General features: G+C 39.6%; 2 protein-coding genes and 2 non-coding genes across 4 annotated transcripts; 3 read left to right on the top strand and 1 right to left on the bottom strand.

The window, feature by feature from the left end:
• Window positions 1–10,492: 10,492 nt before the first annotated feature.
• On the bottom strand, window positions 10,493–10,599 carry LOC135150026 (small nucleolar RNA R71). Its single transcript, XR_010288380.1, has one exon. It is a non-coding gene; the product is annotated as a small nucleolar RNA R71 (small nucleolar RNA).
• Window positions 10,600–25,913: 15,314 nt separating this feature from the next.
• Window positions 25,914–26,453, top strand: LOC135151046 (uncharacterized). Its single transcript, XM_064088535.1, has one exon. The coding sequence runs from the start codon at window positions 25,914–25,916 to the stop codon at window positions 26,451–26,453; it is 540 nt and encodes a 179-aa protein (XP_063944605.1).
• A 261-nt stretch (window positions 26,454–26,714) lies between these two features.
• LOC135150927 (uncharacterized) lies at window positions 26,715–27,595 on the top strand. Its single transcript, XM_064088533.1, has 2 exons — window positions 26,715–27,451; window positions 27,544–27,595. The coding sequence occupies exons 1-2, from the start codon at window positions 26,715–26,717 to the stop codon at window positions 27,593–27,595; spliced, it is 789 nt and encodes a 262-aa protein (XP_063944603.1).
• A 20,649-nt stretch (window positions 27,596–48,244) lies between these two features.
• LOC135150013 (small nucleolar RNA R71) lies at window positions 48,245–48,351 on the top strand. The gene has a single exon (XR_010288368.1). It is a non-coding gene; the product is annotated as a small nucleolar RNA R71 (small nucleolar RNA).
• Window positions 48,352–72,089: the final 23,738 nt, after the last annotated feature.

Here is a 72,089-nt window from a genome sequence, read left to right as displayed (position 1 = left end):
AAGCTGTTTCTGAGTCATCAGTCCTATGTTAACCTGTTTGGGCTTATCAGATTTTAAATTGTTGTTAATCTCTGATTCTGGTCTAATATGTTTAGACTTAGAGGATTCAGCAACAAATTTAACAGGCTTAACCTTAAGTTTTTGAGTTTTAACAGCCTTTGCTTTTGATGACTCAGCTTCTGAGTTATCAGTGTAACCTAGTCCCTTCTTCCAGTTTCCACTACCTAAGATATCCTGAGTAGTTTTGCCTGAACTAGTCCATGTTTTAATAATATCCCTTTCCTTAGCAAGTTCTGATTGAAGAGATGCATACCTCTTTGATAATTCATCTTTGATAATGACAGCATCATCTCTCTCTTTCTGAACTTCTAACATATGAACTAATTCCTTTTCTAGGTAATCATTCCTTTTCTTTACACTTAGAGTTTCAGATTTTAATCTTTCATTCTCTAAAGTCTGATCTCTAAAGCTAGTATGCAAAGTTTTAAGGAACAATCTTAACTCAGTTATATCTTCAGTATCAAAGGCAAGAGTAGAATGAGGTACCTTAGCAGTAGATTCAGAGTTGTTTTCAGTGTTTGCCATCGAAGCATAATTGACTTCTTCCTCTGAGTCAGATGTATCTGTCCAGTTTCCTTTCTTGGTGATAAAGGCCTTTTCTTTTTCTTTCTTGGCTTTCTTGCATTCAGATGCAAAGTTACCCTTTTCACCACAGTTGAAACAGGTATACTTGTCAGCTTTTCCAGCTTTCCCTTCATTGCCCTCATTCTTCCTGAAGTTCTTCTTGTCATAAACTCTGTCAGAGTTTCTGTCTTTCCTTGAAAAACTTTTGCCTTTGTTGAACTTTTTGTAGGCCAACTTCTTGAAGCTTTTCACCATCAATGCTGCTAACTGCATCATTTCACCATCACTGTCATCAGAGTCTGAGACATCAGAGTTTGAGTCATCAGAGTTTGATGACTCAATGTCAGACTTTGTGACATGAGCTTTTCCTTTGCTCTTAGCAGCTTCCTCTTGAACTTTCAGAGCAATAGATTTTGATTTGCCTCCATGACGTTTGTTTCTTTGCTCCATCTCAAGTTCATGGGTCTTCAGTCTTCCAAAAACATCATCAAGAGACATTTCTCCAAGATCAAGATTGTCTCTTATTGTGGTGACTTTCAAATCCCACTTTTCAGGAAGAGCCAGAAGGAATTTGAGGTTTGAGTCTTCAAGATCATATTCCTTGTTCACCAGAGATAAGTCATTCAGCAGTTTGACAAATCTGTCATACAGATCTGTCAAGGACTCACCAGATTTTGAGTCAAAGTGCTCATACTCCTGTGTAAGGATTGTTTTTCTATTTTTCTTTATAGCCTGAGTTCCCTGACATCTGGTTTCCAGAGCATCCCAGATTTGTTTGGCAGTTTTGCACCCAATCACCCTATTAGACATTGCATTATCAAGGGCACTGTGCAGAAGGTGTTTCACCTTAGAGTCTTTACCAATTGACAAGATGTCCTCAGGGGTATAGTCTTTCTTTTCCTGTGGAACCATCTTCTGAGGTTCATCTGCAATCCCAACAGAGAGCTTGGTGGGCATATGTGGTCCATCATAGATCCTGTCAAGGTATTCTGGATCAACAGAGTCTAAGAATATGATCATTCTCTCTTTCTAGACTGGATATTCAGATGCCTTAAGGATTGGAACTCTAAAGGATGAAGCTTGTGATTTTTCAGACATGATTGTGATTAAGATCTCACTGTAGTAATCTTAACAGAGCTGGCTCTGATACCACTTGTTAGGTCCTATTAACTCACTATATAAGATGATATAGTGATCACAATCTGTAACACAGTATGACAATATAAGAGATTGAAATCAATAAACTCTTATTCACAAAGCTCAAATGGTTACAAAAACTCTCTCAGTGATTTATATATTATCACTAAGAGCTGCTAGGGTTCTTAACAATATACTCGATAACTCAACTCATATAGAGTAACCCTATTCTGTGTTTATATAGGCACAGTTACAAAATCAATCTCTGATTTGATATCCTATAAATCAGCTATGTATTCTATCAATCAAAGATTGCTCCAGTTTTCTGTTTAGTTTCCATAGTCAGCAAATCACTCCTCCGCTTCTATCCTTCCTTGAAGTATATCCGCTTCTGAGCTCTTTCCACGTGTAAACTCTGACGAGTCTTGACTATGTAAACTCTGATCAGACTTTATCAAACTCTGGTCAGACTTTACTAAACTCTGATCAGCTTCATCAAACTCTGACCAGCTTCCAGCTTAAACTCTGATCACTCCTGTTCTAAAACAAACTTTAAGAACATTAGTAATCATCAATTATATCTAACACCATTACTTTTTGAAAAATTTCCTATTAGTATCCACCTAGTCCTAGGAACCTTCTTGGAGCCTTCAAACTCTATGGTTCAGGCCAGGAAAGCATGTCTTCTACTTTTTTGTTATCATCTGCCCCTCGTTACTTATAAATGATGTGTCCCAAGTAAGCCACTTGGGATTCATGAACTCACACTTTGATTTTTTGGCATATAGTAGTTGTTGTCTCATGATCTTAAAGACTTGTTCCAAATGTTGTAGATGCTCTTGTGCAGTCTATGAATATGTCAAAATGTCATTAAAAGAACTTCCTAAGATGCCAAACACCTAATTCCTCAAATTCTTGAAGAAAGCAGGGGCATTAGTGAAGCCAAAAGGCATCACGGTGAATTCATAATGCCTTAAGTGTGTTCTGAAAGATGTTTTATCTATCTTTTTCCTTCATTCTCACCTGGTGATAGCTAGCCCTCAGATCTAGTTTAGAAAAAGCTCAGCTCCATGCAGTTCATCTAGCAATTCTTTTATTGAAGGAATAACAACTTTGTTCTTACTTGTCAAGGAATTCTTTTCCTATAATCAATACAAAATCTATAATTGCCATCTTTCTTCTTAATCAACAATATACGTGAAGCAAATGGAGAGATATAAGGCCTCATGACCCCAGATTCCAACATTTCTACCACAAATTTTTAATTTCGTTTTTTTGGTCACAAGAGTTCCTAAATAGCCTCATTGAAAAGGACTAAGATCCAATTTTGAGCTCAATGGAGTGCTCAATAACTCTGTTGGGAGGTAGACCAATTGGTGGCTCGAACAGGTGATTATATTCTTCCAACAACTGGTTGAGTTAGTGGAATTTCTTGCTAATCAACTTTGGTCCTTCAGCTTGATGTGCCAACAATGTTGGTGCGTTTTCTACCACATTGACTATGAACATTAAATCACCGCTCTCCTGCCTCTGGTAACTCTCGACAAACTATGCAGTATGCCGTTGTCATCTGTTAGACTGTTACAGTACATGTTTTACATCGTTCCAAACTTCTTTTAAAGTGATTTTTTGGTTTTGATGTAAAAATTGCATTTGCAATTGTCTGTAGTCAAAAGTGTGACTGGATCCTAAATATCCTAGCCAATTTACACCCAACACCAGATCATGACTTCTCGTATGCATAGTTTAATAAGCTTTTTTTTTTTCTTGATTTGCTCAAAATTTTTACTTTGATATCTAAAACTGTAGACTTAAAACAAGTTTTTCAGGCCTGTGAACCCAAAGAGGAATTTGAGTACCCATCGGAACAAGTTGATGATGATACAAGCCTTCATGTAACTGAAGCCTTGAAGTTCTACAACCAAATAATAGTCGGCATCTTTCGGATGTTATGTTTTGCTTATTCTGAATGTAAATCATGGATTATTATTGTCTTTGGTTTCTTTTATCTCTCTCCGTTTTCTGTTTTCCTTGGCCTAAAATTTATAGAATCAAAACTATGAACTGGTGAAGTCGGGCTTTGCTACACGTGTGATCTTGCTGATATGCTTCCTCTACCATGTCAACTTCAGGGCTAAGGACACTGATTCAACTTCATCAGTGGAGTTGTTTCTTGCCCAACTGACTAGTACTGGTAGGATTTGTTCTTGTAAGGATTGCAGAATCTTGATTCAAACAGATTCAGATCATGTTTTGATTCTGAAATGTAGGAGTGGTTAATATATATCTCTTACTGCTATTTGGAGAATTTATTTTTCTTGATTATTAATTTGTTTGTTTGTCCATCTGTGATCAAGATATGTCGGACTACTTGTTTTGGTAACTCTATGAATCTTCTTGCAGGAAATTTTACGGGTTATAAAACAAATCGCTGCTCTTATTGCCAAAATTTTAACGAAGTCCGGCATCCTCTTGCCATGCATTTCGTATGTAGTGGACCGGTGGTGATTCATTATTTAAAACCAGATGAAGGACGCGAGTAACATGATTCTGTCTCTAACAAGAGACACATCTAATTTGAGCTTATTCTCACACTTTCAGCTCGTAACAAGAGTGTTTGGTACACACCTGACAGCTCACATGAGAAGAGCCGAACTTTCTTCTAAATTTAAGGACCAAATTTTAATATTGATCTATAGAACTAAATTTTCATGACCAAATTTTCTTTAGAATTTCCTAGCAAATTTAGCATATTTTCAGTATATGGATTAGCAATTTAGCATCATCAGGACTTTGGAGCTTAGGAGGAGCTCATTAACGTTATTAGCAGTTAAATAGCACATCAGGAATTAAATAAATGTATAAGTCATTTTGTAAACGGTCTTTCTCGTAATTTGTTTATACACATTCAAGTTGATAATGAAATTTTATTGCTTCTTTATGAAAACTTACGGTCACAATATTTTAATCATAAACATTTGCAAGCTTATTTATTATAATTTGCTAAGAATTTTCTTGCAATTTTTCATATTCCTTGTAAATTAAAAAAAATCTACCATGGAATGAACTAGTTTGATGCTACACTAGAATCAATTCTTGAAGTTTTAATATATTTCAATTATAAATTATGATTATTTAGAATTATTATATCGAGACAAGAAGTAGAAATGAAAATATTGAAAAAAAATAAAGTGATATAATGATCTAAAATCCGCAATTACAACAACAATGAATAATAACAATAAAGTGCAGAAAGTAAATAGCGGAAAGTAAATAAGTTAGTTGGCTATGTTAGTGCTAAGTAAAGTCAAAAAGTTGAAGTAAGCTTTTTACATTTACTTCCCACGGAACAATACGATGATAGTTGGGAATAGAATCAAGCTTAATAAAATTGATTTTGACTGTCGTCAAATATTAATCTCGTTTTCAAGATTTATTACGAATCTTTAGTTCGTAAGAAGATACAAATTGTTGTTCGTTTGTATCAAAATATATTTGAGTATATTTGAAAGATATAAACTTTGTTTGTGTATATAACTCAAATATAACGAATCTTAGTTCGTTTAAATATACACCGAATCTTTAGTTCGTCTATATATATATATTTATATTTCGAATAACACGACTTTGTTAGTTCGTGTTTGAATTTAATTCAAAATAAAAAATCTCTTTTATAAGAGATAGAAGATGAAGAGCTTTAAGATGAATAGATCGAGAATAATAACGAGCTCTTGTATATATAATGGTCGGTTAAGACTCAGATCGAAGCTAAAATAATAACCACTTACAAAAACGATCGGAAAGTTCGCCGGAAAAATTTTGAGCTTGTGTAGAAAATTCCCAGCAACTAATTGGCTCTTTAGCTTGTGTAGAAAATGAATGGGGATGGGGTGGTATTTATAGGGAAAACTTGGGGTAGTGGGTAGTGGAAGGTGATGTAAGGGATGATGTAAATGGTAGGTGATGTAAGGGATGACTACATTGTTCTTGTCCACTAGCCTAGCAACTTGACAACCAACATGTGACACCTTATCTCAGCACTTAATGCTTGGAAGAGGATAAGGCACACACCCCAATGCAACCCAATTAACTATTAATTAACGAATAAGTATCGTTAATTAAAAATAGCTTATTTCTAAACATCTCCAATAAATCCAACAAAAAATATGACAATTTTCTAAATATTAGAAAATGGAAATCTGTGAAGTTTGGTAATTTTTGGTCAAAGTCTCCTAGGTCAAACGCTCAGTCAAAGCTTCTCGGGTCAACCGTTCGGAAACACACCCCGACAAACATTCTCCAAAAATCACGAAACTTTTACCTAACATACATCACATCATAAAAATGATATCCCCAAAGTTTCAAGTCATTCTAGCAAATGGAAGTATTTTATCCGGATTTAAAACGATAAAAACCGCTTTTCGGGTTTGAATAAAATATGGAAATCCTTTTGACGATTTGTAAAACGTTTTTGGCTAGAATTTTGACTTGGATAAACACTAAAAATATATTTTCTTAAGGCTAAAATATTTTGGAGTTTATGGAAATATTTTTGAGCATTTAAATTATTTTTTTTCGATAAATAAGGAAATATAATGAAACCTAGAAAATTAGTATTTGGTCAAAACGAGTAGACCCTTGACTAGTTTTTGATACCAAAATACTTAGAATAGTATGATTCATGATAAATCATGGTTTTGATGTTTTTAAAGTGCATTCTAAGAATTAAAATATTTTTCTCCGAAAAATGAGTAAATTGAGAGACCTTGGAGAAAATATTTAACGAACCAAGAAAAATGAATATTAATATTTGACCATCCAAATATTAATGTTTTGATAGATTAAATCTTTCTTTTGGATAGAAAGCAATTTTTGGAATGAAAGATTTATTTTTGAATAATTAAAGATAATTTATCTCGTAAAATAAGAATAGGTAAATCAGGGAATAAATTTCTTTAATTAAGAGATTTAAAAAAATAATGTTACATGAGGGTTCTAAAGAATATCAAATCTTGATAATCCTTTTTCGATCTTCATGCGAGTTTAATTTTGCAATATGAAGATAGGGAAATATCGTAGAGTGGCGATATCCCTCATCATGAATATTGCGTGAAAATATATTTATTAAAAATAGGTATTTTGATACGAAGAAATATAAAATGATTTTTCAAATAACTTGATAGAAATAACTTTTCCACTTAAAGATAATCATGGAAATTAATGTCCTATTGGGAGGATTACTAGGTGATTTAAATTTTACGTTTATTTATAGATACTAAAATAAATTAATGTCGAAGATATCCTTTCAATCTTCCCCTTTTTTTGTATTTATCAAACAAACCTAAAATTTAAATTTTACAAGTGTGTGCTTCCCCTTAGTGTATGCATGAAATTATTTTCACATAGGCACATAAAAGGGTTCAGAAATTTTACTTATAGGTTTCGCAATTTCAATAATCCTCGTGATTCCAATAGTTATATCCTGAAAAGAAATTGGTTAGATCATGGACAATTTTAAAACATTGAACCAAAATTTTCTTTTCTCTATCTTTGGAAAATTTTAATTTTAATTTATTTTTTGAAAATGGAAAATTTTAATTTTTGATCGTGCAATGAATTTTTTTTTTTTAAATTTTGATATATTGCACGTCTCTCTTCCCCTTTTGGTTGATAAAAACAAAAAATCTTTCCCTTTTTAGATAGGTACGATTGTTTCGTAGAATATTGTTCCTTAAAAAAACGTCTCTTCCCATAAAAATATGTTTACATCTTTTTGTAGATGAAATTATATTTCTTTGATTTGCTTCCCCTTAATTGTTGACCATTTTGTAGATGTTTCTTTAAATACTTTGGTCAAGGTATAACGTTTTAAGGAGTAAAGATAACTCTTCCTTTTGTTAATGGACTAAAGTAATTTCTTTGATAGATTCCAATTCTTAATATTTCCTTGGATGGAATATGCATTGGTGGTTCCGGGTTTTTGAGTGTTAAGTCCATGTTTTTCGTTTTAAAAAAAAAACTTTTTGAGCTCATAAGTCGAGTAGCTCTTTTAATTTATTTGAGTCAATTTGCTGTTCTAGCAGAAGTTTTGAATCCAAATTTTTATCAAGTGTGTATAGTATATCTTTGAATGTGGAATTTGATAAACTTGGAAAGCTCGTATATTTCGTGTAATGTTTTTGGAAATGAGTCGCATTAAATCGAAATGAGATCTATTTTTGCATTTTTCTATTTATTTTATCACTTAAAGCATTTTGTTTTTAAATTTGTAAGTGATAGTATTTTCGTTTTCGAGGATAAATGCAAATATTTGCTTGAATTATATTCAAAATTAAAAAATATATTTCCTTGACTCTGGAAAAGAGATAAATTCTTGAGATCATTTTAGAGATAAGTGCAATACAATGCTGCAATAAAATCTCAAAAATGAACTTCCATTAATTCATGAAATTCATACAAGTACATAAATTCTTGAAATTTACATTGAATAGAATTTTAAGATGCGAAAAGCAAACTCCTGCAAAACAAGTTAGTCCAAAGGCACAAAATAGTATTTAACATACGAACGTATCTGATAAGTGGTATTTATACACACTTATAGGCCTTCATTTCCACTTAAATTGGTTGATTGTACTTAAGTGTTTAGTGTCTTTTGATGTGTTTTTATTGTTTTTCTGTGCAGGTCACGAGTTGAGGTGATGAAGTGATTTTCTATCATTTTAGGTTGGTTTTGGTGCATTATTTGCAAGAATAGAGAATTGTTGATTCACCGCGACTTGGGATTTTGTGGGTATATCTTCTACAAACCCTCACGAGAGTACACTCGTCCACTAGAGCTATCTAGGGGTTTAAAGGGCTTGTTGCATATGCTAAATGCAACCGTGATCACCTACGGAAGTGGTACTAGAAGCGAGGAAGGACATGCACGTGAGAACGAGCGAGAAATGAAGAAACGGGGCTGCCATCACAGACAGTAGCGCGCCCGCGCTACTTGACAGCGCGCCCGCGCTATCCACTGGGACAACTAGCGCGCCTGCGCTAGTTTAGCGCGGCCGCGCCCAGCAGAAGTTCCCCGGGCCGATTTTTACAGCTTTTTAGCGGATTTTCGCAGCGGTCGAGGCCCGGTTGACTTGGTCAATGTATTTTTATTTCTCGTGTGTAAAACCCTAGCCTCGGAAAAAAGTAGTTTTAGTAGAGAACAATATCGTAGTTAAGTATTATTCATTCAAGCACATTATCAGTTTGTATTAGATCGTTCTTCGCGAGGAAGTGACAGTTTCGAGCGAGATCGTGAACATCAAATCTGTAACGTGTGATCTTTATTATTAATTCAAGCATTTTTATTCCATTTAATTCTTGTCTTTATTCTATCATGTTTTCATTAGAACCCATGATGTCGATTGGTTCGATTATGAACTAACCGCCTTCATGGGATTCTAATGGATTTATCGATGTAATCTAGTATCGAATATTAATTACTTGATTGTGTGACGTACGTTGATTTCTTTGCATGAGCCGTGCTTATTCTTCTTAGGAGTGTAGCTAACTTCTAAGTTTTTTGTTAATTCTTTCTGAAGCGAGAGTGGATGATTGAATTTAGAACTATGCCATGTAAACATAGGATTATGTGAATGAAACATAATTTGTGGTAGACTTGAACTATTTTTATCACCCTGTGTAATCACGATAGATGACTTGCTATTTAAACCTCTCTGCTTACACTACCGCTATAGAGATATAGGGTCTGAGCTTTGTTGGTGTCTATGAGATTTCTGTCTTAATTGCGGATTTTGATTGGTATGATACGTGTGCAACGAGAGTTGGCATGTATTACTTTCGTGTTGTCTGATTAGGATCAACAGTCGCATGTTAATCAGTAATTTCAATTCTAGATGAATTCGATAATGAAGTTAGAATCCCATGTGTTTTCCTATTCTGAATTTGATTAGTAATTTTAGTTATTAGTATAAAAGAAACCATCCTTGTTAATTGTCTTAGCAGTGATAATTGATCATACATTGTTGCATAGGTGCGTATTCTTAATTCACCAGTCTCTGTGGGATCGAACTTAATATATTACTTGTGATCACGTGCGCTTGCGTGTAGATTTTTGCGAACAAGTTTTTGGCGCCGCTGCCGGGGACTCGGTGTTAATTAGTTTACGTACTTGTCATCAGTGTGCATTAAAATTCACTGACTAGGATTCTAATCTCTTCTCACTTTTCTTCTTTTCTTTATTTCAGGTACTTGGGTCGCGTTTATGCAAACACGTTCTCAAACCCGTAAAAGAAAAGCAATTGATTCATCTTCATCTTCTTCTTCTGATTCTGAAACAATGACAGAACCTGAAGCACAACCAGACAGTAAGGCATTGAAGGATTTCTCTATGCCAAAAATCGATGATATCCAATCAAGCATTGTCAGGCCTGCAATCGCAGCCAAAGCCTTTGAAATCAAACCAGGAACTATTCAAATGGTCCAGAACTCGGTACAGTATAGGGGTTCTCCTACTGAAGACCCCAATATGCATATACGGAATTTTATAGAGATCTGTGACACTTTCAAATTTAATGACGTCTCTGATGAAGCTGTGAAGCTAAGGCTTTTCCCATTTTCACTGAGAGATAAAGCTAAGGGATGGTTACATTCTTTACCACCTGGTTCGATTACTACATGGGAAGATCTAGCTCAGAAATTTCTCACTAAATTCTTCCCCATGGCAAAGACTGCTGCACTACGAAATGCTCTATCTCAATTCTCTCAACAATCAGGAGAAACATTCTGTGAAGCCTGGGAGCGATATAAGGAGATGCTAAGGAAGTGTCCCCATCATGGCATGCCGGATTGGATGCAAATAAACAGTTTCTATAATGGTCTAGGACCTCAATCCAGACCTATGCTTGATGCTGCTTCTGGAGGTGCATTATGGGCTAAGAGTTATGAAGAAGCTTATGATCTTATTGAAATGATGGCTGCTAATGAATATCAGAACCCTACTCAAAGACTTACTCAAGGGAAGGTAGCCGGAATTCTTGATCTTGACACGTCTACAGCTATAGCAGCTCAACTTAAGGCTCTCACGATGAAGGTCGATTCTCTTGCTCACCAAGGAATTCAACAGCCAATCTCTATTTGCGAATTATGTGCTGGTACTCATGCTACCGATCAGTGTGCCATTTCTAGTGAATCAGCACAATTTGTGAGCAACTTTCAGAGAGGTCAACAGCCTGCTCCAGCTACTTACCATCCTAACAACCGAAATCATCCGAATTTCAGCTGGAGTAATAATCAGGGTTATAATCAGCCTCAACAAGGATTTCAACAGGGACCTAAACAGTACAGTCAGGCTGGGGCTTCACAACAGTATGCAACTAAACAGCCATATCACCCTCCGGGATTTCAGAATCATGGGCAAACAACTAACGAAAGGTCTGACATGGAAGAGCTAAGACTCATGTACAAGAGTCAAGCAGTAACTTTAAAAGCCTTGGAGACACAAGTCGGTCAGTTGGCTAACGCTCTATTAAGCAGACCACAGGGGAATCTCCCTAGTGATACAGAGGTACCAGGTAAGAGGGACCCTAAGGAGCAAGTCCAATCCATTACGCTGAGATCTGGAAAAACTACAACAGGGCCTACCTCAACATTAGTACAAGATCGGGATGATGAACCGCAAGAAATTCCAGCAGAACTTCCTTCGAATACAAATAGCATAAAACCTACTGTTGAAATGGACAAGGCTATTCCTACTGCTGCTCCAGTATCAAAGCCATTATATCCACCACCTCCGTTTCCTAGGAGGTTAAAAAAACAGCAGCTGGATAAACAATTTGGTAAATTCCTTGAAGTTTTCAAAAAGCTTCACATCAACATTCCGTTTGCTGAAGCACTCGAGCAAATGCCTAGCTATGCCAAGTTCATGAAGGGTATTCTTTCGAAAAAGCTAAAGCTTGAGGAGTTAGAGACAGTAGCTCTAACAGAGGAATGTAGCGTTGTGCTTCAACAAAAATTACCACCTAAGCTGAAAGACCCGGGAAGCTTTACTATTCCTTGCACTATTGGGAAGTTCTCTTTTGATAAGTGTCTGTGCGATTTGGGAGCTAGCATCAATCTGATGCCTCTATCGATCTTCACACAACTTGGCCTGCCAGAGCTCAAGCCGGCAAACATGTCTTTACAGCTGGCTGATCGTTCGATCACATATCCGAGGGGTATAATTGAAGATGTGCTGGTCAAGGTTGATAAATTAATATTTCCAGCCGACTTTGTGATTCTTGATTTTGAAGAAGACAAAAGAATTCCTATCATCTTGGGCAGACCCTTCTTAGCCACCGGACAAACCTTGATCGATGTACAAAAAGGAGAACTTACAATGAGAATACAAGATCAAACGGTCTCGTTCAACGTATTCAATGCAATGAAATTACCAACCGATGAGGAATCTTGTTTCAGTATGGATGTACTTGATACTACGGCAGAAGCTAATAGCCATCGGGTTTTACAGAATGATGCATTGGAAGCAATCCTTACCAATGATGAGGAATTGGACAGTGAAGAAGAATTGGAAGAAATCCATCACCTTAACTCATCACCTTGGCGTAGGAATTTTGAACCACCTATCGAATCTCTTGGCTTGGAAGAACAAAAGGAAGATCATAAACCACTACAACCATCAGTGATCGAAGCACCTAAACTTGAACTTAAACCGCTACCGGATCACTTGAGGTATGCTTTTCTTGGTGAATGTTCTACTCTTCCTGTTATTATTGCAGCTAACTTGTCAGGTGAGGAAGAGGAAAAACTTTTGAGGGTGCTAAGGGAATTCAAAACAGCAATTGGGTGGACTATAGCTGATATCAAGGGAATCAGTCCATCATTTTGTCAACACAAAATTCTCATTGAAGAAGGGAGCAAACCTTCAGTAGAACAACAGAGAAGGTTAAATCCTATCATGAAGGAAGTTGTAAAGAAAGAAATTCTTAAATGGCTCGATGCAGGTATCATATATCCAATTTCAGACAGCTCATGGGTGAGTCTGGTACAATGTGTGCCTAAAAAAGGAGGCATGACAGTAGTAGCCAACGAAAAAGGTGAACTCATCTCAACTAGAACTGTCACTGGTTGGAGGATTTGCATGGACTACAGAAAGCTGAATAAAGCTACAAGAAAGGATCACTTCCCTCTGCCATTCATTGATCAGATGCTTGATAGGTTGGCTGGCCATGAGTTCTATTGCCTGTTAGATGGGTATTCTGGCTATAATCAGATTGCTATTTCTCCGGAGGATCAAGAAAAGACAACCTTTACATGTCCTTATGGTACATTTGCATTTCGAAGAGTACCTTTTGGCTTATGTGGTGCACCAGCCACTTTTCAAAGGTGCATGATGGCAATATTCTCAGAGATGATCGGCATCAACGTGGAGGTATTCATGGACGACTTCTCTGTATTTGGAACATCTTATGACGAATGCCTCACGAATCTGAGAATGGTTCTTAAGCGATGTGTGGAAACTAATCTGATTCTCAATTGGGAAAAATGCCATTTCATGGTGCAAGAAGGAATCATATTGGGACATAAAGTATCCGCCAAAGGACTAGAAGTTGATAAAGCAAAGGTAGAAACAATTAAAAATCTTCCCCCACCACTCTCGGTTAAGGGCATCCGAAGCTTCCTTGGTCATGCAGGTTTCTATCGGAGGTTCATCAAGGACTTCTCAAAAATTTCCAAACCTCTTTGCAATCTGTTAGAGAAAGACATTCCATTCAAATTTGATGAAAAGTGCTTGGAAGCATTTGAAATTTTGAAAAAGAAATTGACATCAGCACCTATCATCACTGCACCTAATTGGAGTAAACCATTCGAATTAATGTGTGATGCCAGTGATTATGCTGTAGGAGCCGTATTGGGCCAGCGTACAAGTAATGTGTTTCATGTTATCTATTATGCTAGCAAAACATTAAATGATGCACAATTGAACTACACTACTACTGAAAAAGAACTTCTAGCTATTGTCTTTAGCTTTGAGAAGTTCAGGTCTTATCTTCTTGGAACAAAGGTAGTGGTATATACTGATCATGCAGCCATTCGGTATCTCATCTCAAAGAAGGATTCTAAACCAAGACTAATTCGCTGGGTTCTATTACTCCAAGAGTTTGATGTCGAAATTAAAGATCGGAAGGGCACAGAAAATCAGGTAGCAGATCATTTATCCCGACTAGAAGATCACAGCAAACAACTTACCGACAGCACTCTAATTAATGAATTCTTCCCAGATGAACAGTTGTTTGGAGTTGAGGCTGAAGAGCCATGGTTTGCTGACATTGTAAATTATCTGGTGAGTAAGGTCATTCCTCCAGAATTCTCTTATGCTCAACGCAAGAAATTCCTTCACGATGTGAAATGGTATATTTGGGATGAACCCTTTCTGTTTAAACAAGGAGTCGATCAAATTCTCAGACGATGTATTCCCAATAATGAAGTTGAGGGAGTTTTGCGCGAGTGCCATTCCACTGGTTATGGGGGCCATTATAGCGGAGAGAAAACAGCAAAGAGGGTACTTCAAGCAGGTTTTTACTGGCCAACTCTGTTTAAAGATGCTCATCAGTTCGTGTTGGGTTGCGATCGTTGTCAACGTACAGGTAATATTTCTAGGAGGAATGAAATGCCTCTTAAAATGCTTTTGGAAGTCGAAATATTTGATGTTTGGGGTATTGACTTTATGGGACCGTTTGTTTCGTCTTGCAACAACCAGTATATTCTAATAGCAGTTGATTATGTGTCTAAATGGGTGGAGGTGAAAGCTTTACCGACAAATGATGCTAAGGTGGTCTTGCAATTTCTTCAAAAACAAATCTTTACCCGTTTCGGAGTCCCTAGAGTCATTATCAGTGATGAAGGCTCTCATTTTTGCAATCGGAAATTCACAACCTTGATGTCGAGGTATAATATCAATCACCGGGTTGCTACTGCGTATCATCCTCAAACGAATGGTCAAGCTGAAGTGTCTAACAGAGAGATCAAACGCATATTAGAGAAGGTGGTTAACCCTTCTAGGAAGGACTGGTCCTTACGATTAGATGAGGCTGCTTGGGCCTATCGAACAGCTTACAAAACACCGTTGGGTACTTCTCCATTTCAGCTAGTGTTTGGGAAAGCTTGTCACTTACCAGTAGAGTTGGAACATAAAGCTTATTGGGCACTAAAGAAGTTGAATTTCGACTTACAGTTAGCTGGAGAAAAACGCATGATTCAACTCAACGAGTTGGAGGAGTTCCGCCTCCGTGCTTATGAAAATAACAAACTCTACAAAGAAAAGGTGAAAAGATTGCATGATCAGCGGCTGATACAGAAATCGTTTGTGGTTGGTCAATTGGTTCTATTGTATAACTCTCGGCTGAAGCTGTTTCCAGGGAAACTCAAGTCACGTTGGTCAGGGCCATTTACAGTCAAGACGGTATTTTCCCACGGTGCGGTAGAAATCTATGCAAAATCACCGGATGAATCATTTAAGGTCAATGGTCAAAGGTTGAAGCCTTATTTTGGTGGAAATGTGAATCGTGAGGTACAAACCACGATACTTCAGTCGGAATCGGATTAATTCTGGACTTCACGTCGAGCTAACGACGTTAAACAAGCGCTTCGTGGGAGGCAACCCACGCATTGGAACCACATTGTACCATTGTAAACCTCAAAAACACAAAAATCGAAAAAATTCAGCCCCCGGTGTCAGACACTAGCGCGCCCGCGCTAGTGTCCAGCGCGCCCGCGCTAAGTTGCACAGCGCGCCCGCGCTACACTTAGCGCGGCCGCGCTACTGACTGCTGGACTGGCGAATTTTCTCCCAAAAATACTTTCTTTTCGTTTTTAAAAGCCCACAATCCTAATTTTGCATGCCTAGCCCGAAATACATTCTCTAAAACCCTAACTCAGCTCTCCAATCCTTATATAAACACAACAACCATCTCCAAATCCCATTATAATTCTATAAACCCTAATTATATATACACATCCATACACACAACTACCTCCAAATCTCTCAAACCCACTACACACAAACCTCTTGCAACTCTAAATCTCTACCAATGGCACCCAAAAGAGCCCGAAGATCACAAGGAACTAGCTCACAAGCCCCTGCATCTAGCGATTCTTCCTCGATGGGTGAGGTTGAGTTCACCTCCGATGGAGCACGAACCGAATTTCAACGGCTTATGAATAAGTCGTTAGTTAAGGAGAGGGGATTCTTACCCACGGCGGAAGATGGTGAGCTATTGAACATGGTTCAAGAACGAGGTTGGGAGTCTTTTTGCGAGGCTCCGGAGGCGGTTCCCTTGGCTATTATTCGAGAGTTTTATGCTAATGCCAAGGAGAATCGCGATGGATTTACGGTGGTGCGGGGAATCCGAGTTGATTATAGTGCGGAGGCGATCCGTAGAGTTATTGGGGGGCGTGCCAAGCGCCGTAATGAAGAAGATTGGGTTGTTGAGAGGATTGGGCGTGCCAAACGCCGGTTTGATGATGATCCGATTGATCTTGAGCGGTTGGTGTATGACATGTGTGTACCGGACACGCATTGGAAGATGACTGCACCTCCTTTGCCGGCACATGTTTCTTTTCCTGCAGCCGCTTTGAACCGGTATGCGAAGGCGTGGAATGCCTTCATCTGTGCTAACATCATGCCATCTTCACATGGGCATGAGGTGACAGTGGATAGAGCTATTCTGCTCTTTGGGATTGTCTCAGGCAAGTATATTGATCTGGGACATGTTATTCATCAGGGGATGCTGAGGTTCTTACGGGGAGGAACCACTGGTGCCATTCCATATGGCACAATTGTTACGAAGCTCTGTCGATCAAGCGGTGTTCGTTGGCCAGCCAACGAGCAACTACAGTTGCCGGGAACACCTATTGATCATTCGGCGATCAGTCGGATGACGGAGTGGGATGGAGGAGTTCCCCACCCTCGAGGCCTCGGGTACATATATGATGAGGTGCCAGGGGGACGTCCAGCATTTGTGAGGAGGGAGCAGACTAGAGCTTCTGGAGCTGGTACTTCTCAGACGGAGAGGAGCTCCGAACCGATGGGAGATGTTCATTATCGCCGCCTAGCGAGACGGATGGACACCATGCACGACATCCACCAGAGGTTTGCTTTTGACTTGACACAGGCTCTAGGTAGTGCTTTCCAGGCACAGGGGGTCACAGTTCAGTGGCCAGTATTCGGAGCAGGGATGCAGTATCCTCCACCTGATTCACCTCCAGCAGAGGAGGGGGAGGACTCGGACTCCGAGTAGGTATATGGGCGCTCTAGCCTTTTTATCACTTTCAATGGGGACATTGAAAATTTTAAGTTTGGGGGTGGTAATCTAAGGAAGAGCATATTATTATGCAGTTTATTGCATGTGTAGTTAGTTCATGTAGTTCACGTTTTTTTTTATTTTATTTTGTTTTTATTTCTCACGTTTTTTTTTCTCATATTTTTTTTTAATTTTATTTTTACATGTTTAGTAGTAATTGTCGTAGCTAGTATCACGAGCATTTGCATGAATTATGAAGTTAAGCCAAGTTAATTGCCTATGATGAGTTATGTGCGTAGTTCTTGATTAGTAATTTCAATTGCAATGCTAGGTTAGTACTTAGAAATTGCTTGTGTTGGAAATTGTAATTCACATATGTTCTTGAGATAGGATTTAGACGAAATTCCATGAATTCTAGGATTGAATTGAACACCCTTCAGCTTAGGTCTGTAAATCTTAAGTTTGGGGGAACTGAGGAGTAGATATACCTTTCTAAAAAAAAAAAAAGTAGTAAATAAATTCACTGAAAAAAATAAGTGGTAGAATTAACTAGGTTGAGCTCATTAGTACTCGAGTAATTAAGTCTGAGGGGACTTTGGGCCTAACAACCTAAAGCCCTTCGTGGTTTGGGGATTGTTGACCCAACGCTCGCTACATGGGTACTAGTGCATAAATCTTTAGGGATCTCAACCATTGCACGGTTAAATAAACCACTAGAATAAAGTGAATAATTGGTGTGTGAAGTCTTGTGGTGTTCGTAACGCATTTACACTGCGAAGCGCTCTGACCTTAGATCGAGCAATTAATCACCAATGAAAAGAAAAAGAAAAAAAAATAGTGAATAAAATAGAAGGGTGTGGACATTCTTTGGGACCTTGGCTTTTAGTTGGACTTGAGTGACGGGGTGTTAGTTTTGAACTTTTACGATTCTTGATTAGGATTCTGTGGGAGTAGTAGTTTTTGTCTTGTCTCAATAAAAGAGCATGCTTGCACACACTGGCACTCCACACTTGTAAATAGAAAAGTAATTGACTTGGTAGCGAGAGAGATGAAATTCAAGAACATTAGCACAATCTGAGGTATTATAATTGACAAGGCAATTACTTCATAGTTTACTCATTCATCACGTAGTTGCATTCATGCATTGCATTGTATTATTGTATAGTGTTGTTGACGCTTGAGGACAAGCATCAGTTTAAGTTTGGGGGTGTGATAAGTGGTATTTATACACACTTATAGGCCTTCATTTCCACTTAAATTGGTTGATTGTACTTAAGTGTTTAGTGTCTTTTGATGTGTTTTTATTGTTTTTCTGTGCAGGTCACGAGTTGAGGTGATGAAGTGATTTTCTATCATTTTAGGTTGGTTTTGGTGCATTATTTGCAAGAATAGAGAATTGTTGATTCACCGCGACTTGGGATTTTGTGGGTATATCTTCTACAAACCCTCACGAGAGCACACTCGTCCACTAGAGCTATCTAGGGGTTTAAAGGGCTTGTTGCATATGCTAAATGCAACCGTGATCACCTACGGAAGTGGTACTAGAAGCGAGGAAGGACATGCACGCGAGAACGAGCGAGAAACGAAGAAACGGGGCTGCCATCACAGACAGTAGCGCGCCCGCGCTACTTGACAGCGCACCCGCGCTATCCACTGGGACAACTAGCGCGCCTGCGCTAGTTTAGCGCGGCCGCGCCCAGCAGAAGTTCCCCGGGCCGATTTTTACAGCTTTTTAGCGGATTTTCGCAGCGGTCGAGGCCCGGTTGACTTGGTCAATGTATTTTTATTTCTCGTGTGTAAAACCCTAGCCTCGGAAAAAAGTAGTTTTAGTAGAGAACAATATCGTAGTTAAGTATATTCATTCAAGCACATTATCAGTTTGTATTAGATCGTTCTTCGCGAGGAAGTGACAGTTTCGAGCGAGATCGTGAACATCAAATCTGTAACGTGTGATCTTTATTATTAATTCAAGCATTTTTATTCCATTTAATTCTTGTCTTTATTCTATCATGTTTTCATTAGAACCCATGATGTCGATTGGTTCGATTATGAACTAACCGCCTTCATGGGATTCTAATGGATTTATCGATGTAATCTAGTATCGAATATTAATTACTTGATTGTGTGACGTACGTTGATTTCTTTGCATGAGCCGTGCTTATTCTTCTTAGGAGTGTAGCTAACTTCTAAGTTGTTTGTTAATTCTTTCTGAAGCGAGAGTGGATGATTGAATTTAGAACTATGCCATGTAAACATAGGATTATGTGAATGAAACATAATTTGTGGTAGACTTGAACTATTTTTATCACCCTGTGTAATCACGATAGATGACTTGCTATTTAAACCTCTCTGCTTACACTACCGCTATAGAGATATAGGGTCTGAGCTTTGTTGGTGTCTATGAGATTTCTGTCTTAATTGCGGATTTTGATTGGTATGATACGTGTGCAACGAGAGTTGGCATGTATTACTTTCGTGTTGTCTGATTAGGATCAACAGTCGCATGTTAATCAGTAATTTCAATTCTAGATGAATTCGATAATGAAGTTAGAATCCCATGTGTTTTCCTATTCTGAATTTGATTAGTAATTTTAGTTATTAGTATAAAAGAAACCATCCTTGTTAATTGTCTTAGCAGTGATAATTGATCATACATTGTTGCATAGGTGCGTATTCTTAATTCACCAGTCTCTGTGGGATCGAACTTAATATATTACTTGTGATCACGTGCGCTTGCGTGTAGATTTTTGCGAACAGTATCCTGTAAACTAAAAAATTTGACCGAGTATGGTTTTAATATTTAGTCACATCCTATTAAGAAATTTCAAGTCACTTAAAAACTCTAGTTGTGATTAAACCATAACATGAACTGAGTACAGAGTATTTGTGGTCTAGAGTTACAAAGACTGAAGCCAGAATATCAATTTAAGCAAGCTTTGTGAATAATTATCAACAGTGAACCAAACTAAGCATGCATAATATAGAACTATTATATCACATTCATGATCGTTTTAGATATAATTAACTGGTAAGAATATATTTAAACTGCAGATTTCATTAATATACCAAAATCAGTCCATGGAATGGACTAAAAACCTGCACTGTTACAAGCCAACTTACCATATAAAACCAACATACACATCTTAGTATACTGAGATTATATCAGCAGCCATCCATACAACAAAAACATCACTGAACCACTAAAAATGGTTAGAGAACCAGCATTCCAACAACACAGAGCCACAGTAATATAACCAGCAAGAACCAGCAATCACAAAACCAGCTTAACAGGACCAAAAGAGCTATCATTCCCATATAGCAAAAACATAAACCAGATCTAAGCCTTCTCAGGCCCATCAACATCAACAAAACCCAAATCATTAGCTAAATCATTCAAACTAGGAAGCACAACTGCCTCAGTTTTACCAGTATCATCAACAACCAACTTATCAGATTTTTCAGCCATTTCATTTACCATATCCTCATTAAACAACCTATCCATTTTCTCATTTATACCCTCAACATTTCCAACAGTAGAGTCTTCCTTAGACTTGTTCTCTAATTGATCTAACCTTGCCATAATGAATAGATTTATCTCCTTAAGATTGTTAACTTCTTCCTTAAGCTTATCAAATTCAGCATTAGCCCTATTATCACCTTGTTTGCTACCAATAAATATCACATCAGGAGTAATGCATACAGGGGTAACAGTTAAAGGCTTACAATCACTAAGGGAAACCTGGTGCTTAACCAAACTAGATATGTCACAGTACTCAATTCTTTCAGCTAGCACCCTAGGCATGGCAATGTGATACAACTCAAATAGGGAAGTCAACAGCAAACCATAAGGCATGTATTCAACTTCAAAAGCCATTATCATGTTAATCAGAATCACATAATTAATGTTAAACTCAACCTGATTAGTAGCCAACTGAAACATCACCTTTAAATCCACAAAATCAAAGAACTGAGTATTCTTAGGCTTAGGCAACATATTTGACCTAATAATTATAGCTAGCTGTTGGTACAAAAGAGTAAAGTGATGAAGCTCAATAGCACAGTTCTTATCACATAAGTCTAAAGGAACATCACTATCACAGAAGTAACCAACCAGTGACTCAAATTCCTTCTTATCAAACACAAACTTCTCATATATGTTGATGCAAAGCTGAAATGGCACATTTTCACCTAACTTAAGGCATCTATTCAGAGTATTAACATTAACAAACATCTTTTTGTTATGCACCACAGTACTAATCTTAAGAACATCATCTATCCCCTTCTGAACCACCATATTTCCATAAAACTCACCAATCAAATGCACAAAATAATTCTGACCTCTATAGAAAATCATGTTTTTCCCCTTAGCATATAAGAACATGTTATGCACTACACCATTCTGAGGAACATAGATAATCATACCAGGTTCCACATTTAAGAGCATGTTATCAAGTTTAGACAGATCGGAGGGATCAACTAACACACTTTTAGGAGCATTCACAGTAGGTTTAGCATTTTGAGTGTGTGGCTGCCTAGAAACATGATTGTTTGGTGCAGAAGTGATGTGTTTGTGCATATGCAGTTTAGAGTTATGATTTTGAGAGGAGTTTTGATGCATTTGTTTTTTCTTTTTATGATAAGTATGAAGAGGTTTGCCATTGATTGTTTGGAAATCATGGTTGTGATTTTCAGAATAAAATTTTCTCTCCATGTTTTGCAAAAGAAGGAGAGTATGGAGAGGTTTGGAAGAAGGGTTAGAGTGTAACTTTTTGAATTCCATGCAGAGAGTTTTGAAAACTGAGAGGTGGTGTGTGTTTTTGAAAAATTATGCAGGTCTATTTATAGAAAAAAAACAATGATCAGTTTGCATGATAAGTGTGTGTGTGTGTGTAAAACATGCACATATAATCATTTAATGCATTAGCTCAGGCATGCATATATGAGACAGAGATGTATATATATAAGCAGGCATACATATATGTCACAGTTTAAGTGAGAAAGCATGCATATTAGTGAGAGTGTGTGTGTATATGATATGTGCAGTCATGTTTACATACAAAACATTTAGCATATATCACATTTAATGGACTGACTCAATATAAAATGGTGGCAAGAAGATACAACTGGGATATCAGCATGCTTAAGTGAGTTTTCAAATCAAGTTAATACCACAGAGTTCAATTAGATGATGATATCTATACACATAGGCATGCAATTAGCAGTTCTACATATGACACACTTCAGAATTCATTTAATGCATGCTGCCATTTACATATACCAGTTTGAATATACACATGGTTCCAAGTCACCAGTTAAGAGCATACAAACACATGTATATCAGTTTAAGCTTGCAAGAGGCATACACACAGAGTTATGCAGAACCTATGTCACAAATTGCTAAAATTAAGTCACAATTTAATTAATGTTCTAACCTAAGTCTAGTGGCCGGATGCACCAGTGATCCAGATACCCAGGGGCTCATAGGACCCCCAAGCCAAGTCTTAATGCATGGGCAAGTGTGTGTAGTGTCCTATCTTAGGGGTTTTCTACTTAATTTATATGTATTTTGTTTATATTAATGGATATTAATCATTTATGAGAATACTTACCTTGGCAGATGGCATAGTTTACTTAACACAGACTAATACATACTAACAAGTCCAGTTAAAAGTGACTAAGTACGAAATATAGACACATCACCATAAGTATCACATAGTTAAGCAAAACAGAACACATCACATGTATTAATTTCAAGATTAACCAGCACAGGACACCTCACCAAATAATAACACAAGTTCAAGTTGTAGAGGACACACCATCAGCAAATATCAATTGACTTTCCTCTAAGTAAATATTAATTTATTATCACATGACTAAACACAAGTAGGCAAATACTCAAGTATAGCAGTGCAGGAGTATAACTATCTGTAAATTTGTAAATATTTAATAAATAAATTTATTATCTGTTTATTATGTGCTCAGTATTATCTGGTTGTGCTGTGATTATATTCTCGAGAGTCGGTGTATTTCATTTCTATTTGATTGTCGAGCCGTGTTATTGATTTCTATCTGTTATGGATTTTGTAGAGATTGGATTTTATAAAATTGTGTATTGCTTATAAAATCATTTTCATCGCTTTAAAATTTCATTAAATATTTTTAGAGATTTATAAAATTCATAAATTGATATTTCGTTAATTATTCAGCTCTAAATGATTTTCTGTGTAGTTTCAAGTGGGGTGTTTTCGTTAATTTCAAAAATGATCCAAAAATCATGAAAATTTTATTTTATTAGTTTTCCATTATTTTAAGATTTTTAAAACTATTTCAGTATTTATCCGGATCATTTTTATTGGTGAGTTTGCTCGTTAATTGTTAGTTTCAGTCCAGAACCGGCCCCAAAAAGAGATACGTGGCTTGTTTCAGATACGTGGCAGTGTTTTTGTTTTTATCAACTTAATCTATTTCTTTTCCTTGACATATCTCACTTGTTTTCCCTGTACTCATCTCTCTCTCTCATTTCCAAAATCTCTCCCGTAATCTCTCTGAATCTCTCTGGAAATCTCTCCCTCACATCTCTCCCACAATCTCTCTTCCTCAGCCTCGTCTCTCCTGAGTCTCTCTCTCTCTCTCTCTCTCTGTTTCCTCACTCTCGCACGCACCTCTCCCTGGTTTCTCTCCGATTTCCGGCCGCCGCTGCTTCACCGCCGTTCGCCCCCCAGTCGCCGCTCATGCTCTGTTTTCCGGCCACCTCTGCCAGCCTCCGTTCTCTCTTCCTTCCTTCCCCTTTTTCAGTTCGTTTCCTACTGATTAGCTGCTGTATATATGCGTATATATGTACGATTGTGGGTGTAATTGTGTGTGTGCGAATCTGAGGTCGTGTGTGTGCGAGTGCAGAGTATCGAGGGCGTGTGTATCTGTGTGTGTTCCAGTGTGTACAGCGTGGGTGAGTCTAGGGGTCAAGTATATTATTTACGGACGTTAATTAGTGTGGCTGTGTGGAGTGTCTAGTGATTGAGTCATGAACTTGAGCTTCCGATACGCTTTTAATTTTTATTTCGGTTGTTGGGATTATTTGTTGGATTAGTTGGTATTTGTAACTTGGATTATTGGGATTGATTACAGGTTGTTTTGGATTTGTTGTGTCGATATAATATCGACTGGTAGTTCGATAAATAGAGGAGGTGCTGCCCGATTTTCTAATAAAATTAGATTTTAAATTATACGGGAACGTCCCCTGTAATTATCAAACTATCAATCGAGTCTATAAATAATAATATATATGACTTGGTGTAATATTTTACGAAAAGTATTATAACCCTATTTTCTCGTACTATCAACGTATCGTACATTTTGAATTCAACCCGAACCTGCTTTGAATTGTGTGAGCCCTATTTGCTTATTTGTACTATCTTATCTATTTGAGTCGGGTTGTATTATCGATAGGGTTGGAGTCTAGCGAGGATGTCTGACATAGAGACTGTCTAACTTAGGATTGTTCGATCCTGTAGGTTCTGTTTCAGGACACCAGTCTTCGAAAGGCTAGTCGACTCCCTTTGTAGCATCTGATTCCTATACCTCAGCAAGGCAAGTACCACTGACCATACTCTTTATGGTTCAGATTATATATGAATAAAATAGAGCAAGAATGCATGTCAAATATTAAATGTTTTAAGTACGTATTCCCCGATTACTATGGAATTCAAATATCTTTTTAAATTGTTTGAGGGGAATAGTAACTTGTGAATATCTATCCCGGATGAGATTTTAATTCTGAAAATGTTTAGTGATTATCATTGCTAGACCTGTGATATAATTTTTGAGACATGGTATTGATTCATGAATATCATGTAATGGTTTTGAAAATGGGATGGATACAAATCAAAGTGAAAACTGGAAATGGATCAGATATCTCTATTTGGAGTTGCGTAAGAGGTTCCGTTATTTGATAACGACCCAGCATGGTGGCGTAAGAGGCTTGCGTGGTTTACACACCCAAAACCACCTGGTCCAGCGTCTAAAGACCTAGCTAGTCTTTAGGTTCCGGAACATTATTTCGTGATGGCTGACTAGAGCCGTCCGGTGTTGATAGACTGATCAGCTGTCTTCACCTGTTAGCGTCCAATATATCTGATATTCGTTTTATATAAAAACCTGTATAGCATGCTAGTGATTAAATTTTGAAACTAAAACTTATGTTTTTGGGAGTTGTGACTGTTAGGATCCGGACTAGCGTGCCTTGTAGAGTTCGGAATCCTATAGTTTCCTTTTCAGTTGTATGTTGTAGTAGCAGTATTTTCGTTGTATATTCAGATAGTGGTTGTGTATTGTAGTAGTTGTATAGTTCTTGTACCATATTCTTTCTATCATGTATGAGGTAGTGTACTGTTGTTGGATTGTATTTCTTTCAGCTTTGCATCTGGATATTGTACGGTTGTTGTAATATATTTCTTTTATCGTTGTATCATTTTCATTTCTGCACTGTTGTTCTTGTTGATTGTTATCATTGTTATTGTTATTTCTGTTGACGATATTGTTGGTTTAGCTACTCATTATAATCAGATCCCAGCAGATATAAAATTTTGGTAAATTTTAAATAAAACTGAATCTTTCTCTTTTAAAATGTTTCAGAAAATGCCACCAAAGAAAACAAACCATTCAAATTCTTCTGGTAATGAGTCTGTTGGGGGTTCTGCTATGAATGATGTGCTGGACATGCTGCGCCAGCAATCTGTCCAAATGGCTCAGCAGCAGCAACAATTTCAACAACAGCAACTCCAATACCAACAGTAACAACAACAGCAGCAGTAGTTGATACAACAGCAACAACAGCAAATCCAGCAGCAACAGTTGCAAATGCAACAACAGACCTTTCATAGGGGGCCAAATCAGACCACTAGTTTCAAGACTTTTCAGTCAGTGAAGCCCCCGGAGTTTAAAGGTGAGATGAATCCCGTAGCTGCAAGTCTGTGGCTTAAAGAAATGGAGAAAGCCTTCACTTTGACCCAGGTAAGTGATGAGCTTAAAACCGAGTATGCTAGTTACTTCCTTAAGAATGAAGCTAATTATTGGTGGGAGTCTACTCGGGCATTAGAAGGAGAAGGTCCTGTTGAATGGACCAGATTTACAGAGTTGTTTTTGAATAAGTATTTCCCGAGTAGTTTGGCGAATCAAATGGAAATTGAATTTTTGGAGTTGAATCAAGGAGGAAAGAGTGTGACTGAGTATGAGAACAAGTTTACAGAACTTGCCCGTTTAGTGCCAGTATATGTAAGCACAGAGTCTCAGAAAGCTAAAAGGTTTCAGCAAAAGTTGAAGCCTAAGATTAGGAGTGGAGTTGTAGCTTTACGACTCACTACATATACCTCGGTGGTCCAGGCTGCCTTAGTGATATAAAGTGATCAGAAGCTGGCCGCCAAAGAGAAAGGCGATACAAAGAGGAAATTTGATAATGTTGAGGATAAGTCTGGATCAGGCGGACCCAGCCAAAGGTTTCAAGGGAGCATCGGAAGGAATAGGAATCAAGGATTCCGTAGACAGAACTTTCCCCCAACTAGACCCAGTACTACTTCAGTTGGTTCCGACCAAAGCAGGTTCGTGAGAACCCCGATTACAAATTGTAAACGATGTGGAAAGAGACATGATGGATTGTGCAAGATGAATGTGGATTGCTTCAGGTGCGGGCAGAAGGGTCATTACTCGACAGAATGCAGGGTACAGAATCCAGGAATAACCTGTCACAAGTGTGGTAAGGTGGGTCATGTGGCCAACAATTGTAGGAGCAATATTCAGACTAGTGTTGGAGGCAGCTCGTGTCAGGGACCAGTTAATAGTACTGCGAGGGCCAGAACCTTTAAGATGACCAAGAAGTCTACCCCTCAAGATTCCGATGTAGTTGCAGGTACGCTTTCTCTTAACTTTGTACCTGTTAAAGTTTTGTTTGATTCTGGAGCATCCAAGTCATTTATATCTAAGGGTTGTGTAAGTAGAATGGATCTAATGTTGGAAGATTTACCTGAGTCTTTAACCATAGAAGTGGCCAATCAGGATAAGTTCTCAGTAAGCCAGTTTTGCCCCAAGTGTCAACTAGAAATCTTAGGCCATTCCTTTCTAGCTGATTTGATACCCTTTGAGTTAGGAGAATTTGATGTGATCTTAGGAATGGATTGGTTGTCTCTATATAAGGTGAAGATTGATTGCAAGAAAAAGAAGGTGATTATATTTACAGAGGACAATGAAAAGGTTGTTTTTCAAGGACAGAGACAAGAAAAGAAATTTCTCTCGATTATGCAAGTAAAGAAACTGCTAAGACAAGGTTGTGAAGCTTATCTAGCCCATGTTCTGGATACCAAGAAGGAAACCCCAAAATTAGAAGAGATTCCTGTAGTAAGAGAGTACCCAGAAGTTTTCCCTGAGGAATTACCAGGATTACCACCGGATCGGGAAATAGAGTTTTCTATTGATTTAGTGCCTGGAGCTGAGCCAGTGTCGAAAGCCCCATATCGGATGGCCCCAATAGAGATGAAAGAATTGGCTAAGCAACTTCAAGAATTATTAGATAAGGGAGTAATTAGACCGAGCGTATCCCCGTGGGGGTGCTCCGGTGCTGTTTGTGAAGAAGAAGGATGGTACGATGAGATTATGCATCGATTATAGGGAATTGAATAAGTTGACTATTAAGAATAAGTATCCCTTACCCAGGATTGATGATTTGTTTGATCAGCTAAAGGGAGCCTGTTGTTTCTCTAAGATTGACCTGAGGTCTGGATACGATCAGTTAAAGATTAAACCTGAAGATATACCAAAGACATCATTTAGAACCAGATATGGACATTATGAGTTTTTGGTGATGTCGTTTGGGCTTACAAATGCCCCAGCTGCTTTTATGGATTTGATGAATCGAGTATTCAAGGAGTACTTGGATAAGTTTGTAATTGTTTTTATTGATGATATTTTAATCTATTCAAGGACTGAGGAAGATCATGCAGAGCATTTGAGGATTTCCTTACAGAGGCTAAAAGAGAAGCAGTTATATGCTAAGTTTTCAAAATGTGAATTCTGGTTGGAGGAGGTTCAATTTTTAGGGCATGTGGTTAGCAAAGATGGTATTAAAGTGGATCCCGCAAAGATTGAAGCTGTATCCAAGTGGGAACAACCAAAGAATCCAACGGAGATAAGAAGTTTTCTTGGATTGGCTGGTTACTAACGGAGATTTGTTAAATATTTCGCCAAGATGGCCACTCCATTGACGAAGTTGACTAGAAAAAATGAGAAATTTATTTGGGATGAGAAATGTGAGGAGAGTTTTCAAGAATTGAAAAAGAGGTTAGTAACAGCTCCAGTGTTAGCATTGCCAGCCGAAGGAGGTAATTTTGTTATTTACAGTGATGCTTCTTTGAGGGGCTTAGGTTGTGTATTGATGCAGCATGATAAGGTTATTGCATACGCATCTACACAACTGAAACCCCATGAGCAAAAGTACCCAGTTCATGATTTGAAGTTGGCGGCAATTATTTTCGCTTTGAAGTTGTGGAGACATTACCTATACGGAGAAAAGTGCGATATCTATACAGATCATAAGAGCTTAAAATATATATTTACTCAAAAGGACTTGAATATGAGACAAAGAAGGTAGTTGGAATTGATTAAGGATTATGATTGTTCTATTAACTACCACCCAGGTAAAGCTAATGTAGTGGCAGATGCATTAAGTAGGAAGGAAAGATTAAATCTGATGGGAATCGATGATGAACTGTCAAAGGAATTGGAAAAGTTGAAGATTGAAGTTCAAACTCCAGGGAGTCATAAGGAGAGTTCGCATGAAATTATATTTCAGCCAGAGTTATTAGAAAAGATCAGAAGATGTCAAGAAGAAGTCATGGATCAAGCCCCAGATAGTTTGACTGGTGAAGAAATTAGCACCCAAAAAGACAGTAAGGGTATACTTAGATTTTCTTCCAGAATTTGGATTCCAAATGTACCTGAGTTGAAGAGTGAAATTTTGCAAGAAGCTCATAGTTCTAGATTCTCAATTCATCCAGGAAGTACTAAGATGTATCAAGACTTGAAGGAAAACTACTGGTGGCCAGGAATGAAGAAAGAGATAGCAGATTGGGTCAGTAAATGTCTAACCTGTCAGAAAGTGAAGGCGGAACACCTAAGACCAAGTGGATTGCTGCAACCTCTAGAGATTCCCCGATGGAAATGGGAAGAGATTGCAATGGACTTTGTAGTTGGCCTACCGAGAACCCGATCAAACCACGATGCTATTTGGGTGATTATCGATAGATTAACTAAATCCGCGCATTTTCTCCCTATCAATGAAAGGTATTCCCTAGAGAAGTTAGTTAAGTTATATTTGGATGAGATTGTGACTAAGCATGGAGTTCCTGTAGCAATTGTATCTGATCGTGATCCAAGATTTAATTCGAGATTTTGGTCTAAGTTTCAAGAGTGCTTAGGAACCAAGTTAAAGATGAGTACTGCATACCATCCTCAGACAGACGGGCAAAGTGAAAGGACAATTCAAACTATAGAGGATATGTTAAGAGTTTGTGTGTTGGATTTCAAGGGAAACTGGGATGATCACCTACCATTAATAGAGTTTTCTTATAATAATAGCTATCACGCCAGTATTGGAATGCCACCTTATGAAGCACTATATGGTCGTAAGTGTCGATCCCCTCTCTACTGGGAAGAAGTGGGTGAAAGAAAGTTATTAGGTCCAGAGCTAGTTCAGCAAACCAAAGAAGCAGTGTTGTTAATTCGTGAAAGGTTAGAAGCAGCTCAAAACAGGCAGAGAAAGTACGCAGACGAGCATTGAAAAGATATGGATATGAAGTCGGGTCAGTAGTATTACTTAAGGTCTCGCCATGGAAAGGATTGGTTAGATTTGGTAAAAAGGGTAAGTTGAGTCCTAGATATATCGGACCATTTGAAGTCTTAAGAAAGGTGGGTAAAGTCGCTTATGAGTTAGCCTTACCGCCTCAGTTTCAACATATTCATAATGTCTTTCATGTATCTATGCTAAAGCCATATGTTCCTGGTTCAAATCAAGTCATTGAGTATGAACCAATCGAGATTCAGCCAGACTTGACTTATATAGAACAACCAGTTCAGATTCTAGATCGCAAGGAGCGAGTTCTTAGGAATAAGACTACACCGATAGTAAGAGTGCTTTGGAGGAATCCCCGTGTAGAAGAGTCTACCTGGGAACTAGAGTCAGAGATGTTAGACAGATATCCTCACTTGTTCAGTTAGTCCAGATTCTGAGGACAAAATCTTTTTAAGGGGGGAAGGCTATAAAGATCTGTAAATTTGTAAATATTTAATAAATAAATTTATTATCTGTTTATTATGTGCTCAGTATTATCTGGTTGTGCTGTGATTATATTCTCGAGAGTCGGTGTATTTCATTTCTATTTGATTGTCGAGCCGTGTTATTGATTTCTATCTGTTATGGATTTTGTAGAGATTGGATTTTATAAAATTGTGTATTGCTTATAAAATCGTTTTCATCGCTTTAAAATTTCATTAAATATTTTTAGAAATTTATAAAATTCATAAATTGATGTTTCGTTAATTATTAAGCTCTAAATGATTTTCTGTGTAGTTTCAAGTGGGGTGTTTTCGTTAATTTCAAAAATGAACCAAAAATCATGAAAATTTTATTTTATTAGCTTTCCATTATTTTAAGATTTTTAAAACTATTTCGGTATTTATCCGGATCATTTTTATTGGTGAGTTTGCTCGTTAATTGTTAATTTCAGTCCGGAACCGGCCCCAAAAAGAGATACGTGGCTTGTTTCAGATACGTGGCAGTGTTTCTGTTTTTATCAACTTAATCCATTTCTTTTCCTTGACATATCTCACTTGTTTTCCCTGTACTCATCTCTCTCTCTCATTTCCAAAATCTCTCCCGTAATCTCTCTGAATCTCTCTGGAAATCTCTCCCTCACATCTCTCCCACAATCTCTCTTCCTCAGCCTCGTCTCTCCTGAGTCTCTCTCTCTCTCTGTTTCCTCTCTCTCGCGCGCACCTCTCCCTGGTTTCTCTCCGGTATCCGGCCGCCGCTGGTTCACCGCCGTTCGCCCCCAGTCACCGCTCGTGCTCTGTTTTCCGGCCACCTCTGCCAGCCTCCGTTCTCTCTTCCTTTCTTCCCCTTTTTCAGTTTGTTTTCTACTGATTAGCTGCTGTATATATGCGTATATATGTGCGATTGTGGGTGTAATTGTGTGTGTGCGAATCTGAGGTCGTGTGTGTGCGAGTGCAGAGTATCGAGGGCGTGTGTATCAGTGTGTGTTCCAATGTGTACAGCGTGGGTGAGTCTAGGGGTCAAGTATATTATTTACGGACGTTAATTAGTGTGGCTGTGTGGAGTGTCTAGTGATTGAGTCATGAACTTAAGCTTCCGATACCCTTTTAATTTTTATTTCGGTTGTTGGGATTATTTGTTGGATTAGTTGGTATTTGTAACTTGGATTATTGGGATTGATTACAGGTTGTTTTGGATTTGTTGTGTCGATATAATATCGACTGGTAGTCCGATAAATAGAGGAGGCGCTGCCCGATTTTCAAATAAAATTAGATTTTAAATTATACGGGAACGTCCCCTGTAATTATCAAACTATCAATCGAGTCTATAAATAATAATATATATGACTTGGTGTAATATTTTACGAAAAGTATTATAACCCTATTTTCTCATACTATCAGCGGATCGTACATTTTGAATTCAACCCGAACCTGCTTTGAATTGTGTGAGCCCTATTTGATTATCTGTACTATCTTATCTATTTGAGTCGGGTTGTATTATTGATAGGGTTGGAGTCCAGCGAGGATGTCTGACATAGAGACTGTCTAACTTAGGATTGTTCGATCCTGTAGGTTCTATTTCAGGACACCAGTCTTCGAAAGGCTAGTCGACTCCCTTTGTAGCATCTGATTCCTATACCTTAGCAAGGCAAGTACCACTGACCATACTCTTTATGGTTCAGATTATATATGAATAAAATAGAGCAAAAATGCATGTCAAATATTAAATGTTTTAAGTACGTATTCCCCGATTACTATGGAATTCAAATATCTTTTTAAATTGTTTTAGGGGAATAGTAACTTGTGAATATCTATCCCGGATGAGATTTTAATTCTGAAAATGTTTAGTGATTATAATTTTTGAGACATGGTATTGATTCATGAATATCATGTAATGGTTTTGAAAATGGGATGGATACAAATCAAACTGAAAACTGGAAATGGATCACATATCTCTATTTGGAGCTGCGTAAGAGGTTCCGTTATTTGATAACGACCCATCATGGTGGCGTAAGAGGCTTGCGTGGTTTACACACCCAAAACCACCTGGTCCAGCGTCTAAAGACCTAGCTAGTCTTTAGGTTCCGGAACATTATTTCGTGATGGCCGACTAGAGCCGTCCGGTGTTGATAGACTGATCAGCTGTCTTCACCTGTTAGCGTCCAATATATCTGATATTTGTTTTAGATAAAAACCTGTATAGCATGCTAATGATCAAATTTTGAAACTAAAACTTATGATTATCACATTTTCCAGCATGCTAATAAATGTTGATTTCCAGTTTCATATCAAATGATGATTTACTGTTTTATGTTCGAAGCATGCATGTTTTCTATTCTCTTGCTCTTATAAACTGTTTTATGATTTTATCTTCTGTTTATTCATATTGGTACTGCCGAGCGATTCATAGCTCACCCTTGCAAAATATTTACATACATGTTTCAGATGCCTAGAACGAGACCGCCTAGACGACCATTGACCAGTAGTGGACGGGGTTCTATCCCTCCACCCATGTTGGGCACGTTTGAGGTAGTGGAGTCAAATATTATAAGTTATGGTATTGTAATAATTAGCGAGTTTATTCGGATTTAAGATTTATGGTAATGTAATATTCAGGTGACTTAAATCATACTTAAACCTGGCAAGATCCTAGTCAGGGGTTGTATTATTATTATTATATTCAGGTTGTGTTTCCTTTTCATTATTATTATTAGTGACGTCAACTCTTACCCCGGGGTTGAGGCCGTCACAAGGAGACAAACTTAACAGAGGTCACATGACTTATTCAGAAAAGTTCAGTTTTATTAATATTTTAATCAATTAGTGGAGAGACAAGTCCATTTAAAAACAACTTCTACAACTCAAGTTTCACCAGACTATACTACTCTGTCTTAATCAGTATAATTAATCATTTAATGACAAATCCAATTAACAAATTCAGTTTTAGGTCAACACTTAAGACTTAAGCAGTCAAACATAGTCTAAACACCAGATTTAAGTCTTAAACTGAATTATCTAATCTGACTTTAAGCTTCAATCATCGAATTAAGCAATTAAGTCCAAATTTTAAGAGAATTTAATTTTCACATAATATCAAGTCGATTTTTAGCACAAAATTCAAATTTTACTAACAATTCTAAAACTGGCAAGAAATTCAATTTGACCAAGATTTTAACAGAGTACATAATCAACCTGATATGGGTCAGAAGTGATATTTAATTATTGTTAGATATTAAAAGACCAAGAACACTAAAGCCCAGTTAAAAAGGGGCTGAGTCTCTATTTATTAGATAATTTCGTGATTAATTAATAAAGGCCCAGTCAGAGGACCAGTAACAAGTCTGAATTCTATGATACATCTGACTCTAGCAGATAAATATTCAGAAGTTCGGATAAACGTCAACAACAAGAGAATAAGAGTTCTATCTTATCTCTTGCTTCGAGGCATACTTCGATAAGAAGTCTGATACACGGAATCATACTTCCGTCCCACTTCTAACTCCGAAGCGCCTATATAAAGGGCTCTACCCCTCATAACTAGAACTACGTTTTGGACTTGATTCTTCTCCACGCAGAAGATACGTAGGCATCTCGCACCGAGACCAGTCCAAAGCACGAATCGCTCACCCCCTTCGTTTTCTATTCTATAACATTTGGCGCCGTCTGTGGGACAACAACAATAACCATGACGAACCCAACCGGAATACGTTCTGAAATCCATGTTCCACGCAGTCGGACCACCACCGGGGTCTCGACTGAGTCAACCCCTGTAACTACCACCCTTCCGCTGAGTGCGACCGTTGCTCAGACTACTACTCCTCTGACTTTTGGCTCGCTGCCCCCTCTGACTCGAGTAATTGCAACCGTCACCGACACCGGCACGCATTACTCAACCGTCACGACAACCACTCGTGGAGGCACGGGTGACGACTATGTGCACGTAACTGATTACGACTCCTCGGAATCGGAGCAAGAGCGTGACACCCCCCCTCGAAGAAGGAGAGAAACCGATCATACTCGGCACCGTCGACGCCGCCATAGGCAAGAAACTAATGAGCCCCGGGGGCCAATAACTTATGAGGAAAGGATCCGGGCCCATGAAGAGGAAATCGCACGGTTAAAAAGAGACCAGGCAAGGATGCAACCCCCAGAATCTAGGGATGAAGCCCCTCGTCAAACCGTGATGAATCAGATTCACTTGTTACCAGCAGGCGATCCTGATAACCCGGTTCCCCCTTTTACGCAAGAAATCATGGGTGCAAGAATTTCCCGAAAATTCAAGCTCCCAACCATTAAAGCTTATGATGGTACGGGTGATCCCGCTAATCATGTTCGGACCTTCATGAATGCTCTTTTGCTCCAACCCGTCACCGAAGCAATCAAGTGCCGCGCTTTTCCCCAAACCTTGAGTGGGATGGCCCAACATTGGTATAGTCGCCTACCCCCTAATTCTATCTCTTGTTTTGCTGACCTGAGCAGGGCTTTCATAGGGCAATTTGTTGGAAGCAAAACACATGCCAAGAGCTCTGCCTCTCTAATGAATTTGCATCAAGGAAAGAACGAATCACTCAGGGAATATATGAATCGTTTTACCAAAGAAGCCTTGAAGGTCCCAGACCTTGATCAGAAGGTAGCCATGATTGCACTCCAACAAGGCACCACCGATGACAATTTTCGTCGATCTCTAGCCAAGAGGGCTCCGGACAATATGAACGATCTACAAGAAAGAGCCGGAAAGTATATAAAGGCGGAGGAAAGCTTGAGAAAATCCCAGAACAATCAGGGACCGAATACCAACTTCAAGAAGCGTGGGAATGACACGGAGTATAATGCTGAGAATAAGTACTCCCGGAAGGAAGAGGAGGAAAAGTCGCCTGCTAAAAAGAAGCTGGGGCCGAGGTTTACTGAGTATGCCAGGCTTAACGCCCCGAGGAGTCAAATCCTGTTGGAGATTGAGAAGGACGAAAGTGTTAGATGGCCGAAGCCTATAAGGACCGATCCGGAGAAACGTAACAAGGATTTATATTGTCGATTCCACAAAGACACAGGACATAAGACCGATGATTGCCGGCAGTTAAAGGATGAAATTGAGTTCTTGATCCGAAGAGGCAAGTTATCCAAATTTACCAAAGATGGAGACAAGAATCATCGAGACAGTGATAACCGTGGAAGAGACAACGACGATAAGAGAACTCAGCCTAGAGGGCCTGTTATTAATGTGATCTCCGGAGGACCTACAGCCGCTGGTACTTCCAGTAACTCCAGGAAGGCTTATGCGAGAGAAGTAATGAGTATAGTTGGGGAACCCCCGAAGCGGGCAAAAATTGACTATGCAATGGCATTCGATAACGTCGACCTCGAAAAGGTAAAATTCCCCCATGATGACCCCTTAGTAGTTACGCCAGTGATTGGAAACTCGTCCGTAAAGAGAGTGCTCATTGATAATGGAGCCTCGGTGGATATTTTGTTCTATGATGCCTATGAAAAGATGGGATACTCCGATACTCAACTTACACCCTCGGACATGCCGATATATGGCTTTAACAATGTGGAAACCAAGATTGAAGGCATGATCCAACTACCTGTAACTATGGGTACCGAGCCTAGACAAGCCACATGCATGATAAATTTCTTGGTTGTTAAAGCTTCGTCAACCTATAATGCCATCCTTGGAAGGACAGGGATACACGCTTTTAAGGCAATCCCGTCCACTTACCACATGAAGATCAAATTCCCGACTAGGAACGGAATTGGGGAAGAATTAGGAGATCAGAAAATGGCCCGAAGTTGTTATATTGGGGCATTAAGATCTGGAGGAGCCGGGGGGCAAGTATTACCCATAGAGGACCTTGATGTCCGAGAAGAGGAAGAAAGGAGAGGCAAGCCTGCCGAAGATTTGGTTCCTATCCAATTGTATACAGAAGAACCTGAAAAGGTCACCTATGTTGGAGCATTACTCCAGGAAGATTTGAAACAAGAGTTTGTGAGGTTCCTAAGGAACAACCGTGATGTTTTCGCTTGGACAGCGGCTGATATGCCAGGTATCGACCCCTCATTCATAACACATAAGTTGAATGTAAACTCCGAGAGGAAGCCTATTAAACAGAAGAAAAGGAACTTCGCCCCTGAAAGACAAGAAGCCATTAAACAGGAGGTCGATAAGTTGTTGGAAGCAGGTTTTATCGAAGAGATACAATTTCCAGAATGGTTGGCTAACCCTGTTATGGTCAAGAAGGCCAATGGAAAGTGGAGAATGTGTGTAGACTTCACTGATCTGAATGATGCTTGTCCCAAGGATTGTTTCCCTCTTCCAAGGATAGACACGTTAATAGATGCCACCGCTGGACATGAGATGCTGAGCTTCATGGATGGCTTCAGCGGATATAATCAGATCCGGATGGACAAGGATGATGTACCCAAGGTATCGTTTATCACTGACTTTGGTGTATTTTGTTATTTGGTTATGGCCTTTGGACTTAAGAATGCAGGAGCAACGTATCAACGCCTTGCAAACAAGATGTTTAAACATCTGATTGGAAAGACTATGGAGGTATACGTAGACGATATGTTGGTGAAAAGCTTGAACAAAGCGGATCACCTTGAACACCTTAGAGAGGCCTTTGAAGTCCTGAGGACGCATAAGATGATGTTAAACCCTGCTAAGTGCGCCTTTGGGGTCGGTTCTGGGAAGTTCCTGGGTTTAATGGTCTCAAAGCGTGGTATTGAAGCCAACCCCGACAAGATAAAAGCTATCCTAGATATGGAACCCCCAAAGAGTGTAAGGGATGTTCAGAAACTGACAGGAAGAATTGCAGCTTTGGGAAGGTTTGTATCCAAGTCAGGAGACAAGTGCTTGCCTTTCTTCAAAGCATTAAAGAAGGTTAAGAACTTTGAGTGGACGGATGAGAGCCAAGTGGCCTTCGAACATCTAAAGAAATATATGGCAGAACCACCACTCTTATCGAAACCCGTGGAGGGCGAAACCCTATATGTATACTTAGCTGTCTCGGAACAAGCGCTAAGTGCCGTCTTGGTTCGGGAGGAATCCAAAGTCCAGAAACCAGTATACTATGTGAGCAAGGTTCTGCATGGAGCGGAGCTCAATTACTCGGTGATCGAAAAGTTTGCTTTGGCCATGATTACGGCCTCGAGGAAGTTAAGACCTTACTTTCAGTCTCATAAGATAGAAGTCCTGACAGACCAACCTCTCCGGAATGTTATACACAGCCCTAAGGCTAGTGGAAGATTGATCAAGTGGGCCATTGAGCTTGGAGAATTTGATATCCGATACAAACCTCGAACGGCGATTAAAGCTCAGGCCTTAGCTGACTTCCTAGTTGAATGCACCATTAGCAACCAGGAAGTCGGGGGGCAAGGAGACAAGGTAGAAGAACCTACTAAGGAAGGAAAACCTAAAGAATATTGGCTACTATTTTTTGACGGAGCTTCAAAAACAAAAGGTAGTGGTGCAGGACTTGTGCTCCAAAGCCCTGATGGCTTTATTGTGGAATATGCTATTAAGCTAGACTTTCCAACCACTAATAATGAGGCAGAGTATGAGGCATTGATAGCTGGGCTTGGCCTAGCCAGAACCTTGAGGGTAAAGAATTTGAAGGTCTGTGGTGACTCAAAGCTCGTAGTCTTCCAAGTGAATGGTGAGTTTGAAGCCCGTGAGGAGACTATGCTAAAATATCTAAGGATTGTAAAGACCCAGATGGCACTATTCGAAGAATGCTTGGTAGAGGATGTGCCAAGGGAGGAGAACACCAAGGCTGATGCCCTGTCACAATTTGCATCTTCCGACGATGAGGTATGCTCAGGAAGCGTTTACTATCAGGTTTTGAGAACCCCGAGTATCGAAGCAAAGTTAGTTGCCCCCATTGACACAGGGGCCACTTGGATGGATGAAATTAAGTTGTACTTACGAAGCGGACATCTGCCACCTAATGCTGATGAAGCACGAAAATTACAGGTAAGGGCCCTTAAATATGTACTCATTGAGGGAATCTTATATAGAAAATCGTTTGTGATCCCTTACTTGAGATGTCTGAGGCCTGATGAGGCTCGAGAAGCCCTTAGAGAAGTTCATGAAGGGGTATGTGGCCAACACCTTGGTGGAAGAGCATTGGCTCATAAAGTGACCCGCCTTGGATTCTATTGGCCAGACATGCTGAAGCACGCTCAAGACTATGTGAAAAAGTGTGATCGTTGTCAAAGGTTTGCACCTGTTGTACGACAGCCACCTGAGATGCTGACATCTATCAATACTCCTATCCCCTTCGCAATGTGGGGGATGGACATTCTTGGACCGTTTCCACTTGCTAGCGCGCAGAGAAAGTTTCTATTGGTTGCGATTGATTATTTCACCAAATGGATTGAAGCCAAGCCGTTGGCCAAGATAACCACCAAGCAAGTTGCTCAATTCGTGTGGGAGAACATTATCTGCAGGTACGGAATACCTCGAGTCATGGTTACCGACAATGGGACTCAGTTCAATAATGCTGAGTTTAGAGGATATTGTGAGGATTACTCGATTGAGTTACGCTTCACTTCAGTTGCCCATCCTCAAGCTAATGGACAAGCTGAGGTGGCCAATAGGATAATTCTTGATGGACTGAAGAAAAGAGTTGAGAAAGCCCAGGGATCGTGGGCCGATGAGGTACTCCCTATACTATGGGCGTATCGAACTGTTCGCACAAATTCACGCAAGTGTACGTGGTCACAAGTAATATAGAATATTATTCAAGTTCGTACCCACAGAGACTGGTGTATTCAGAAATATGCACTTATGCACCAATGTATGATTATTATTCAATGCTTGGACAAGTATCAAATTGGGGTTCGGTTTTCTACTTAACTAATCCTATTTGAATTATGAAACTAAGAATTATCAACTAAGAGAATACGAATTACTAATGAGAATAAAACATGGGATTCTAGCTTCATTAACAACTTCATTCAGAGTTCTACCTTATTCGATTGTAATGGTTGATAACTAATCAGATAACACGAGACTGATACACGCTAACTGTCGTTATACGTGCACCATACTGCTACACATCCACAATTAAGATAGAAGGTAAACAGACACCAATTATGCTTAGACCCTATATGTCTATAGAATTTGAAAACATAACGGTTGAAGAGCAAGTTATCTATCGAGATTACATAGGGCGATGCAAGATGGGTAAAATCACATCACAAGTCATGTTATCGAACACGAAACCTATGCTCGCATGGCAAGTTCTAAATCAATATATTCACTGTCGCTTCAATAAAGATTAACAAGCAATCTTAGATGTTAGCTACGCATCCAAGATGAATAAGCACAACCAATACGAGGAAATCAAACCATCACATATGAACAAGGCAAATTAACTACTGAAATTCATCGATAAATCCGCTAAAATCCCATGACAATGATTAGTTCCTAATCGAACTTCTCATCATCATGGGTTCGAATGTAAACATGGTACGGAATAGGAAAAACAAAATCAAAGTACTAGAACAAGAGTTAAGAAACAAATCCGAAACGAGCATCCAAAGTTACGCCTACTTCGAAGAATTACAAAAGTGAAAGTATGAAATTGATCTTGATCTTCTCCGTAGCCGTCACGTGCTCCTTAGAATGTTTCTAGGTTCTCCTTTAAGTTCCCCAAGTCCTCCTTTAAGTTTCCCAGCAAACGGGCCTTTAAACGGATCAAAAACGGGCAAATCGGGCTAAAATTCCCGCTCAGGTCGTGGGGCGGCCGCGCCAGAGTTGGGGCGGGCGCGCCAACGGGGCGGGCGCGCCAAAATTGGGGCGGGCGCGCCAAATCAGCAGCCCTGACACCCAACCTTGTCACGTCCATAACTTTCTCCTCGTGCATCCGATTGCTTCGCCGTTTTTTTTCAATTAAAGCTATGATTCCCCTCTTCGTTCTCCTTCCAAGAAACCTACGCATCACCACACTAAAACATATCAAAAATATCAAAAGCTTGAGGTCATTCCATCAATTTAAGCCAAAACGAAGGCTTCCAAGTGGATATAAAATCCACTTATCACACCCCCAAACTTAAACCGATGCTTGTCCTCAAGCATAGACACACACAAACACTACTAATGCAATGCATGAATGCAACTAAATGCCTACATCTAATCAAATCATGAAGTGTAATCCGTGTTAACATAGCATCCTCAGAATATGCAACATTCTCGGCATTCATCTCTCTCACATATTAGCTATGTACTCTTCCACTACAAGTGTGAAGTGCGTCGTGTGTGCTCGCATGCTCTCTAGTGAAACAAAACAAAGACTATCAAACTTCAACAGAGTCCTCACTATGAGCCGTTAATCAGAATAAGGTTTAAACACTTCTTTACTAAAGAGTCAACTACAATTTAGGGTCATCAAAGAATTCCTATGCCTCTCCTATTTTTTTTCTATTTCTTTTTTTTTTTTCTTTTTTTTTCTTGCTAAGTCTATAGTTAGGACGCTTCTCAGTGTAAATGAGTCACGACCCCCATTCGACTTCGCTTATTCTTTTTTTTTTCTTTTTTTTTCATCAAGTAATTCTCCAGTAATCAAGGGTTGTGAAAAGTCACCAAGAATTTGTTTATTCTAATACATTTGCACTTAATACCAGCACAAGTACATGGATCGTCCCTTTCACATGACATTGCATTCTACCCATTGATCTCAAAGGAGTACTGATAAATAATTTTTTTTCTTTCTTTTTTTTTTTTTCTTTTTTTTTTCTCTTTTTTTTTAGAAAGGCATATTCATCCCTTAACTCCCCCAAACTTAAGATTTACAAACTCTAAATTCAAAAAGGGAATACTCCAAACTCTACGCCCGACTCAACGCAAGGACTCAAGAAACAAGTTAGTCTAAGTCTTATCTCTAGAGCATAAGTGTAATTACAATTTTCACACAAGCAATTTCCAAATAACAAGGCATCACAAATGAGCAAGACTACTAGCCAAGAAATTATGCACATAACTCATCATAGGACATCAACTTGGGAAACAACTTCAAGATTCATGAAGGCATCTATATGAACTACTAACACCTACTAACACAAGCATATATATATAAACAAAACTAACTAATATGTAACAATATGAAAGAATATGCTAAACTATATGCAACATGCACCCTATATGAACACACACATCACTACTAGTCCTTAGATTACCACCCCCAAACTTAAAATATTCAATGTCCTCATTGAAGGTGATAAAAAGGATCGAATGTACCTAGAAGGAGCCCGAACCATCACTCTCCTCACCCTCATCAGGTGAAGAGTCAGCTGGAGGATAAACCATATCAGCACCGAACACAGGCCACTCCACGTCTACGCCCGTAGCACGAAAAGCAGTCCCCAACGCCTGTGTCAAATCCCTAGCAAACCGACTATGCATATCGTACATTATATCCATCCGCCTAGTGAGCCTCCTGTACTGAGAATCACTGAAGCCACGGCCTCCAATACCCGAGTGCTCTACTATCTGAGACGGCCCAGCTCTAGCTCGATCTGGTGTAGCATGAGCTCTATCCGGCGACGCTGGAGGTGGTGCCCTGGCACGTCCCCCCCTGGAATCTCTATAACCCATCCCCATAGGGTGGGGTATGCCACCATCCCACTCGGGTAATCGCTCAATAATAGCATGATCAATGGGAGCACTCGGCATCTGCAACTGCTCCTCAGCCGACCAACTCACACCCACCGCCACACACAACCTAGTCACTATTGTGGCATGAGGAATGGCCACACCAGTACGACTCCTCAGAAATCTCATAATGTTCTGATGGATAACATAAGCAACATCCACATACTCTCCACTCAATATGCCGTACAACAATATAGCCCGGTCAACAGTGACGTCGTGTGGGTGGCCCGAGGGCATGATACTAGAACAAATAAACAGGTTCCAAGCTCGAGCATACCTGTTCATAGCAGATGTAGGGAACGAGACGCGCACATTGGTGGTGGGATTGCGCTTCCATACCGTACCCGGAACACACAATTCATTGACAATTTTATCCAAGTCCACGTTCCTCTTATCTTTGCGTACCCAATCCTCCTCCGTTTCTTGCATCTCTTGACCCCCAATGAGCTTTTGGATGGCTTCCAAAGTGTAATCCACGGTCAAACCCCGAACAATTGCCAACCCATTCTTTTCCATCCGAGCATTAGCATAAAATTCTCGGACAATGCTCAACGGCACCGCTTCCGGTGCCTTACACAACAACTCCCACCCCCGAGCTTGAATCATCAACATCAACCCACCATCCCCCGATGAAGGCAAGAAACCCCTTTCTTTAGTAATGGACTTACCCATAAGCCGAATAAACTCTTCTTGCGCTTCCGGGCTTGTAAACTTGTTAACCGAAGAACCCGTTGATTGTGCTTGCAAACTACTACCCCCGGATCTCCTAGCTCTTTTAGGTGCCATGGATTTGAGGATGTATGTGATGATAGGTTGTAGTGGAGAGATTAAGTGAAAAGAGATGAGATTTGGTGGAGATGGGTGTGTGTATAGTTGTATGTATATGTATGTATAGTTGGGGTTTGTAGAAGATGAAGTGGGTTTGTGTTTGTGGGAATTTTGGGTGTTGAATTAGGGCTAGAACAAGAGTTTAAAGGGCTGGGAATTAAAGGGAAGTGCTGGGGTTGTAAACAAAAAAACGAGCAAAAGAAAGAAAAAAAAAAAAATTAATTTTTTTTTATAAAACCCGCACCTGCCACTGCCTCACTCGCGCGGGCGCCCCGGCCCGGCGCGGCTGCCCCGCTCGCGCGGGCGCGCCGGCCGTGGCGCGGGGGCCGCGGAGTGGCAGTAGCTTCCTGCTGCTCGCGCGCGGGTGCCCCGTCCCGGCGCGGCCGCCCCGCTCGCGCGGGAGCGCCGGCCGTGGCGCGGGGGCCCCGGCGTGGCAGTGGGTTTTCGATTTTTTTTTTTTTTTTTTTTTTCCGAACAGAAGAAAAACAAGAATTGCTTGAAAAAGCGTGGGTTGCCTCCCACGAAGCGCTTGTTTAACGTCCTTAGCTTGACGTGAAACTCCAAGAATTAGACAATAGAGAGGATGGTACTTACCGACTCGCGATTCACCGGTCCTCCGAAATATGGCTTCACTCTTTGTCCATTCACTTTAAATGATTCCTCCGGTGTTGTTTCATAAATTTCTATAGCACCATGTGAAAACACCTTCTTTACTGTGAAAGGACCTGACCATCTAGATTTTAACTTCCCAGGAAATAGTCTGAGACGAGAATTAAAAAGCAACACTTGTTGGCCAATGAAAAACTCCTTTTGCACCAACTTTCTATCATGCCATCTCTTGACCTTTTCCTTGTAAAGCTTGTTGTTCTCATACGCCTGAAGCCTAAACTCGTCGAGTTCATTAATCTGAAGCATTCTCTTTTCACCAGCAGCTGTCATATCAAAGTTTAATTTCTTCAAAGCCCAATATGCTTTATGCTCTAACTCTGCAGGCAAATGACATGCTTTTCCATAAACCAACTGAAAAGGTGACATCCCCAATGGAGTCTTATAAGCCGTTCTATAGGCCCAGACGGCCTCATCAAGCTTCAACGCCCAATCTTTCCTTGAAGGACTCACAACTTTCTCTAGGATTCGCTTGATTTCCCGATTAGATACCTCAGCTTGCCCATTTGTTTGAGGATGATAAGCAGTGGCAACTCTATGATTAATACCAAACCGTTCCATAAGTGTTGTGAACTTTCGATTGCAAAAGTGTGAGCCTTCATCACTGATTATAACTCGAGGAGTACCAAAGCGAGTGAATATGTTCTTCTGAAGAAAACTGATGACTACCGCAGCTGTGTTGGTTGGTAAAGCCTTGACTTCAACCCATTTAGACACGTAATCCACAGCAAGCAGAATGTAGAGATTATTGCAAGATGAGATAAAGGGTCCCATGAAGTCAATACCCCACACATCAAAGATTTCCACCTCAAGGAGAACATTGAGAGGCATCTCGTCCCTTCTAGAGATATTACCAACCCTTTGGCAACGATCACACTTCAACACAAATTGATGAGCGTCCTTAAAGAGAGTAGGCCAAAAGAAACCCGCCTGCAGAATACGAGCAGCTGTCTTCTGTCCTCCATAGTGTCCTCCATAAGTGGAGTCGTGGTAAGCTTGCAAGATTCCTTCAATCTCACTGTATGGAATACACCTTCTGATAATTTGATCGGAACCTTGACGAAACAAGAATGGCTCATCCCAACGATACCACTTCGCCTCATGAAGGAACTTTTTCTTTTGAGCGTAAGACAAATCAGGGGGAATGACATTACTCACCAGATAATTCACAATATCCGCAAACCATGGCTCTTCCTCTTGGACCCCAAATAATTGTTCATCCGGAAAAGACTCATTGATCAAGGTGGTGTCTTTGGATGCTCGGTCTTGATCTTCCAATCGAGAGAGATGATCAGCCACCTGATTTTCAGTACCCTTTCTATCCTTTATTTCCAACTCAAATTCCTGAAGCAAAAGAACCCATCGAATCAGCCGAGGTTTCGAGTCTTTCTTCGATAACAGATACCGAATAGCAGCATGATCAGTGTAAACAAACACCTTTGTCCCAAGCAAATAAGATCTGAATTTCTCGAATCCATAAACAATAGCCAGTAGTTCCTTCTCCGTGGTAGTGTAATTCAGCTGAGCACCATTGAGAGTCTTACTAGCATAGTAAATCGCATGAAAGATGTTATTCTTTCTCTGACCAAGCACAGCTCCCACCGCATAGTCACTAGCATCACACATCATCTCGAAAGGCTCATTCCAATCAGGTGCAGTAATAACAGGTGCTGTGGTTAATTTCTTCTTTAGAGTTTCAAACGCAACCAAGCACTCTCCATCAAATTTGAAGGGCACATCCTTCTCTAACAAGTTGCACAAGGGTTTGGTGATTTTAGAGAAATCCTTGATAAACCGTCGATAAAAGCCCGCGTGACCAAGAAAACTCCGAATCCCCTTTACTGAGATTGGTGGAGGAAGATTTTCAATTGTCTCCACCTTAGCTTTATCTACCTCGAGACCCCTGTTCGAAACTTTATGCCCAAGGATTATGCCTTCTTGAACCATGAAGTGGCATTTTTCCCAATTAAGAACGAGATTAGTTTCCACACATCTTTTTAGCACCATCGTCAAGTTGCTCAAGCATTCATCATAAGAAGTACCGAAGACAGAAAAGTCATCCATGAACACCTCAACATTGGTACCAATCATCTCGGAGAAAATAGCCATCATGCATCTCTGAAAAGTTGCTGGTGCACCACAAAGTCCAAAAGAAAGACGACGGAAAGCAAATGTGCCAAAAGGGCAAGTGAAAGTGGTCTTCTCCTGATCCTCTGGTGCGATACAAATCTGATTGTACCCTGAATACCCATCAAGAAGACAATAGTACTCGTGACCGGCCAACCTATCAAGCATCTGATCAATGAAAGGCAACGGAAAGTGATCTTTTCTGGTGGCTTTATTGAGCTTCCGATAATCCATGCATATTCTCCAACCTGTGACTGTTCGCGTCGGAATGAGCTCATTCTTCTCATTAGCTACCACGGTCATGCCTCCTTTCTTAGGCACACACTGAACAGGGCTTACCCATGAACTATCCGAGATTGGATAAATAATGCCGGCATCAAGCCACTTAAGAATCTCCTTCTTCACCACTTCTTTCATGATTGGATTGAGTCTTCTTTGATGTTCAACAGTGGGTTTACTACCCTCCTCGATCAGAATTTTATGTTGACAATAAGAAGGGCTAATTCCTTTAATATCTGCAATAGTCCATCCAATGGCTGATTTGAACTCCCTAAGAATTCTCAAAAGCTTTTCTTCCTCGATACCTGAAAGGTTAGATGCAATAATTACAGGTAATGTAGAGGCTTCGCCAAGAAACGCATACCTTAGGTGTTCGGGAAGTTGCTTAAGCTCGAGTTTAGGAGCTTCGACAATAGATGGTTTCAGCTTTTCATGAGAGTCCTTCAATTCCGATAACCCAAGAGATTCAATTGGAGGTTCCATCCTTCTTCTCCAAGGAGAATCATTCAAATATTGAAGGTGTTCTTCTTCCTCCTCACCACCGAATTCTGAGTCACCTGATAAAATCCTTTCCAAGATGTCAGTTTTCAGCCTGTTATCAATTTCCGAATGAGCTGCAGCTTCGAGCATATCCACTTTAAAGCATTCCTCCTCATCTGATGGAAGTTTTATGGCATTGAACACATTGAAAGTGACCATCTGATCTTGAACTCTCATTGTGAGTTCACCCTTCTGAACATCAATCAAAGTCCGCCCTGTCGCAAGGAAAGGTCTCCCCAAGATGATGGGAATCTTCTTATCTTCCTCGAAGTCTAGGATGACAAAATCAGCAGGGAAGATTAGTTTATCTACCTTTACCAACACATCTTCAACTATTCCCCTTGGGTATGTAATCGAACGATCAGCCAGTTGCAAAGACATATTAGTAGGTTTCAGCTCCGGAAGACCAAGTTGCAAGAAAATAGACAAGGGCATCAGATTTATGCTAGCTCCCAAATCACACAAACACTTGTCGAACGACAATTGCCCAATAGTACACGGGATTGTGAAACTTCCCGGATCTTTCAGCTTCGGGGGCAATTTCTGTTGCAACACAGCACTACACTCTTCGGTCAAAGCCACAGTCTCCAATTCCTCAAGTTTAAGTTTTCGAGATAGAATACCTTTCATGAATTTAGCATAACTCGGCATTTGTTCTAAAGCCTCCGCAAAAGGTATGTTGATTTGTAATTTCTTAAAGACCTCTAGAAATTTAGCGAATTGTTTGTCGAGCTTATGCTTTTGCAGTCTCTTCGGAAAAGGTGGAGGTGGATATACTTGCTTGACCCCAGTATCAGTTTTCGGGCTAGACTTTTCGGTTGAATCCTTGCTTGCTTCCTCGTTGACTTTATTCTTGTCAGCCTCAACAACAGTTTTTCCACTATCAGACTCAGATGAGAGTACGGGTGTTTCAACCTGTTGATCACTCTCTTCCTTGTTTCGCTCTGTTGCTGATTCTTTTTCCTTCGTAACCTTTCCGGACCTTAAGGTGACAGCCTGTACCTGTTCTTTCATCTCTTTCTTACCCGGATTGGCCTCGGTATCACTAGGAAGCGTTCCTTGTGGTCTGTTTATCAACGCGTTAGCAATCTGCCCAATCTGATTTTCCAAAGTTTTGATTGACACCGCTTGGCTTTTAATCATTAATTTCATCTCTTCCCATTCAGATCTTTCGTTGGAAGACTGTCCAGCCACCCCATGATTTTGTTGCTGGAATCCAGGTGGATGGAATTGCTGCTTCGGTGCAAACTGTTGTTGAAAACCAGAAGGGTTGAAAGGTCTAGCTCCTTGCTGCTGAAACTGCTGTTGCTGTTGTGGCATGAAGTTCTGATTATTGCTCCAGCTGAAATTCGGATGATTCCGATTATTCGGGTGATAAGTAGCCGGAGCTGGCTGCTGAGATCGCTGAAAATTGCTCACAAACTGAGCTGACTCGCTAGATATGGCACACTGATCAGTGGAATGTGTACCCGCACAAAGCTCACAAACTGAAGGTGGTTGCTGAATCCCCAAGTTTACCAAAGAATCCATCTTCATAGTAAGAGCCTTAATTTGAGCAGTCAAGGCTGTAGTAGCATCAACATCCAGAATCCCTGCTGCTTTGCCCTGATGAAGACGCTGAGTAGGATTCTGATATTCATTTGCAGCCATCATCTCGATCAACTCATAAGCCTCCTCATAGCTCTTAGTCAATAGAGCTCCACCTGATGCTGCATCGAGCATTGGTCTCGATTGAGGACCCAAGCCATTATAGAAGCAATTGATAACCATCCAATCAGGCATCCCATGATGTGGGCACTTCCGAAGCATCTCCTTGTAGCGTTCCCATGCTTCACAAAAAGTTTCACCAGATAGCTGAGAGAATTGAGTGATAGCATTCCTTAGTGCAGCTGTTTTGGCCATAGGGAAGAACTTAGAAAGAAATTTCTGAGCCAGATCCTCCCATGTCGTAATAGATCCTGCAGGAAGAGAATGTAACCATCCCTTAGCTTTATCCCTCAGAGAAAACGGGAACAACCTCAATTTAATGGCATCTTCCGTAACACCATTGAACTTGAAAGTGTCACAGATCTCAATGAAGTCTCGAATATGCATATTAGGATCCTCTGTCGGAGAACCCCCAAACTGTACTGAGTTCTGTACCATCTGAATAGTGCTAGGTTTGATTTCGAAAGTGTTGGCCTGAATCGCTGGCCTGACAATGCTCGACTGAATGTCATTGATTTTCGGCTCAGAGAAAGCCTTAAGAGCCTTAGTATCGTTAACTGCTGGTGGTTGATCATCCATCGTATCAATCTCTATCGTTTCTTCCTTAATTAATGCTTCCTTACGAGCCTGAGAACGTGTTCGCATACACGTCCCTCAAGTACCTGAAACACACACAACGAACTAAGGTGAGAAAAGAATCCAAGTCACTGAACTTTAACGACCACTAATGACAAGCACATAAACTAAAATATAACACCGAGTCCCCGGCAGCGGCGCCAAAAACTTGTTCGCACAAATTCACGCAAGTGTACGTGGTCACAAGTAATATAGAATATTATTCAAGTTCGTACCCACAGAGACTGGTGTATTCAGAAATATGCACTTATGCACCAATGTATGATTATTATTCAATGCTTGGACAAGTATCAAATTGGGGTTCGGTTTTCTACTTAACTAATCCTATTTGAATTATGAAACTAAGAATTATCAACTAAGAGAATACGAATTACTAATGAGAATAAAACATGGGATTCTAGCTTCATTAACAACTTCATTCAGAGTTCTACCTTATTCGATTGTAATGGTTGATAACTAATCAGATAACACGAGACTGATACACGCTAACTGTCGTTATACGTGCACCATACTGCTACACATCCACAATTAAGATAGAAGGTAAACAGACACCAATTATGCTTAGACCCTATATGTCTATAGAATTTGAAAACATAACGGTTGAAGAGCAAGTTATCTATCGAGATTACATAGGGCGATGCAAGATGGGTAAAATCACATCACAAGTCATGTTATCGAACACGAAACCTATGCTCGCATGGCAAGTTCTAAATCAATATATTCACTGTCGCTTCAATAAAGATTAACAAGCAATCTTAGATGTTAGCTACGCATCCAAGATGAATAAGCACAACCAATACGAGGAAATCAAACCATCACATATGAACAAGGCAAATTAACTACTGAAATTCATCGATAAATCCGCTAAAATCCCATGACAATGATTAGTTCCTAATCGAACTTCTCATCATCATGGGTTCGAATGTAAACATGGTACGGAATAGGAAAAACAAAATCAAAGTACTAGAACAAGAGTTAAGAAACAAATCCGAAACGAGCATCCAAAGTTACGCCTACTTCGAAGAATTACAAAAGTGAAAGTATGAAATTGATCTTGATCTTCTCCGTAGCCGTCACGTGCTCCTTAGAATGTTTCTAGGTTCTCCTTTAAGTTCCCCAAGTCCTCCTTTAAGTTTCCCAGCAAACGGGCCTTTAAACGGATCAAAAACGGGCAAATCGGGCCAAAATTCCCGCTCAGGTCGTGGGGCGGCCGCGCCAGAGTTGGGGCGGGCGCGCCAACGGGGCGGGCGCGCCAAAATTGGGGCGGGCGCGCCAAATCAGCAGCCCTGACACCCAACCTTGTCACGTCCATAACTTTCTCCTCGTGCATCCGATTGCTTCGCCGTTTTTTTTCAATTAAAGCTATGATTCCCCTCTTCGTTCTCCTTCCAAGAAACCTACGCATCACCACACTAAAACATATCAAAAATATCAAAAGCTTGAGGTCATTCCATCAATTTAAGCCAAAACGAAGGCTTCCAAGTGGATATAAAATCCACTTATCACGAACAACTTGCAAGGTTTCAACTGGGGCAACCCCCTTTCAGCTAGCTTATGGAGCTGAGGCAGTTGTGCCCCTTGAAATCACTCACACCTCCTCAAGGGTACAGCAGTATGAGCCAGAAGCCAACGAGGAAGGTATGAGACTTGCACTTGATGTGATTGATGAGATTCGTGACGAAGCTCATGCTAAGATTGTGGAAAACCAGAAACGAGCTTCCTATTACTATAACCTACGGGTTAAGGAGCGGTATTTCAGGAAAGGAGATCTGGTACTTAGAAAAATTGAGGCTTCAGGGGTAGGTCCCAAAGGCAAGATGGCTCCAAATTGGGAAGGCCCCTACCAGGTTAGGACTGTCACAGGCCATGGCTCATACAAGCTTCAAACCTTGGAAGGAGTTGAGGTCCCTAGGAGTTGGCATGCAACCAACTTAAAGATATATTATATTTAATGTCTACTCTGTGATAACAGAAGTTAGTAGTTATCATAAAAATAAGGTCATGTTGACCACTGCCATGTAGTTGGTTTCCAGAGATAGTTATTTCTTTTACTATAATAATAAAGTCCTGAGGATTATCTAGCTTGTTTATCCAAGTCGCTTTTACTTTATACTTGAGTTTGGTTCGATGGAGAGTTCACAAATTCTGATCGAATTTTACATGTTTAAAATCCTAAGTTTGGATTCAAAATAGTCAGTTTCAGAGTTTGAAAATTCTAAGTAAGAATTACTCTGATTCACAAATGAAAATCCCGAGGATTACCCTGGAATTTGGATTAACTAAAATCCTACGAAAAATATTATAAGTACAGAATGCTAAAGAAGCGAATTGCAGAATGCGAAACAAAAGATAACTTAGATTAATAAGTTAAACCCCGAGGGGCATAAACATTCGAATAATTTAATAATTACAAAATAAGCCGCGCAGGGCCAAAAAGAGCCTAGTCTAAGGAAGACCATCATCGAACTCGTCTTCCTGGACCTTTTCCTCGTCCTGGGCTTCTGGTCCCCGGGCTTCCTTTTCCTGGGCCTCGTCCCGGGCTTCATCGTGGGCCTCCCCATCCTTCCCGAGATCCATCTCATCCAAGTTGGAATCTTGGATCACAAGAGTCTCGGTTGGAATCTCCAAAGTTTGAGAGTCCACAGGATGCGAATCCCCGAGATCCTCGACCGCCATCGGGGAAGGGGTCTCCTCCCCGGGAAGCTTCGGAACGGGGAATCGCTCCAGTGTGACTCCCTCGATCTGGGAACCAAGTTCCTCTATGATCCTTTCCCAGCAGGATTTGAAGGTCTCGGGAAAGGATGCGTCGAACTCCGCGGCCAGGAGGTCGTCAAATTCTTGGGACTTTTTATAGTCCTCCACCGCCTCCTTTCGAACCCTTGCCAGCTCCGCCTCCAAAGTACGGACCTTTTCTTGTTCGGCCACCAGCTCGGCCTCCACCCTCCGGAACTGCTCAAAGTTAGCGGTCGAGGCTTCGAAGTAACGATCGCGGTCACGTTCCGCGATCGACTTCTCGGCCCTGACCGCCTTCAAGTTGTGAACCGCAGCTTGGAGATAGGTGTTGACCTATACAAAACAAGGAAGTTAGAAGAAGAAGAAATTAACTAAGTTAGGATAAAACTTAGAAACAATGCATTGGGCTTACCGTCGCCACGGCTTGGGCCCCCAGGAGTTCAATCTGGAGGTCCTCAGACGATTCGACCACATGGGCCCGATCCCGTGGGGTGACCACATTCCTGGACCACTCCGCGGCGGCCCGAGAATCTCCCACCACGGTGTCCTTCTTCAGAAGGCCCCACTCCACGACATAGGGGCCTGAATCCTCCTCTACTGCCACCTCGCGAGGAGTCAAGAAGGCAGGAACCTTCTCGATAACTGGGGACTTCCCCCTCTTTCGCGACTTCTTCTCGCGAGGCACTTCGGTAACCACCGCCTGAGAAGCGGCGGTTTCGCGCTTCTTGAAAATGCTTCCTAAGGCAACTTGGGCTGCAGATCAGAAACACGAAAAGTTAGAAGCCCAATTTATAAAGGTAAAGAAAAGTTTATTAAAAGTGCAAGTGAATGGGGCATACCCTCAGGGCCCAAATCGCTAAGCCCGTGTAACTGGAGGGAGGCCTCCGAGATAAGCAACGAGCAATGGTGGAGGTTGTCCCCCGTTAAAACCCTAATTGCAGCCTCTTCCTCGACCCCCAACTTAAGGGACCGCATCGTTCCGTCCTCGGCCCGGCTGAAATCCGAGTAAAAGTAGTCGGCCCAATCGGCCCCTTCCATGTATAAATAAAACCATTGTTTCTTCCAATTCGGAAGAGAATCAGGGGCCGAGTCAGAAACGAAGATGCTGCGGCCCAAAGTCCGATATTGGATTTTGACCCAGCCTTCATCATTTGGGGCATTCACAAACTTAAAAAGATATCTAAATACAGCCACGCTGGGCTCCAAGTTGTGCTTCTTACATTGGACCATAAAGCAGTGTATAAACCTCCAGCCATTGGGCTGGAGTTGGGTTGGACACACCCGGGCCTCGGCTAAAAGCCTATAAACAAACATAGGAGGTGGCAACCTAAAACCGGCATAGAAGGTTTCTTTGTAAATTCTAATTGCCCCGGGCTTTGGGTAGCAAGCCCGGTCATTTGGGCCTGGGAGCTCGGCCCTGTAAGGGTGTTCAATTCCAAACAACTTGCTCATAATATCAATATCTTTCTGGGTGAGCTTAGTGGGATAATTATAAGCATCTAAGTGAAGTAGATTGGGAAAGGCTTGACCAAATTCACTTAGTAAATCCCTAAGACAAACAACACTAGCATGGACGAGGGATTTTTTACCTCGGTTGGCGCGCGAACGAGCTGTAGGTTGCTGCGAAAGCTGGGATTGCTGTGAGGATGCAGAATCGGCCATTGATCTTCTTCGGATGAAGGTATGAAACCCAGAAAATTATGAAGAAATGATGAATATCGCCCGGAAAACTGGGAATTCCTTGAAGATCGCCCGGAAAACTGGAAAAACTTTGAATATCGGCCGCAATCTGGAAAATCTTTGAAGATTGCCGGAAATACGCCTGAAATTTCGCCTAAAAGCTAGAGGATATTTGAGAGTGTTTGGGAGGATTTTTAGCTCATGAACTTGGAAACTATTGTGTGAAATGAGAAATGAAATCTCAAGTCACACATTATATAGAAAAAGCTTAACCCGTTCACTTGCCGGTAAACCCTAAAATGAATTGGCTACAGCCAGTAGAATGGGCCTTGGGCCGGTCATCAAGCCTTGTCAAAGGCGGGAAGCCCATAAACTTGAAAGATTCGAACCTATTCTAGAAGGATCTCGAGATTTCTGGGAGATACACGCAAAAAAATAAAGAAAAATAGGCTATATAGGCCTGACAGGTTATAGACTAAGGCCCACAACCTATAACGGTAACATGTTCCTAAGACGATTATATCGAAATGCTTTATTTACGAAATACCAACGTGCCTCCTTGGCGGGGATACCCACGCCTAGGAAGCATAACAAATCAAGCCTGTGAAGGCCTTAAAGACAACCACGCCCAGGAAGCATATTTCCTAGGCGTGGTACAGCACTATGTCTCCTTGGCGGGGATACCCACGCCTAGGAAGCATAACAAATCAAGCCTGTGAAGGCCTTAAAGACAACCACGCCCAGGAAGCATATTTCCTAGGCGTGGTACAGCACTATGTCTCCTTGGCGGTTGTACCACGCCAAGGAAGCAATAACAAATCAAGCCTGTGAAGGCCTTAAAACCAACCACGCCCAGGAAGCATATTCCCTAGGCGTGGTACAACGCTCTGTCTCCTTGGCGGTTGTACCCACGCCAAGGAAGCAATACTTGAAGAAAGCATTGTCCAACCACGCCAAGGAAGCACTTTTTCTTGGCGCGCTGCCAAATTATGTCTACTGGGCGTGTGCACCAACGCCTAGGAAACATTTCACTCTGGAAAGGCATAACCGATTCTAGGAGCATGCCTCCTACGCGTGGCTGCTAAAATGCCTCCTTGGCGGGTGTAGCCACGCCAAGGAGACTAAACATGTGGAACAACACTCAGCAACGCCCAGGAGACGAGTCTCCTAGGCGTGGCTCATTGGATGCCTCCTTGGCGGGGGTACCCACGCCTAGGAAGCATCTCCTGGAGAGGGATGGGTTTTTATTAAAGGATTATTTAATTCTTTATGAAAATACCCAAAAAATTCCCCAAAATTTGGAAAAATACAAGAAAAATTCCTGAAAAATCAGGAAAAATGGTAAAATTGGGATTTTAATTTCAAAAAAATTTTTGGAAATTCTTTAAAGGCTCAAAAAATTCTAGAAAATTGGAATTTAATTGCAGAAATTCCAATTTAATTGAATTAAGCCCTGGAAAAATACGAAAGTGCTCGAAAGTACCATTACGAACGTAATTTTGAAGGACGCTTGTTATACCAATAAGAAGACTCGTAAGTGTCATGAAAACGACTCGAGAAGTCAAAAGAAAGATTCATGTCCTCCGGTACTCCAATCGAAAATGAAGTACGATCCCGAAGGATACGAAACAGAGCTATCTTTACTCTACAGTCAATTCAAGTCATCTCTCGAATTGTTTCAAAGTAGTCAAGATCGTTGAGATCCTTGCGCTATTTATGGAACTTCAGACCTTGGACGATGAGAATTTGCAGAAGTTAGCTTTCTCGCATGGTATATGAATCGGGAGCTCAGAAAGCCGATGAGGACTCAGCAACTTTTGAAAAGTTTTTACAAAACTTGTCGAAAGTTGGGGGGCAAATGATATGGGTCAGAAGTGATATTTAATTATTGTTAGATATTAAAAGACCAAGAACACTAAAGCCCAGTTAAAAAGGGGCTGAGTCTCTATTTATTAGATAATTTCGTGATTAATTAATAAAGGCCCAGTCAGAGGACCAGTAACAAGTCTGAATTCTATGATACATCTGACTCTAGCAGATAAATATTCAGAAGTTCGGATAAACGTCAACAACAAGAGAATAAGAGTTCTATCTTATCTCTTGCTTCGAGGCATACTTCGATAAGAAGTCTGATACACGGAATCATACTTCCGTCCCACTTCTAACTCCGAAGCGCCTATATAAAGGGCTCTACCCCTCATAACTAGAACTACGTTTTGGACTTGATTCTTCTCCACGCAGAAGATACGTAGGCATCTCGCACCGAGACCAGTCCAAAGCACGAATCGCTCACCCCCTTCGTTTTCTATTCTATAACACAACCAAAATTGAACAGTCAATGATAACAAAAATGGCAGTCAAATTCGAATCAAATAGCAACAAAATATTTAATTAATATCACATATCGAACACAGAAATCACATATCAGCAAATAAAATTCATCAAGCAATTTCCAAATCCAACAGCCACAAACAATCCAACAAACCAACAATCCAACAACAATCTAACAGCCACCAATACGCTAACAAATCCCATCCTCCTAAGTCAAAATATAACTATATATATATATATATATATGAGTTTTTGAATCATACCTAGCCTCAAGGCCTCGAAACCACTTGAGGACTTACCTTATCAGCTATATATGATTAAATCATATGTTTTACAGAACGCATTCCAGTCTTCTCTTCATTCCAACAGCTTCCCTCTACATTTCCATCTCCTTTAGAGCTTCACATCACCAGCAAAAACACTCGACACCGAATGTCAGTAAAGGAACAGAAATAGAGAATAGGGTTTCGATGTTACCTGAGCTCGAGGCCTCAAATCGACTCGAGACTTACCAGAATCCATGGATAGAGTACTGCGCTTACCAATTTAAGCGGTTTAAACACTTAAATTGAATTGCCGCCTCAAACCCTAAATCGATTTGAGTATCAAACCGAATTCAATTGCTTCAAACCTGCATAAAATCGTTAGATAATCCATCAATATTACCTAATACACTTCGATTTGATCTAGGGTTTTAAAAATCTCAAGAACCCTAATTTGGGGCTTTCCGAAAAACAGCTCAAAATCACAATGCATTACATCTAATCGATGTATAACTGTCGATTTCATGTTGTATCACAACAGATATACATTAGATGCGCGATTAAAGACTGAAATCCAGAAATTCTGTACCAAACCCGACATGCGACAATGATTCGACTCAAAACGAAAGAGAAAATCTGAGTGTGTAACATTTTAGAAGAGAGGAAAGTGATTTTGGGTTGAAAAACGAACGAAATCGGCCGGAAAAGGGTTAGGGTTTACAGAGAGAGTCGAGAGACGAGAGGAGACGAGAGAGAAACGATGCGGCTGCTTACTGAATTATAAAAATAATATATCAGTTTATATATTAAAATAGCGAACGGCTCAGATTAGCTTTTGAAAACATTTGATGGCTCAGATCGTAGGGTTTAGATCGGGTCGGGTTGGATCCGCGGGTTATGACCCGAAAAATAACATTTAAAACAAAAAACTGGTTTTTGAATTTTCTGTTTTGTAAAATAATAATTTGAATAATTCAAAAATAATTTTAAAAATCAAACAAAATTATCCAAAATTTTTGAAAAATATTTTAAAATGGAATTTGGATAATTCTGAATATTTTAAAATATTTGGAATATTTTGACATATAGTAATGGTACTTAAAACGATATTTGGAATTTGTTACAATTTTGTCCAAAAATGAATATTTTAATATGATAGCTTGGTTGGACAATTTTGTAAAATAGAATAATTCCAATTTAATTTTCCAAATTATATGGAATATTTCAATACAATATTTCCCATTATTTAGATAATTTCTTTTTAAGATATTATTAATTATTGTAATTAATTTTGGCATAATAACTTATGAATGGCTCTCATATTTAGAAATTTCACAAATATTTCTGATGGCTCATTAATATTTGCCTGTACAATAAATATAATATGTTAGGTCCAATCAGACGTAGAAGGGGGGGGGGGGTTTGAATACGTCTATACCAAATTCTTCGATTAATTGAATTGCGGAATATAACTGTTTAAGTCCAGTTAAATCAATCGTAAATGAACAACTCCAGCAAGTCGGGGAATATTCTTATATTAAAAATAATCCTCGGATGCTACAAACTCCAACACGAATGTCAAATGCAGAGACTACAAACACTCTAATACAAACTCTCGACTAAAACGATATTCTAACTTGCTCTCGAGAATGTGTATATTGTGTGCACTTTACAAAGTGTGTAGTTGTTCTCAAATGAGAACACAAAGCTCTATTTATAGACTTTGGGGAACAAACTCATCTTGTGCTTGCGCTTGGCGCAAGGAAGCTTTCAACCAATCAAATTAAAGCTTCCTCGTTCCATCCTTCCTCGTTCTTGCGCCAAAACAATTCAGAAGAATTGTTTAAATGGCGCAAGGAAGAAATTGGGAACAATTTCCTTCCTCGTTCCATTCAAAACAATTCAAACGAATTGTTATTTAAAAGAAATCAGCGCAAGGAACAGAATGTCTTCCTTGTTCCAATTGGCGCAAGGAAGACAACTCCTTCCTTGTTCCAATTGGCGCAAGGAAGAAAAGGTGTTAGAAAGGAATTGGCGCAAGGAAGAAATAAAACAATAATTTCTTCCTTGTTCCATTCTTGGCGCAAGGAGAGATTATGTATAATTTTCTTCCTTGCTCCATTTCTTCCTTGTTCCAAAAATAGAAGGGGCTAGTACACTTATACATATATATATATATGTGTGTTACATATATACATATAAGTATTTACTAATCAATTTGGAGGATGCTTCGCCTTGACTTGATTAAGTTATCTTTGACTGAATCCTTCGAATCCAATTCACACGTACTGACGTCCTGTGCACTGGTCTGGTTCACGAACGACTAATACAGAATTAATTCTCCGTCTTCTTTTCTTGAGTACATACTTAATCAGTCTCACTAGACTTGAGTATTGCTTCAGTGATTCTGATTACGAATAATCAGAGAGGATGTACTTGAATTTCTCAGAACTGAGAATCTTGATCTTTGGACAACCTTGACATCAGAAACCACTTAGACTTTATTCTTCACCGAGGCTTGAACATTTTAATGAACTTCTATCAGTGATTTGCTGTACGTCTCAGATATCTTGATTGCCTTCAACTTCTTGAATCGTATCTTCAACTCTGTAGATTCCTGTACGATACTTAGTTATTGTTTCCTGTTCTTAATCTACTGTTGAGTTATCGACATTACATTACATATTACATTATGCTTTACAATCTCCCCCTATTTGTTTGTTAGAGTTCGACAAGCAAATCCTTTAGGAGGATAACTCAACTGATACAGAAAAAGCACTTATACTTAAACAGGAAATAATACTAAGTACAATCTGGATTATATATTACAATTTCCAGAAATCAAAAAATAAATACAAGTGGCCAATTGCTCCTCTAGACTGAGCTAATCTCTTCTTGCTTTCTTGGCTGTTGCATTTAGTAGGGCTTCTTCTGCTTTCTTCTTCGCTGCTTTCTCAGCTTTCAATTGATCTAACTTCGTCTCAATTTCTTTGATCCTAGATGTGATGATGTTATAAGCTCCAACCTCTAAAGCATTTACTGGAGGAGTCGTTTCAAATCTTCTTTGCATTTTCTCCAGAGAGGTTAGGTGCCTCATTTTCTTAAGCCTTTTGAATGGAATATTCAAATTCATTCCTTCCACTTTCATCATTAGTCTTGAAGGATGAGCACGAACTCTTTCGGTGTCTTGAGCAGTCTCAGTACATTTCTTTACCCTCAGTATTTCAAGTAGAGGGATGAGTACAGCTTTATCCTCTTTGATCACTGAGTACTTGACTTGTCGAATTGCCCGAGAGATACACTTGGAGGTGCACTCACCAATTTCTTCAAGAGTTAGCTTTTCAGGCTCAGATTTCTTGAACTTTATGAAGGTAATGGAAGTTGGATTGAATGACACAGAAGCTGGTTTCACAACATCAGGGGTTTCAGGATCAAGAGGAGGCAGTGGATATGGTTGTTCACGTTCAACAGATTCAAGACTTTTGTTCTTCAGAGCCGCATAGTTCAGACGATAAGCATATAGAAGTTCTGCAGTAAGTCTTCCCCTTTTGGTATTCGAACATTTTCTTCTGATTTCTCCTTCCAGATAACTCAGTATTCTTGGATGATATCCTGATAATGCTTCATCTTTCAGACCAATGCTTTGGATCATCTTATCCTTGAAGTACTTGATCACTGGAGGGTTATCATGAGTCTCTACACTGATGTTAGTAAGCCATTCCACTACCTTATCTCTGAAGACTTCATTGTACTTCTCGCCAGTGGCAATAATCTTGTTTTTCACTACGAACAGTTCTGTCAGAGATAAGTTCCTCAGCAACTCACAAGTCACATGTTTGAATCTTCTACTTTCACCATTCAGAATGAATGTTATATGCACGGACCATCCATGTGCAGGAATAACCATGATAGATACAGATGTGATTGCCTTGTCCAACGCTTCGTGAAACTCATGAAGATTCTCATAGTTGCTTTTGAAGGCGTCGAAGATTTCTTGAACTTCTTTATCATGATTACCCTTTACCACTTCAGGAAATTCAAACACTGATCTTGCAATATCCCATTCAACTCCTTGTTTCAACCTTGTTGCTTCCAGTTTCTCCCTACGTATCCGTCTTTGATTTTCAAGCCTTTCCCTTAGTCTGTTTCTCTCAAGCCTTTGCTGTCGGACAACAGGAATATCCTGAGGATTAGTAATTGGAATCTCTTCTTCTGGAAACATGTCATCATGATATGCAAGCTCGTCCACAAAGACTTCATCTACTTGCGGGATTTCTCCTTCTTACAGATCTTCTTCATTCATCACATTTCCAGGAATGAACTCTGTCTCAACGTGTTCAGGAATATATGGTTCATCATTAAGTGGAACTCCGTCGAGTGCAGATTCAAACACTTCTTCAGTTAAGCCTTCCAACACAGCTTTGGCTTTGCCTTTTACTGCTTTTTCTACCACTCTCTCCCCCTCAGTTGATTTATCCTCCTGAGATATTTGAGAAGCGATAGATCGAGCTTCCAAAGTTGCTAATCTCTGTTCAAGCTGGCTAGAAAATGTCTTGACTTCCAGCAACTCTTCCGTTAGCACAAGATTCTCAGCCTTTAAGTGACTAACTTCAAATTCCAGGGCTTCGAATCGAGCAAGTGATACAGTTGGTGGAGGTGAAGATATGTCTTTAGAAGGGTCCTCACTTATTCGTTCTGTAGGTGTTTCTCTCGATTCACTCAAGTGTTGATCACTCGGTTGGGCTGTGGTGTGCTGTTTAACATGTTCTGTTGGTGTATCACTCACACTCACACTAGCTCCAGCTCCAAGTAATAAAGGTGTACCTGCAGAAGAGATCTCCCTAGCCCCTTTTAAAGAGGTCAGTGGAGGTGCAATGAGGATTCGTAAGGCCTCGTCCTCGGTTTCCTCGTCAGGCGAATCTGAGTCATTAGAAGCAAGTTGCCGACTACCCGAAGGCAGTGAGTCCTTAGATGGATCTTGGATTGGAATTCCAAGGTGGGTAGACACAGGGCTCGAAGGATGTGATCCTTGAGTTGGCGAAGCACCCTGGTTTCCCACAACTGCTGTTGACAGCGAATGACTTGTAGTCAAGTCCTCTACAATTGGCTCACTTCTTGATATGAAGGGCACATCTGCAGATTGCTGTTCACCTTCCAGGGGTGAAGGGTCCCGTGGGGGATCTGGGAATGTTCCTCCCAGGAGGGTAGACAAGGATGTAGAAGGTTGCAGAACATCCAAGTTTCCCTCAATTGCCTGTGAAGGCACTTGATCCTCGAAAGAATGAAAAACAGCAGTGTCTGACCGTGACATGGTCGACAAGGTGTTTGCAACCGTCAATTCATCAAGTGTGTGCACCTTACTGTGCGAAGTAGTGATATGAGTTGGTAGTGGTGATGAAATTTGCGGTGTTACAGTTGCCTCATGTTCTAGATCTCCTGAAGTGCTAAGAGATAAGGTGGTAGTGTCAGAAACAACACTTTTTAGTGGTGCACTTAGAAGATCTTCTCCCTCTCTCTCAGAATGTGTAGCTGTATGGCTAGAGGGGTGTGAGGTTTCTGCTTCAGAGGTGTGTGAAGGAATGCCTTGGTTATGAGTTTGTGGGATTGCAAACGCATTGGCATGTAGAAGAAGAGGATCATCTGTGTCTAGCATATTCATCCATAATTCATCAGGATGAAAAGATAAATTATCAGGAATAAATTCAGAAGAACCTGTTGGTTGCTCCGGAGTGCAATTGTCTGTGAATAGATCATCTTAGTTTACAGCCCTTTCAGAGACGACATCAGACTCACGTGGAGGGACTACTGGATCAGCATCAACATCCATAGGAGCATGTCCCTCAGTGGCTTCAGTCACTGGCTCTGCAGCAGGATCAACTTCAGCAGCTTCTTCAGTATTCACATCATCCTGGATTTCAGGAGCAGCCTGTCCTTGTGGTACCTGTACCTATACATTCATATTCTCAAAGAAATTTCTTAATACTTGGGTTAGTACCACAGGATGATTATTTGGATAATTGGCTTTGTTATGGAGAATCATCAGCTGTTTGAGAGAAAGATAAGAATGATTAGAAGTTACACAACGAGCATATGCAGCTTTCTCCGTTGTGGACAGTGCATGATTGAGGACCAGCTGGAAGAATCATGGATACAACATTGAAGTACGAGGTCCTGTTAGTGTCCTTTGGAACTCTTCCATAATCAGATGCCCAAAGTTGATTGGCCGGTTTTCAGCAATGGCAATGCCAAAATTCTGATTGAAAGTTGTGAGACCATGAAATCCTCCAACCTTCGGAGCAAAGACATATGATACACATGAGAAGAAAAAGTTCCATTCCTTTGGGAGATGAGTGACATATATCTTTTTAGGCAACCTCCCTTGATCATCGAGTGAACAGTGGATATGACGGAAAAATGTTGTTCGTTCCTCTTCAGTAGGTACTGGGACAAAATTGGCAGTTGGAAGTCCCAATACTTCATTCAGCAATGTCTCGGTTATAGTGATGTCCCGACCTTGAATCACGCAACTTACACCTAAAACTTGATCAACATCGCTAACACGTGCTGTGTTCATAAAATCTCGAAGTAAATCATTAATCAGCAGTGTATGTTGAGTCATGGCTGTACGTGCAAGTGAAGCTTCACTCAAGAAACGAACCCATCTTTTAAAATTTTGCGGTTTGATTAAATCATTATTTGCAACAATAGTGTAATTTGTCTTTGGAATTACAAAATTTGCAGCCATTTTTAATTTAAATAAATTAAAAATGAAGGAAAATTTTGTTTGTTTAGAAACGAGACAAATATATCACAATGGTACGAAAATAATAATTTAAACACGAGCTGAAAAACCCTAATTCTTATAATTTCGAAACTTAATGAAACTTAAGTATGTTGTTCCTTTCGAAATTCTAAGACTAATGGTATCGGAATCGCAAATTTTTAACACCAAAATCACGTAGAAACTAAGCCCGGAAGTTGAAAAGTCTTGGAAAACCCCAACGAAAAACGATAACGGATCGTCAAGATTTTTATATGAAAAGAACGGGCTTTGCGAGGGGATTCCAAAACTACAATCAGTTTTAAAAATGGGCAGAGTTTCGATATGATTTTAATTGAAAAATGGCAGCAGTTCTCGAGAGAAATTTGAACAATGGCGATGGAGGTGTTTTTGTGAAGTACACAGTATGTATATGCATGCGAGTGGCGCAAGGAGGGAGAGAAGGAAAGAAAATAAAATAAAATAAAATAAAATAAAAACTGAACAGTTTCCTGGCGCAAGGAAGGAGGCGCAAGGAAACAAAAGATGAAAAGAAAATAAAATAAGAAAGGATATACACGGCGCAAGGAGGAAAGAAGGAGACTCCTGGCGCAAGGAGGAGAAAAGAAAATAATAAAAAAAAATTCCTGGCGCAACCTAGAAGAGAGGCGCAAGGAACGAAAACAAAATCAAAAACAAATAATTACCTGGCGCAAGGAAACATGGCGCAAGGTAGAATTTTGGAAATTGTTTTAATCGACAGACAAGTTGTGTGGCGCAACTTAGAAATCATCAGAAAATTTTAATTTAATCTAAAAATTAGTTTCTTGGCGCAAGGAACTCATTAAATCAAATTAAAAAATAAGACGTAAGAAGATTTTTGATAAACTAAGTTGCACCAATAACATACGATTAAAACAAAAACAAATTCACAGTTAGTAATTTAAATCGAATGAAACTATATTAACAATAGTCAATTCAAGTTAAATTTAACTATGCTACAAGAAGAAAAATCACAGTTATTATTTAAATTAAATTAGACTAAATTGACTTTAGTAAACTTAATTTAAATATACTATGCTGCTTATTTTAGTTTAAATTTAATTAATGGAAACTAATAATCATTGAATTGCTTCACGTCCATTAACTAATCTTAAACTAAAGATAACTGAATCATCTAAATATTTATATTCATTAATTGAATAAAAACACTTAAACAATTTATGCAATTAATTTTAACAATCTACCATTTAAGCAATTAAAACACATAATCACATATATCATGGCAAATCAAATAGAACTAATTAGCAATAAAATACGTAAGATACTGGATGCACTTGTAAATTCACAAGTCCTAGAAATATTGACATTTAAATACTTGTGAACTTACGAACAAATTGCAGTTATTGATTGTCTAATTTAATTAGACAGATTTAACATCCCAAGTTCACCAACCAATCTAGAGAAAGTGGATTCGTCTAGTAGTTTAGTGAAGATGTCTGCAATTTGTTGATCAGTAGGTACAAAGTGTAACTCTACTGTTCCATTCATGACATGCTCACGAAGAAAATGATACCTGATATCAATATGCTTTGTCCTGGTGTGTTGAACAGGATTGTTGGCAATGGCAATGGCACTCGTGTTATCACACAGAATCGGAATTTTATCCAACATGAATCCATAATCTTGTAGTTGATTCCTCATCCACAAAATTTGAGCACGGCAACTCCCAGCAGCTATGTATTCACCTTCTGCTGTAGACGTAGACACGGAGTGTTGCTTCTTGCTGTACCATGACACCAACCTTCGTCCAAGAAACTGACAGCTTCCTGAAGTACTTTTCCTATCAATCTTACATCCTGCAAAGTCAGAATCTGTATAGCCAATCAGATCAAAACCTGTATCCTTAGGATACCATATCCCAAGATTGGGGGTTCCCTTAAGATACCTAAAAATACGCTTAACAGCTATAAGATGAGACTCTTTAGGATCAGCCTGGAATCTAGCACATAAACAAGTTGCGAACATGATATCTGGCCTACTAGCAGTTAAGTACAAGAGAGAGCCAATCATACCTCGATACCTCGTGATGTCAACTGACTTACCAGATTTGTCCTGATCAAGTTTGACAGCAGTTGGCATAGGGGTTTTGGCAGGAGATGCCTCTTCCATTCCATACTTCTTCAGAAGATCCTTGATGTACTTTGATTGACAGATAAAAATACCGTCAGGCTTCTGAAGTACTTGAAGTCCTAGGAAGAAGGACAATTCTCCCATCATGCTCATCTCGTACTTGCTCTGCATAAGCTTAGCAAATCTCTCGCACAAAAGATCATTAGTAGAACCAAATATAATGTCATCGACATATACTTGTCCCAGAATTACATCATTCTTATGCTTTTTATGGAAAAGAGTTTTATCGATGATACCTCTGGTGAAACCATTTTCAAGTAGAAACTTGGAAAGAGTGTCATACCAGGTTCGAGGGGCTTGCTTCAGACCATAAAGTGCTTTGAAGAGAAAATACACGAAGTCTTCAAATTCCTTGTCTTCGAACCCAAGGGGTTGTTCAACATAGACTTCCTCTTCGAGATCACCATTCAGGAATGCACTTTTCACATCCATCTGATATACTTTGAAGTTGGAATGTGCAGCAAATGCTAAGAACATCCTGATTGCTTCAAGCCTAGCAACTGGAGCATAGGTTTCATCATAATCGATTCCTTCCTCTTGCGAGTAACCCTTTGCTACCAGTCTTGCCTTATTCCTCGTGACAATACCATCTTCATCCAGCTTGTTTCTAAAAACCCATCTAGTGCCAACTATAGATTTTCCTTTAGGTCTTGGCACCAGCTTCCAAACTTTCTGCCTTTCAAATTGATTGAGTTCTTCCTGCATTGCAGATACCCAATCTGGATCATTTAGAGCCTCTTCAACTTTCTTTGGTTCTGTCTGAGACAAAAATCCAGCAAAGTTGCATTCATTTTGAGTTGCTCTTCTAGTCTGTACTCCTGTGTCAGGATCACCAATGATTTGTTCAATGGGATGGTCTCTGCTCCATACCCTTTGTCTTGGCAGATTCAATCTTGATGATTCACCGTAATCATTGTTGTGTTGAGTGTGACGACTAGTAGATCCACTAATGTGACTTGCTCCCCCTGAACTGATGCTAATCCTATTTGATGATCCTCCACTTTGACCACTGTGATCATGATGATCATTTGTATTGTTACCAACACTTCCTCCAGATGGTTCAGGATCAGCAGTTCTTTCAGTTGCATTAGGTTCTCTAGTATCAGCTTCAGGTTCATCTTCTCCAATATAGATGTCATCTAAGTTCTCAAATTCTAGAGAATCAGATTCATTTTCCTTTTGAAGACTTGGGAGCTTGGTATCATCAAACCTTACATTGATGCTTTCAATCAGCTTGTCGTCATTGATCAGATAAACCCTGTAGGCCTTTGACTCTAAGGAATAACCCAGAAAGATGCCTTCTTCAGCTTTAGCATCAAACTTACCCATATGCTCTTCTTTAAGAACATAGCATTTTGCACCAAACACATGAAAGTAACTTAGTGATGGTTTTCTGTTGGCCATTACTTCGTACGGAGTCTTATCTAAATCTTTGTTAATCAGGGTACGATTTTGAGTGTAGCAAGCAGTATTCACAGCTTCAGCCCAGAAATAGATTGGAAGTCTTGATTGACTAATCATTGTCCTTGCTGCTTCAATCAAGGTCCTGTTCTTCCTTTCTACGACACCATTTTGTTGTGGAGTCCTTGGAGCTGAATACTGACGAGAAATACCCTTATCAGTACAGAATTCATTAAGAACAGCATTTCGAAATTCTGTTCCATTATCAGATCTGATTGCCCTTACTGGAAAATCTGCTTCCTTTTCAATCTTCTTGATATGATCAATGATGACTTGTGCTGCTTCATCCTTTGTATGTAAGAATAATACCCATGTGTATTTTGAGTAGTCATCGACGATCACAAGAGCTTATCTCTTTCTTGACATAGAAGGAATGTTGACTGGTCCAAACATATCCATATGAATCAGTTGAAGGGGTAAACCAATGTCAGTCATGCCTTTGCTCCTGTGTGATGCTTTCTTTGACTTTCCTTTTTCACATGCATCACAGAGTCCTTCTTGACAGAATTCTTTCTGTGGCAATCCTCTCACAAGTTCTCTTTTGACTAAAGAGTTCATAGTCTTAAAGTTTAAGTGTGAGAGCTTCCGATGCTATAACCAACTATCATCAGCAGAGGCCTTGGTGTAGAAACACTTGACCTCCCCCTTACTTGCTGAGTCTATGTCGGCTATAAACAAACTTGATTTTCTTACACCACGGAGTGTAAGATCCTTGTTCTTCTGGTTCTGGATTAAGCAAACTTCTTTCTGAAAGATTACGTCGTATCCTTTGTCACAGAACTGACTGATACTCAGTAAGTTGTGCTTGAGTCCTTCCACCAGAGAGATATCTTCAATGATGACATTTCCAACTTTCAGCTTACCATATCCCGTTGTAAATCCTTTGCTGTCATCTCCAAAGATTACAATTGGGCCGGTTCTCATCACCACATCTGTGAGCAGGGACTTTTCTCCAGTCATGTGTCTTGAACAACCACTATCAAGAACCCACACAACTTTACTTTTCCTTCCTGTGCCCTGCATTCACAAATGGATTAAACTTTCTTTGGTACCCAGACGTTCTTGGGTCCAGGTGGTTTAGTAGAAACAGGATTATCAACAGAAACTGGTTTAACATGTGCTTGTTCAGAGGTGACTAGACTCTTCTCCTTTTTAGTCTTAGCAGAAGTGCTTTTAGACTTGGAGTTGGGAGTTTCGTTCTTCTTAGAAGGACAAGCAGTCTTTGCCACAGGGGCAGCAGAAGGTGCAGGCATATTCATATTCATGGCAGGTGATGCAGAAAAAGATGCATTTAACATGGTAAAACATGCAGACATCATATTCATAGCACATTGCATGCAACCTACTCTACCACATGGCAAGTGAACAGCATTCATGTTAACAGTATTAGGCATGCTAGACACAGAATTATCTACTTTAATCACTTTACATGCATGAGTAAGATGATTAGCAGAATTGCAATTATTACAAACCTTTCTAGCATAAGAATTCCTAGAATTGGTGTTCTTAGGATCTAACTTGCCATTCCTGTTGTTCTTCTTTTTGTTGGAACTAGTACTTCCTAATCCAGTTTTATCTGAGTCATCTCTGACTTGGGAATTAGAAGGTACATCATGTGATTCCTGTTTTACTTGAGGCTTAACAACTTCCTCATTTTTCAACTCTTCCTTGATGACAAGGTCTTCTTCTATCAGAGGTTCTATTTGTGCCTTTCTAAAGATAGGGGTCTTGGTGTTCTTCAGAATTTTAGGTACATTTGTTCCTTCAGGAGCATTCTCAGTTCCTGCTGAAACAAATATGCCTTCATTCTCTTTTCTCTTCTTTCTTTTAGACCTTTCCAAAGAACTATAGTCAAGGCCAATAGCAATCTTCTTATCAACCCTTTGACTATCCAAGATCTCTTTCTGTAGAAAAGCAGAATTCTGATAGGCCCTGAGCTTAGTTTCTAGGTCAGCAATCTGAGACCTAAGGGACTCCTCAATTTCTGCACTACACTTCTCCTTATTCTCTAGATATTCAATTCTATCTTTAAGGTTAGTGTTCATGAGTTTCTCTAAAGCTAATTCATCTACTCGTTCTTCAAGTTTAGCTATCTTTAGAGAAAGACTACAGTTATCTGATTCTGAAGCTAATAAACTAGTGTGCAAGTTATACATCTCTTGACCTAGTTCATTTATAGTCTTTTTATAATCAGCAGTAGTCATATCATCAACAGAAATTTCAGGAGATACCTGAGATGGAGATTCCTCGACAGTGTCAGCCATTAATGCAAATGCATAGTTGCTCTGTACAGGTTCATCATCAGAATCTGTGTCATCCCAGCTCTTTCCCTCAGCAATGTAAGCCCTTCCTTTGTGCTTGGCCACCATTGCTTCCAACTTAGCTTTTAGCTTCTCATTCTCTTTCTTCAGATCCTCATAAGAATTCTTCTTATCATATGAGTTGCTTCTTTCTTTGACAGGAGCCGCTTTGGGTTTCCTGCACTCTGTTGCAAAGTGCCCTAAGTCATTGCAGTTGTAGCATCTGACCTTGCTCTTGTCATACATGTTTGGTTTGAAACTGCCAGTACTCTTTGACCCTGACCCTGAGTATCCTCCTTTACCCTGAAACTTGTTCCCTGAAGCTTTCTTGTACCGGGGGTTCTTTCTGAACTTGATATGCTTGAACCTTGCAGCCATATAAGCCATTGACTTATCTTCCAGCTGTTCCAGCTCTTCCTGAGTGTAGAACTCATCCTCCGGTTCTCCAGAAACTTCATCAATTTCAGCTTCTACAATCTCAGTATTGGTAGAAGGATAGTCAGCTTTGATGGATGAACAATCACTCTGAGCAACAGTGTGATCATTGATACCATATTCAACTAATTGTTGATAACCAAAGTATTGTTGATCAGCAATAAGTGCAGTGGTCTTCTGTAAGGCTATACTCTTGGATTCGGTTGATCCACCACCATATATAATCTTTCTTTGTTCAAGTTCCATCTCAAACGTCTTCAGTTTCCCAAACAGCTTTTCCAAAGTCATAGTTCTGAAGTCGCTTCTTTCCCGGATGGTCTCTGTCTTTACAACCAAATGGGGTGGCATCACAAACGAGAACTTTCTGTTAATCTCTTTCTGTGGATAAGTCTTTCCATGTAGGGTAAGTTCATTTAACAGCAACATGAACCTTTCGTAGATTTGAGAAATGTTCTCTCCAGGTATTGCCTGAAATGCTTCATATATGGCAATTAGCATATCGTATATGTTTTCCCTGACTTCTTCAGATCCCTCCATCAATGCCTCAATAGTGTCCCACATCTGCTTTGAAGTTTTCAGACTTACGGGGGTGTATTCGATTGGGATTTTAATGCATTGTTTTTAGTCTACGGATTTTAATGGATTGTATGAGATTTTAATTTTGTGCGGATTCTTGATGAAATGTCGCAGAGTTGATAGGATTTAGGTACAATGCTTCAAAATCCCATTGAATTTGGTGGGATTTCAAAAAACTTAAAATACACTGAAGAATGCCACAAAATCCATCATTTTATGAAATGAAAAAAAATCCATCAGCATTTGAATACCATCAGATTTTAATGGATTTTAAACAATCCCAATTGAATACCATCGGATTTTAAAGCATAATTTAAAATCCCAATCGAATACCACCAGATTTTGTAGCATAATTTAAAATCCCAATTGAATACCTCAAGATTTTAATGGATTTCAAACAATCCCAATCGAATACCCTCGGATTTCATGAATGCAAAAAAATGCTTTAAAATCCCAATCCAATACACCCCTCTTAGTATCAGATTTGTCATAGTCTTGGTCATTGATTCAACAATTATGAGTTGCAGATTATGGTCATGTGCAACATATTCCTTATCAGTGTCAGTGTATTCACTTTTCTCTTTGGGAACAGACTTCTGTGGAATACGAACACCATTTTCAACAGATTCAGGAATAATCTTCATAGGCACAAACGGACCATTTTCCAGAATCCCAATGAACATGTGATTAGCAACTCTGATGTACAGCAACATCTTCATCTTCCAGTTGTTGTAGTCATCCTTGTCAAATGGAGGTACTTTGATTCCTAACTTGTGTGTCGACATTGTTATCAGATAAAATTACGATTGTACGGACAGCTAGCTTTTCAGATTGGTTACGGATCTCAGATCTGTATATCGATCAGCTAAGCTCTGATACCAATTGTTAGGTCCAATCAGACGTAGAAGGGGGGGGGTTGAATACGTCTATACCAAATTCTTCGATTAATTGAATTGCGGAATATAACTGTTTAAGTCCAGTTAAATCAATCGTAAATGAACAACTCCAGCAAGTCGGGGAATATTCTTATATTACAAATAATCCTCGGATGCTACAAACTCCAACACGAATGTCGGCTGCAGAGACTACAAACACTCTAATACAAACTCTCGACTAAAACGATATTCTAACTTGCTCTCGAGAATGTGTATATTGTGTGCACTTTACAAAGTGTGTAGTTGTTCTCAAATGAGAACACAAAGCTCTATTTATAGACTTTGGGGAACAAACTCAGCTTGTGCTTGCGCTTGGCGCAAGAAAGCTTTCAACCAATCAAATTAAAGCTTCCTCGTTCCATCCTTCCTCGTTCTTGCGCCAAAACAATTCAGAAGAATTGTTTAAATGGCGCAAGGAAGAAATTGGGAACAATTTCCTTCCTCGTTCCATTCAAAACAATTCAAACGAATTGTTATTTAAAAGAAATCAGCGCAAGGAACAGAATGTCTTCCTTGTTCCAATTGGCGCAAGGAAGACAACTCTTTCCTTGTTCCAATTGGCGCAAGGAAGAAAAGGTGTTAGAAAGGAATTGGCGCAAGGAAGAAATAAAACAATAATTTCTTCCTTGTTCCATTCTTGGCGCAAGGAGAGATTATGTATAATTTTCTTCCTTGCTCCATTTCTTCCTTGTTCCAAAAATAGAAGGGGCTAGTACACTTATACATATATATATATATATATATATGTGTGACATATATACATATAAGTATTTACTAATCAATTTGGAGGATGCTTCGCCTTGACTTGATTAAGTTATCTTTGACTGAATCCTTCGAATCCAATTCAAACGTACTGACGTCCTGTGCACTGGTCTGGTTCACGAACGACTAATACAGAATTAATTCTCCGTCTTCTTTTCTTGAGTACATACTTAATCAGTCTCACTAGACTTGAGTATTGCTTCAGTGATTCTGATTACGAATAATCAGAGAGGATGTACTTGAATCTCTCAGAACTGAGAATCTTGATCTTTGGACAACCTTGACATCAGAAACCACTTAGACTTTATTCTTCACCGAGGCTTGAACATTTTAATGAACTTCTATCAGTGATTTGCTGTACGTCTCAGATATCTTGATTGCCTTCAACTTCTTGAATCGTATCTTCAACTCTATAGATTCCTGTACGATACTTAGTTATTGTTTCCTGTTTTTAATCTACTGTTGAGTTATCGACATTACATTACATATTACATTATGCTTTACATAATAATTAATTATGAACTCCCAAATTTTGACTCAGAAAAATCCGATCAATAAATTTCTTTATTGACAAATCTGAATTTTTAGAGTATATATGAAAGAACCGAATTAAAAATAATATTTAAAGTACATGAAATAACTAAAATAATGATTAGCACTCATTTATTATTTTATAATGAGTATGCCAAACTATTATTTAACATGTTCCAACATTCCTAGATCCAATCGTAATTTGGCGAATCTTTTGGAACTTAATGGCTTAGTGAAAATGTCAGCGATTGAACTTAGTTTCAATATAAGTCATTTTTATGTCGCCTTTATTGACATGATCACGCAGAAAATTATGTCGTAT

The sequence above is a fragment of the Daucus carota genome, chromosome 1, assembly GCF_001625215.2.
Source record: "Daucus carota subsp. sativus chromosome 1, DH1 v3.0, whole genome shotgun sequence".
Lineage (NCBI taxonomy): Eukaryota > Viridiplantae > Streptophyta > Magnoliopsida > Apiales > Apiaceae > Daucus > Daucus carota.
This window is presented reverse-complemented; position numbering and strand designations above follow the sequence as displayed.

What these genes read in the sequence shown, in the direction of transcription:
- LOC135150927 (XM_064088533.1), top strand. Translation starts at nt 26,715, where the DNA reads ATGAATGTGGATTGCTTCAGGTGCGGGCAGAAGGGTCATTACTCGACA. An exon ending in GAGATTCCTGTAGTAAGAGA is followed by an intron (nt 27,452 to 27,543) that starts GTACCCAGAAGT and finishes GAGCTGAGCCAG; the next exon opens with TGTCGAAAGCCCCATATCGG.
- LOC135151046 (XM_064088535.1), top strand. Translation starts at nt 25,914, where the DNA reads ATGCAACAACAGACCTTTCATAGGGGGCCAAATCAGACCACTAGTTTC.